The sequence below is a fragment of the Humulus lupulus genome, chromosome 9 (genome assembly GCF_963169125.1).
Source record: "Humulus lupulus chromosome 9, drHumLupu1.1, whole genome shotgun sequence".
Lineage (NCBI taxonomy): Eukaryota > Viridiplantae > Streptophyta > Magnoliopsida > Rosales > Cannabaceae > Humulus > Humulus lupulus.
In genome coordinates, this window is record NC_084801.1 from 7,566,843 (window position 1) to 7,638,931 (window position 72,089).

The 72,089-nt window shown below is 35.6% G+C and overlaps 7 protein-coding genes and 1 pseudogene across 7 annotated transcripts; all 8 read left to right on the forward strand.

Annotated features, from left to right (window-relative positions):
- The first annotated feature begins 1,435 nt into the window (after positions 1-1,435).
- LOC133802514 (protein REDUCED WALL ACETYLATION 3) lies at positions 1,436-7,967 on the forward strand. Its single transcript, XM_062240838.1, has 17 exons — positions 1,436-1,710; positions 1,854-1,914; positions 3,220-3,311; positions 3,823-3,960; positions 4,056-4,112; positions 4,186-4,258; positions 4,690-4,848; positions 5,351-5,500; positions 5,648-5,903; positions 6,072-6,187; positions 6,274-6,360; positions 6,481-6,569; positions 6,683-6,745; positions 6,836-6,892; positions 6,984-7,080; positions 7,182-7,341; positions 7,436-7,967. Exons 2-16 carry the CDS (start codon positions 1,882-1,884, stop codon positions 7,335-7,337), a joined length of 1,623 nt encoding a protein of 540 aa, XP_062096822.1. The 5' UTR covers positions 1,436-1,710; positions 1,854-1,881; the 3' UTR covers positions 7,338-7,341; positions 7,436-7,967.
- A 368-nt stretch (positions 7,968-8,335) lies between these two features.
- LOC133799372 (probable purine permease 10) lies at positions 8,336-10,149 on the forward strand. The gene is made up of 2 exons (XM_062237396.1): positions 8,336-8,372; positions 8,695-10,149. Exons 1-2 carry the CDS (start codon positions 8,336-8,338, stop codon positions 9,903-9,905), a joined length of 1,248 nt encoding a protein of 415 aa, XP_062093380.1. The 3' UTR covers positions 9,906-10,149.
- Positions 10,150-12,670: 2,521 nt separating this feature from the next.
- LOC133799373 (purine permease 21-like) lies at positions 12,671-21,799 on the forward strand (annotated as a pseudogene).
- Positions 21,800-30,234: 8,435 nt separating this feature from the next.
- LOC133799374 (metalloendoproteinase 1-like) lies at positions 30,235-31,336 on the forward strand. The gene has a single exon (XM_062237397.1). It carries the CDS (start codon positions 30,235-30,237, stop codon positions 31,132-31,134), a length of 900 nt encoding a protein of 299 aa, XP_062093381.1. The 3' UTR covers positions 31,135-31,336.
- A 1,120-nt stretch (positions 31,337-32,456) lies between these two features.
- LOC133800978 (probable purine permease 10) lies at positions 32,457-34,134 on the forward strand. Its single transcript, XM_062239099.1, has 2 exons — positions 32,457-32,634; positions 32,869-34,134. The coding sequence occupies exons 1-2, from the start codon at positions 32,604-32,606 to the stop codon at positions 34,029-34,031; spliced, it is 1,194 nt and encodes a 397-aa protein (XP_062095083.1). The 5' UTR covers positions 32,457-32,603; the 3' UTR covers positions 34,032-34,134.
- Positions 34,135-39,988: 5,854 nt separating this feature from the next.
- Positions 39,989-41,400, forward strand: LOC133799375 (purine permease 21-like). Its single transcript, XM_062237398.1, has 2 exons — positions 39,989-40,025; positions 40,232-41,400. Exons 1-2 carry the CDS (start codon positions 39,989-39,991, stop codon positions 41,371-41,373), a joined length of 1,179 nt encoding a protein of 392 aa, XP_062093382.1. The 3' UTR covers positions 41,374-41,400.
- Positions 41,401-55,621: 14,221 nt separating this feature from the next.
- LOC133800577 (probable purine permease 10) lies at positions 55,622-57,359 on the forward strand. The gene is made up of 2 exons (XM_062238579.1): positions 55,622-55,761; positions 56,003-57,359. The coding sequence occupies exons 1-2, from the start codon at positions 55,725-55,727 to the stop codon at positions 57,127-57,129; spliced, it is 1,164 nt and encodes a 387-aa protein (XP_062094563.1). The 5' UTR covers positions 55,622-55,724; the 3' UTR covers positions 57,130-57,359.
- Positions 57,360-61,779: 4,420 nt separating this feature from the next.
- On the forward strand, positions 61,780-63,979 carry LOC133800673 (probable purine permease 10). The gene is made up of 2 exons (XM_062238706.1): positions 61,780-61,870; positions 62,717-63,979. The coding sequence occupies exons 1-2, from the start codon at positions 61,804-61,806 to the stop codon at positions 63,862-63,864; spliced, it is 1,215 nt and encodes a 404-aa protein (XP_062094690.1). The 5' UTR covers positions 61,780-61,803; the 3' UTR covers positions 63,865-63,979.
- The last annotated feature ends 8,110 nt before the right edge of the window (positions 63,980-72,089 follow it).

The following is a 72,089-nucleotide window of genomic DNA, read 5'->3' on the forward strand; positions in this document are numbered from 1 at the left end:
TTTAAGTATTTTCCTTTTAGAACCCATATTTTAATATATTTCCTCTATTTTTTTTTAATAATAATAAAAAAACTCAATTTTATTATTATTATTATTTTTTTTTTGGCTTGTGTTTGGTGGTACTAAAAATATACTTCCTACTTACTCCAACAACTTTGATAAGTCTTAATCTTGGGGGACTTGTTACCAATATACTAATGAGTGATGCAACAAACCTCTCTCAAGGACTATAATATGTTATAATTAATCCAATTATTGTCAAAATTTTAATAACATTTTTATCATGTCTCACAACATATTAATAGCTTTTTATAAATCTCTTTCTTTCTAATACCTATGATTAGGTATTCATGAAACCTTTGTTTAACACTAAACACACTCCAAATAAGATTAAATTTGAACGCACTTTGATTTCGATTATATATAAAAATAAGAGAAATTGGTGAAAATAGTATTTTTTTTAAGTGATTTTGCACTTTGGCCTACTTTTAATATTTTTTTTCAAAATAACCTCTATCTAAAATTCGACCAATTGTTTAAATTTTTCGACCGATTGTCTAAAATTTTCGACCGGCTGTTTGAATTTTTCGACCACTTATCTCAATTTTCGACCAGCTGTCTAAATTACGAGAGACAATTTTGTAAATAATCATTAAAACTAGGCTAGACTGCAAAATGATTTTAAAAAATAGGTCATTTTGCTAAGAGACCCTAAAAATAATGTTAGGAATACACAGAATATGTACCCAAAAGTAATACTCGATGATATTTTGATTTTCTGAATACCGATTATAAATTTTGCGTGTCTTAATCATCGCTTATAATCATCAACTTATTTTAGCTGAAAATGAATACAAATCCCTTATTTTGCTTAGGAGAGAAGATGAACATTTGTTATCCAATAAATCAAAGCAAGTTAGTTAAAAAGGAAGTGTTATAGGGTCATAAGATCCTAACAAAAATAAGCCTAAAAGAAATTTTATTTATTTAATTATTTATCTTTAGGCTTATAAACTCTCTTAGGATAATTTTAATAATTAAAATTCTTCTAAATATTCCCCTAAAAAAATCTTCCGAATATTTTTTAAAAAATCATTTTATTGAAGTACTTCAAACATTGATATGGACAATATCCATACAAATATTTTCAAAATAAAAAAAAAATAATAATGTATAGACCAACCATAATCTTATTTTTAAAACACAAATATAACAATCCAACAATAATTTTCCAACTCAATATTTAAAAAATAATAAAAAAAAACAAAAGTTTGTTCCAACAATAATTATTAATATCCTCAAAATTTGTTACTATTATTTTGTAAGAAAAAATTATTATTATTATTATTATTATTACCTAAATGAAAACAAAAGCCCAACTACAACTAAAAAAAATAAAAAATAAAAAAAAAGAGGGAAAGATACCAGCAACAACCATAATCAACCGCTAAGGAGAGAATTTTAGTGAGAGAAAGCTAGAGAGAGAGAGAGACTTAGAGAGAGATAGAGTGAGAAGGACGTACCTTCCGACATTTTCTTTATTCTTTAAGCAAAAGCTTGAACCACCTCCATCTTCACCTTCTTCTTCTTCTTCTTCTTCTACTGGTTCTGGATCTTCCTCTGTCTTCATTCTCCTGCTAGGGTTTCATTTTCTCTCTGGTATTTATGCTCAATGTTCTATTGATTCGACCTGTACTAATCCTTCTCAAGGTATTTACTATCTTCTTCTGTTTTGTTTTTCGATCTCGATCCGTACGTATTCGAATCTTCGCTTTTGAGATATGGATAATGAGAATGGTGGAGTTGGAGTGAGTTTAATTGTATTGATCTCGAATCGTTGTTTTCTATGGCAGCTTTGAATTAGTTTTGGAAGGATCGACAATGGTGGATTCTGGACCAGTAACGCCTGGGCAGGTGCGTGGTTTTCTATTTTTCTCTTTTTTGGCTTGTTCGAGGTGTGGTTCTTAGTTTATAATTGAATGTAGCGGACTTTAGCTGAGAAGACAGATATAGAAATAGAAATTTTGAATTTTCCGAGTTTGATTTGCAGTTTTTGGTTGAAGATCTCTTTATTTGCTTGAGATATTTCTTAATGCCTTACTTGTGGAGCTTTCGATCTGAAAATGATTGGTCATGTCACCATTGTTTTTTTCTGGCGGTGGGTGGTGTGTAGTACTGCATTTAATTAGCTGAACGAAAGAGATTGGCTTGGTGTGAAATTTGAATTTAGTTTTATAAAAATGGATTCATATGCATCTATGGAATTTAGTGTGTAAAGTTTTCATTTTTTAGTAAAGACTCAAAGTTAGTTTGTTTGGTGGATTTAGTTTATCTAGATGAACTACATGATCCTTGAAGGCCTTTCCACCACCTCCCCATTATTTTTTTTTCTGTTTATTTTTTTTTCTTTCAAGCTAAGTAACATGAATTGTGAAATGAGAACACTCAATTTTCATGTAATTGAGTTTTAATGATGCATATTTTATTGCCATTCAGACCATTTCGATAGCTCACAAGCTAAAATCTTGATTCAAATCATCTTATTTACCATTTTCATGCAACTATGAATCATAATACAAGTATTATGTTCGACATGCAAATATGATTGTTATATGTAAACTTAGATCTGCATGATTTCTTATTTATTGTACAGACTTTTTTTTTTACATTTCATGGTGAATAGGTGGATGTTGGAGTGGGTAATAACTTAAGTAAAGGGTTCATATTTCAAATCAACATCCAATTTGGTTCTGAATCAGGGTGTGAAAGTGGTTTTAACGTTACTGAGACATATAGCTCATATACTTTCCAGAACATTTAACAATAGAAAGAAACAGAAAGTCCAACTTGTATAAAAGTTTCTTTATTGGCTTGAGCTTTTTATTTTCCACTCTTTTTTAATGATTATGCAAAACCAATTTTTGATGTCGGTTTCTTGAATTTGCAGTTCCTTATTCTGACATTACTTTTAAAAGAGCAAGTATTAATTTGAGATCTCATAAATATTTTTATAATCGGAATTGATTAGGATGGCTCAATATTCACCCTAATTTTTCTACAAGGAAATATCAATGTAAACTCACATGCTATTTCAACTATTAAAAAATCAGTCTCAATTAGACAGTTTTAAACATTCTCTACTGCTTATTCCTTTTGGTTCTTTTATCTTCTGCATATACATTTCACCGTTTGTAATGGAGATTCTGTCATTGTTCCTAGGTGTCTTTTTTGCTGGGAATCATCCCAATATTTGTCGGATGGATATATGCAGAGTACTTGGAACATAAGAAATCTTCATCTCCTTACAAAGTGTAAGTCTCTTCTGCTTAATGTGGTGGGCTTTGGACTCTTAGCTTGCTCGGTTATGGTTTCTTCTTTCTTTCTATCTCATCTCTTTTATTCATTTTGGGAACATTGAACCATGGTTTTTTTTGTTTTTTTGGTTCACTTGTTTTGCTTTCCCATGAGATGAGGTTACTAATGGTGATGGAAGTGTAATAATGGGAGAAATGGTAAATGCATCTTTAGCTTCTATCATTTATCTTGGCTGATGGAGGAACAGAGTTTTTTATTATTTTTTGGTAGTTGGTACATATATTGAATTGGTTTTCATAGTGTACTTCTGGCTTCATTTAGAGTTTGTTTTACGAGTTCTAATGGTTCTCTGTTATGCATTTTAGTTATTATGATATTGAGGTTTCAACATAAAACAAGCAAATTATTGGTGTTTATTCTACTAGAAATTAAAAATTTGTCGTTGTTAATCAAAATGTGATGATTCCTGCGTATATCAAAAATGCTGATCACTCTTCTGTATTACAGTCATTCAGATACTAATCTAGTTGAACTGGGAGGGGAGGCCATCAAAGAAGATGATCGTGCCGTTTTGTTGGAAGGAGGTCTTGCGAGATCAGCATCTTCAAAATTTTATAGTTCATCAATCAAAGCAAATTTAATTAGGTTATATTGCATTAAATGTTGTCTCTTTATTGAATTTCGTCAAGATAGCATTATTAAAAGTCGTTCTAAGTTTTTTCCTTTGCATGAATTTCTAGGTTTTTGACTTTGGAGGACTCTTTCTTACTAGAGAATAGAGCAACACTTAGAGCAATGTAAGTTATTTTTTAAATTTTTTTTTTTTTTGGGAAATGTGATTCTTTCTAATCAAGTTTGCTATTTCATCAGGTCTGAGTTTGGAGCAATTCTATTCTATTTCTACATATGTGACCGCACAAGTATATTGGGAGAATCTACAAAAGTAATTTTTCCAAATATTGGTTTTCATGTGTAGGAATTTTTTTGTATGTGTTATTATTTATATGCATGTACAGTGTATTTGATGGATACCTTCTCTATAAAATTCTTCTGCACAAGTATGTATATAAAGTCCATTTTCCGAAGTGGCTTCTTGAATGGATACCTTCTCTATAAAATTCTTTATATGTGACAATATATTTGATTTTATAGTCTACTTAAATTCTTAGTATTGATAGTTCAAATTACCAACACCTAGGCTAGATGTGGCAAGCCTTCTATATTTCTAAAGTAATTTCTTCTTTGAATGCGGATAATGATTATTGGATAAGGGTATTCATGACATGATGAGCTCAGGAGCATTTTGTTGATGTATTGCTATTGATATTGATCACTTTTTTCTTTCTTCTTTTCCTGGCACCTCTTGCTGGACAGAATTACAACCGCGACCTTTTTCTCTTTCTCTACCTTCTTCTCATCATAGTTTCAGCAATGACTTCTTTGAAGAAACACGCTGATAGATCAGCATTCTCTGGTAAATCCATACTGTACCTTAACCGTCATCAGACTGAGGAATGGAAGGGGTGGATGCAGGCAAGTAATCTTATTAAATTCATTAAACTATATGCCTTAATTTGTTAGTGAAAGAATCAGATGCTATACTTTTTTTGTTGTTATAGAAATATAGAGTGGAGAGGCAGGTTTTGCACCTTCTTTCACCGATTTTTGATATACTAGTATTTTACTTTCTGTCTCTCTGTTTTCTCTCTCTCTCTCTCTCTCTATATATATATATATATACATATATAAACTCATATTTGGTTAATCGAATTAATGGCACTAAGTTTCATGTGGCCATAACAAAGATAAATCATTTTTATCTTATTTCTTTTTCTTTGATTATTCTATGAGTCTGGAACCATAAAAGTATTCAGTTCTGAGAACTGAGCCTGCAAACCTTATTTGATCCTACATTACTTGAAATTATTAAATTCCTGTTTTGAAAATTTCTTTATGTGAACAGTTTCTGATTACATTTTCCATTTCTTATGTAGATTTTATTTCATGACCATGACTATTTTTTTCCCATTAACAGGTCCTATTTTTGATGTATCATTACTTTGCTGCAACTGAGATATATAATGCGATCCGTGTCTTTATTGCTGCATATGTTTGGATGACTGGATTTGGCAACTTTTCCTACTATTACATCAGAAAAGATTTTAGTCTTGCACGTTTTACACAGGTGAATTTTTTTGTTTATTTTATTTTATTTCATTTCCATTTAATGTGTCATATGTATTTTCTAACAATAAAGTTTTGACCGCCAAAAATAAAAAAATAGACCAAAACTATTGTAATCTCATATCTTTCCTTATTCTGCACCATGCAGATGATGTGGCGACTAAACTTTTTCGTGGCTTTTTGCTGTATTGTTCTTAACAATGACTATATGCTGTACTATATATGTCCAATGCACACGTTATTCACTCTAATGGTTTATGGAGCCCTTGGAATTTTCCACAAGTATAATGAGATAAGATCAGTGATTATTGCAAAGATTCTTGCGTGCTTCCTTGTAGTTATCTTGGTCTGGGAAATTCCTGGGGTATTCGAGGTTCTCTGGAGTCCACTTGCATTCCTTTTAGGTGAGTAATGTGTGCAGCCTTTTAGTTTCAATAATATAGTCAAGAATACTCTTGCCTTCCATCTTCTTCATCATCTTTGTACTATCCCTATCATATTTTCGAAATGATAACATTGTCATTATGCTTTTGTGCATCTTTGACATCATTGTGCGTTTAATTTTATTGCAGGGTACACTGATCCTGCAAAGCCAGATCTCTCTCGGCTGCACGAGTGGCATTTCAGATCTGGACTTGATCGTTATATATGGATCATTGGAATGATATATGCTTATTGTCATCCAAATGTAAATCATCAAATGTTCATGCTCACCTGTCTAATAATTATTTTGCCTTTTGGTTTCTTTACCTGAACAATATTGTTTTATCTTAGGTTGAGAAGTGGATGGAAAAATTGGAGGAAACAGAAACCAAGAAGAGAGTTTCAATCAAAGGGATTATTGTTGCTGTTTCCGTATTTGTGAGTAGCATTTTTGTGACAACAATTTTAGTATCGTGAGCTTATATAATGCCAGTGATGATTTTTATGGCTCTTTTTTTTTACATATTCTTCTCACTTCATTCATGATTCTTTGTGTAGGTTGGTTATTTATGGTTCGAGTACATTTACAAGCTGGACAAGGTTTCATATAACAAGCTCCATCCCTACACCTCATGGATCCCTATAACGTGCGTGTTATGCATGAGTAATAATATGGATAATATTATGATGACATAAATCATTTGCATAGATTCACAGGACACTTCTCTCTGTCTTTAATTTCTCTTCTTTTTTTTACCAGGGTTTATATAAGTTTGCGGAACTTCACCCAGCAGTTCCGAAATTTCTCCATGACTCTCTTTGCGTATGTGATTCTACCTCCATATGAATTGTTTAACCCTTAAAAAGGTTCAAACATCAGGATCATTTATTCTTCTATTTTTTTTTAACGTAGATGGCTTGGAAAGGTTACTCTTGAAACCTACATTTCTCAGTTCCACATCTGGTTGAGGTTTGTGCTCTTGATCCTTTTGTTTTGTTTATAATTCTAGTACTTCGTTTATTCTCGGTTGCCATTCGAAATTCTCTATGTCTGCCTGCAGATCAAACATGCCCAATGGACAGCCTAAGTGGCTTCTCTGCTTAGTCCCGGAATACCCTATGCTCAATTTCATGCTCGTAACTGCCATTTATATTTTGGTAACAAGAACATTAACCCTTCTTTTACAAGCAGGGAAACTGTCTTTGCTCGATAAAATATTTGCACTAATCTCATCACTTTGCCAATTTTTCGCCTGCAGGTATCACATCGGCTTTTTGAGTTGACCAATACACTTAAAACAGTCTTCATACCGACCAAAGACAATCAAAAGCTGTTGCATAATTGTATAGCCGGATTTGTAGTTTTCCTCGCTATTTACTGTTTCTCAGTCATTCTTCTTCTGATCCCTCATTAACCGGGTAAGTTTGAGCCACAGATCCTCTCATCATGATCCCCCCTCTTTGCCACGTGGCTCCTTTCGCACCTAATGATAATACATTTAACTTCTCACAGGCTTGACAAATCAAGACCCTTAAGGAGAATTAAATAGGTTTTTCTGTTGGATTTGCAAATATATATACAGAATAAGAAAAAAGGATTCTTGGATATTGTTTGCTTGCAAGTCAACCTTTATGAAGCTAGTAAATTTCCAACAGTTTTTGAGGATAAAGCGCCCCATACCAGGGCGAAAAAAAGCCGGGGGAAGGAAGACAAATGTTGAAGAAGCTCAAATGACCAGGGAAGGAATTCGACTTTTTTTTTTTTTTTTTCTGTTGGTGATATTGCGCATTGCAATATCTCCCTTCTTTTATTTTATCTTCTTTAAGCCATTTTGATTCAATCATAAAAGAAAAATGTAGTTTACTGTGACATAGATTTTGTCTACCACGATCAAAGTTCAATATTCGTAACTATTTGTAATTTGTTTTTCCCTCGAATTGTTACCAAAAGCGAAGCATACACAAAACCCTTTGTATATTCATTTGGAAAATTTGATTCGTGTCATTGATAATCTTAAAAATAAGAGTTGGACAGTGTTTTTTTTTATTATTATTTACATGCGATCGAGAAGCATGTAAGTATGAAAGAAAAGCAAGATTTATGGTTCTGAATCTTAGCTATCTTTTTTTCACGACTATGTGATGTGTTAATATCTAATTTGTTTAATCAAAGATGTGAAAGTGGTGTCAAGAGAACTAAGAATTCTCCTACCGTTGGCTAAAAGATTGCATGCTTTATGAGAAGCTCCTCTCTTTGCGTGTTAGGTAATTGACAACATCTACATGCCAATAGCATGCAAATTAAAAATAAATAAAAATAAAAAGATTGCTAATATTATTTGAGACTCCTTACTCTCTTTCTCTCTATCTATCTCATTCTCAATCTACTTTTCTGGTTCCTTCAAATTTGGACATGGAAGAAGACCAAAAGTTAAAGCTTAATGTCATTGGTAAGTAACTTCTTTTCATAACTTACTTGATATGATGAGACAGTTTTCTTCTTTTGTAAGTAACTATTATCAATGCATGTAGCAATAAATATTGATTTGGGTTTGTAAAGACCACTATTGTACTATACCAAACTAGTTTATGCATAGATATTCTTGCAAAATGTACTCTCAACAAGATCTCTAAAAGCATTCCCAATTGGACAATATGTACATGCATATGTTGGATAAAGGACTGAAAAGAAAACAAGAATGTACAAAAGCCAATTATCAGAACCAATATGTGTTGAGCACTGATGCTTGTATGTATCTTTGTTGTTATCAGTTCAGGAAGCTAATGAAGCCAATTCCCCTGGCAGTACAAATTTGTCAAACAAGTCTCAAAACCACACTCAAGCCAGAGATCATAAATGGTGGATAAGGGTAGCTGTCTATTCCATTTTCGTCCTCTGCGGCGAGTCAGTTGCAACACTATTGGGGAGACTCTATTATGACAGAGGTGGGAACAGCAAATGGATGGCTGCACTAGTGCAAATTGCAGGCTTCCCAATCCTCCTTCCTTACTATGCAATCTCATTACCAAAAAACAATAAAAGTTCATCAAAATACAACAACAATGTTGTCCTCACAAAATCACCCTCACCCTTGACCATTTTATCAGTTTACATCTCTCTTGGACTTTTGAATGGAGCAGTCTGTCTTTTCCACTCCATTGGCCTCTTCCACCTTCCTGTCTCCACTTACTCCCTCATTTGCGCAACCCAATTGTCCTTCAGTGCTTTGTTCTCATTCTTTCTCAACTCACAGAAATTCACTCCTTACATTGTCAACTCTCTAGTGCTTCTCACCATCTCCTCAGTCCTCCTACTATTCCAAGCAGATTTTTCAGACCAATCCAAAGTTTCAGGTAGAAAGTATGTGCTCGGATTCATCTTCACCATCTTGGCATCCGCAGGGTATGGCTTGGTGCTATCCTTGACACAATTTTCACTGCAGAAAGTTTTCAAGAGGGAAACATTTGCAGCCATCATGGACATGACAGTGTATCAATCACTTGTGGCAACATTGGCTACTCTGGTGGGGCTATTCATCAGTGGTGATTGGAGGGTTTTGGATAAAGAGATTGAAGGGTTTGGATTAGGGAAGGTTTCCTATGTAATGACCTTAACATGGGCAGCTATTTCATGGCAACTTTTCAATATTGGAGCAGTGGGACTAATTCTTGAGGTGTCTTCACTCTTCTCAAATGTCATAAGTGTGTTAAGTTTGCCTGTGGTACCTGTTTTAGCTGTGATCTTCTTCCATGACAGAATAGATGGAGTGAAAGTGATAGCACTGGTTTTGGCCATATGGGGCCTAATGTCCTATGTTTATCAACACTATCTTGAGAGTAAGAAATCAAAGAATGAGAATATTGAAAGAGATGATGATAATGAAAAAACAACAAGTCCCTCAATGGAAGAGATGAGTAGTGATGGTGGACTAGATGGGGTCTCTTTAGTTCAATTTGAGACTAGTTTCTTTAAACAAGTGTGATTAAAATAACTTACTATTCTTAGATGAAAAGAAGCTAACTATATAGGTCTTACAAGAAACTTCAACTCATGAAAGATGATACCAAAATAACCCTAGTCTTTCTACTGAGATGGATATGCTTAGGCTGTTGATGAAAAGTCATAAAGGCCAATGTGTAATAGCCTTGTTCTTGATATTGCTCTTAGAATTTTTTACCACATAAAGAAAGTTTCATAATTGATGCTTGCTACATAATTAGTACATATTGTGGTATAATTCTCTCTATTCCTCTTCTAAATGTAATAATTTAAAAAAAAAAAAGTAAAATGAAAAGAGAGTTCCAAAATGTCCACTAATAAAACAAAAACAATCAAATCTCTTATGGGGGAGATGGTATAATAAAATTTCAATCATCTTTAGTTCTTATCACAACATAATGAAAGATTCCTAACATGTTAGTCATGTCATATCAACACAAGAAAAATGCTTAAAGATAAGCCAATCTTACATAATTTGTATGTGATCATTGTGAAGCAATACACCAAAATAAGTTAGTAGCTAGTAACTACCTTTGTTCTTTTATGATATTAAAGTTTTATTTGTCTAAATTTCTAGGGACATTCCTATTTTATGTGGGTCACAATGAGCAGCATATTGATGGGCCAAACATATTCTTAGGCTTAGACAAAATTTATTTCTTCACTTATCCATAATGTCTTTTCTTTCCAATTATAATGGTGATATAATCTCTTAAACAACAAGTTATTATTAGTACAAGTGCGAAAATATAGAGACAAGCTTATACACAGTTAACTTAAATTGATCTAATAATTTAAATTAAATGCATTTAAAAAATAAAAAAAATGATTTAAAGTAATAACATTTTTGTGTGTTTTAATATTTTAATTATTAGTTCAATTTGTTCTAAGGATATTGTATTATAAAATAAAATTTTAGATAAAATTGTGTGTGCATTGAACCTATTTCGTATATGTTTTCCATCATATCATGGTCTTTTCTTTTTCATAACTTAATTATTAGCTAGGCAACTTGTCATACAACTCATTTTCAACATTTATAACTTTGATGTGTAGAGCATTTTCTGGCTGGAATTTAATGATGAAAATTGTGTTTTAAAGTAAATAAAAAAAGAAGAATTTATATTTCTTTTTGTGCCATGTGTTTTGTTTAATTACTTATTTGGACTTTGTATTTTGATAAATAATTTTCTGGACCATATGTTTTGTAAAATTGTTCAAATAGAACCCTAAACTCGATTTCAGTCAAAGTTTTTTGAACTAAAATTACAAATAATTTACCAAACTAATAATTCAAAATAAAAATAAAATTATTCTGCATAATAATTGTGTAGTTATATTTAATTTTTTATTCATCAAAATTGAGTTTATGAGTCTATTTGAACTATTTTACCAAACATAAGGTCCAAAAATAAATTTATCAAAACTCATGGTCAAAATAAGTAATAGAACAAAAACACAAAGTGAAGAAATGTATAGCCCTAGAAATATATACATAATAATAAACAAAAGAAATATTTTTAATGCTTGTCTTAATTAGCATGAGATGGCAATAGATGTTTATTTGAATGGGATTCTTTTTTTTTTTTAATTATTATTATATTTTTTTTTTTATGATTTTGGACCAAACAAATGCAAGTTTCATGTATTGGTGAGAATGTTTTTGTTACTTTCCTCTCATGCTTGAGTTCTCACACCTCATAATTAATGATTTTGATTTATTTGAAAGAGTTGTAGTGACTATTTTAAAAAAAAAAAAAAAAAGGAGCTTTAGGGACAAAATATATGATATTTGAGTATATATTTTTTTGAGTTCTGTGTTTTGTTTCATTACCAGTTTGAACCCTGTATTTTGATAAATTACTTTTTGAACTTTATGTTTTGTAAAATGGTTAAAATAGAACCCTAAACCTGATTTTGTCAATATTTTCTCAACTATAATCATAAATAATTACCAAACTAATAATTCAGAACAAAAATAAAATTATTCTGCTTAAAAATTGTGTTATTATATTCATTTTTTTTTATCAAAATTGAGTTTATGGTTCTATTTTAATTATTTTACAAAACATATGATCTAAAAAATATTTTATCAAAACACAGGGCCCAAATAAATTATGAGACAAAACACATAGTCCAAAATAAGTATAATCCCACAATTTTTTATATGATAAAGGGACATGATGGCACGATTACTTACTTACGGGATGAAAAATACGAATAAATTATGTATATCATCATCTTTGTTTACTTAATTTTTTTCTCAAAAAAAGAAAAAGAAAAATGTAAGTAATAAAAATAAAAAGTTAAATCCCACATAAATATTTATGAGATTTAATAATGATATTAATAATTTCCTATTTTCTGTGAGATTGTTATTGGCATTTCTTTTCATTTATAATTTTGCTAATTTTATCATTATTAATTTAAATATACTTATTGAAATTGAATTATCATAAGTTAAATTAAATTAGAAGATGTATAGTTATATATTTTGATTATTTTAACTAAAAATACATATATATATTTTAAAAAATGCATGTATATATTCACATATTTTTATATTGCCAATGCCTTTTTTTGGGGCTTAAAATGAAAGAACAATTAATTGAAACATTTATTATAAATTACCACCTAATACAAAGAATCATTTGTAATTAAATGACTAACCCTAGGTTGGAATTGAATGTTCCAAGACAATTATTTATTATTATTATTATTATTATTATTATTATTATTATTAAAACAATGGCAATTATTGTGGTAAATAGGCGATGTAGATGTCTTATTATTAAACTTAAATCTTTGTCAAAACCTAGACCTTCTTTTTATATAACAATTAAAAATGAGAAATGAGAAAGTCTATATAAATAGGGTTGTCAAAAAGATTGTGTGATAACATCATTATAAGTAAAATCTTTTTATTTTCATCTAAAATCCTTAAAATATTTCCCACATAACATATCATGGTTGAAATATTTATGTGTCTATTAATAGTAAGATTATGTATGCATGTATGCCAAATGTGGAAGATTATTTTTAAATTGGTTGCATTCTTATTTATCAAATATGTCCCTACTAATTTGCTCAAAAAAAAAATGTCCCTATTAATATCACATGGGATTGGGAATCATAAAGTTTCAAACAAAACAAATACTGCCAAATTGGTCACAATTTTGTAGCCCTACACATTGAAGTGATCAGAGAAAATAAAAAAAAAAGTAAAAAACAAATGGTTGGAAAGTAATAGTTGATCAATTATTGTACTTATAGTATAGTAGCAAATACTATAGTAAGTAATTTATGTACTATTGACTTTGTCTTTAGTCATCTAGGACACTCTTGGTTTCTATTTGCGATTGATTATATGTCCCAACATGAAACATAAACATTTAAAAATGATATATATATATATATATTTATATATTGAAAGGATATATATAGGGGTATTGGCAGGAAAAATTCATAATAACACACATGGCAAAAGCTTGTTGGTTCACTTGAAAGATTTTTTGTTCTCATAATTTCTCTACTATATTGGAATGTATTGAATATGATTTAAATAAATTCAATACTATATTGTGTTTAGTGTCGTATTAGACATGTATAAGGGAAAAATAGACATAATGGAGAGCACAAAAATCATGGACGGAATACATGAGAATAAGAGTGAGTTTATAAGGTATTGGACTATTTCACTCAATAAGTAATTTAGAAATATTGGCATATTAATTTAATTTTAAAAAAATATAAATAATATTAGAATCCTTAAACCAATTTTATTTTAAAACCAATGGACCCAAATTGCATGTTTTATCAAGGTACTACCAAAATTTTACCTTAAAATGGTATTTTTCTAGTTGTGAGATTTAGATCAAAGTTAACTAAATATAAAAACTAATATATGTTATATATATATAATTGTTAGTACTTATTTATGAGTAGTAAACATTGAGAAATTTTTCATATATATATATATATTATAATGCTTTCTCCAACTGCCATTTTTTTGGATAATCAATAACTTAAAGAAAAAAAAATGGGGTACTCATTGTTTTTGGGTGGCTCTTGCATGATTCTATAAGATTTTTCTTTCTAATGGTTCAATAATAGTTAAAGAAAAAAAAATGGGGTACTCATTGTTTTTGGGTGGCTCTTGCATGATTCTATAAGATTTTTCTTTCTAATGGTTCAATAACAGTAGTACTTATACAATAAAGGAATATGATCCTGTTTGGCTGAGCTTCAATTTCTGCTTTTAGTTTTTTAGGAAGTTTTTCTTGAAAAAGTTGCTAAAACTGACTTCTATTAAAAGAATTTTTTAAAGGTAAAAGCTAAAACTCAGTAGTTACTCAACCAACAGCAGAAGTATTTTTAGAGCTTCAGAAGCCCAAAAGTAGCTTTTAAAAGCCCAACCAACCAGGGCCTATATAGCGCTCTCTCTCTCTCTCATCTTTTGACATGGAAGAAGTTCAACTCAGCATTAGGGGTAAGTGGTGTTTGGTTAAAATAATTATATAATTACTAAAGAAAAGTGCCTACTGATATATTTATATATATGCTGGTGTATTTGTTATATTCACCAGCTTAGGAAGCTAAGGAAGGATATTCTCATGGCTATGCATATGAATCAAACCAGCCAATTAGTCCTCAAACCAGAAAACTTGCTCTTTGGATTCGAATTGGAATTTATTCATTTCTTGTTCTCTGTGCCCAGGCAGTAGCAACCTTATTAGGGAGATTGTATTATGAAAGAGGTGGAAAGAGCAAATGGATGAGATCACTTGTTCAGCAAGCAGGCTTTCCAATCCTTCTTCCCAACAAAAAAGTGTAAAACCTAAACCAAAACTCACAACACTACTACTTCTGTCACTCATTCTATCAAATAAAAAAAACCATCTATTTTACTTGTTGCCTCAATTTACTTCGTTCTTGGCCTAATCATAGCAGCAAATTGCTATCTCTACTCTGTTGGACTGATGTACCTTCCACTATCAACATAGTCAATCATATTAGCATCCCAATTAGCCTTCAATGCTTTCTTCTCTTTCTTTCTCAACTCACATAAGTTCACTCCTTACATGATACTTTTATAAAACCACATTTTTTTATGTAATTCATTTATGTTTAATCAAATTGCATTTTATTACCTGTTTAATTATTATTAATACAAACATTTATAAAATTCTGAACATATTTATAATTACAATTATAGTGACTTGGTCACAGTGGATTATAATTGTAATTATATATTCAAAAATATTTTGTCTTAAGATTAAATCAGTACACTGGATTTTAATTGATTGAGTAATCTACGATAAGATCTACTTACACATCTGGTGTGAGTTCTATCCAGGACATTGACCAAGTAAATAAGATCGAATGTATTTTGTTATATTGGACTGGTCATATCACAACATTGACCATAAGTCAATTCAATCTTAATTCTGAGTGATTAATATTCTGCTAATTGTATTAATTAAGTCTTTTGATTTGTTCGTTACCAGCTTATTCTACGGACTAGCTCATACTTACATATTGGAGATTTGGTAGTATAATTGAGTGAGAGTATTTATCATAGACATGACATCTATAGCTTCTGTTTAAGAAGTGAAATTGGTTAAAGTGCTAAATGATAGAGTACTCATTTCTGTAATTAAGTTTACGGAAATATCATTTACAAGAAACTTAATGGGAGTTAAGGATAAAATGGCAATGAGGGGTAAAACGGTAATTTGTACTCGTCTCATTAGTAGATCATCTATAGATGATTGAATGACGGTTATGATTATAACAATGACTAACATATTTACATTTGATGTAAAACGTTCTATGAATTGAAGAATGCAATTCCGAATCTATAGTGGAGTCATGAGGGATTAATAAGGTAGTGAATTTGACAAGATAAAAATTCACTCATAATATTCTATAACTAGCCGCCCACTCTCTAATGTTTTTATTTCAAAACGGTTTGAATTTCTTCAAAATGGTGTAGTCATTGTTTCGCTACGCATTTTGTAGGTACTCTAATGATTTTATTATTATATTTACGTGTCTCTTTAATATTCACATACTTATATGATTTTATGATTTCTGCTATATATGTATATTGTTTTGAATATATATTTACAGAGAGCATGATATAGACTTAAATAAATGAGATCCAGATAATCAAATCCGTAGTGCTCCGTGTCACGGGCTGACATTTTGACAGCGGAAATGCCCGTGCGGCACCTTGACTCCTCTGAGCCAAGGTCAGCCTTCCAGCCATTCGAATAACAATGGGCACATTTTTCGCGCGACCGTGTGCCTCTGCACACTTCCGTCTCTTGAACAACTCTCGCTGAGTCATGCTCTCAAGCATCTATGAGTGCAATCATTCATCAAGGCTATCTAGCCAAGACACTCACACTATCCATAGGTTCTCACTATGGCAAGGCAAATCCCAACACCGATGCTCACCCAGACATTCGCAAGTCAAGGTAGCATGTGTGGCCAAGAGCCAACACCAAGCTGACGTGCCAACACCTCTCATCATGCCCCATTCGATAATATCCGATTAGCTCACGTCACAGACCAAGGACTCCCATACGTCCATGGTCCAATCCTCAAGGCACCATACCATCATGCATGTTGGCAGGCCCTCGAGACTGGCTGCCAAACTAGTAGCATACACTGGACCTCTGTCCTACTCAAGCATAGTGCACCCTCCAATGCTTGCATGCTAACAAGTCCCACGAATGACTTCCCGTGCCATCTCGTGTCGAGATTCGTGGCCATGGTGCACCACGACATCTCTCGAAGGTTTGGGCCACGTTCCATGCAAGCGGCATCCCGGCAAGCCAAGGGAACCGTACCCTTAAACCTCTGGCAGCACACTTCGACGCACTACCGGGGCGGCCCGGTAATGTCCATGAGTACTCCTACTCATGGAGACATATGAGTCCCCTCGTGGTCCTCATATGCCCGCCCTACTAGTCCTCCCAACTAGTAGTAGCTCACCTGACGCACCTGCGCCAGGGGGTGGTGGAGAGCTGACACCAGGTGCTCCCCCTACAAAGAGCCTTATGAGCTTTTAGCCTTCTACCAGGAACATATATGATTTTCGCTTGGGAGACATATTTGGCTTCCAGCTTGCCAATTCTCCGAATCTCCCAAATCCGATCATACCATTGCGTTCATTGACCCTTCAATATGGAACCTACCAAGTCCCGTCCATTTCCGGGCAATATTGAAGATATTTACGAAAATGCCACTGCCGTACAAACTAGGCATCAGCATGCTCACCAGCCTGCACCTTCGCGTGCGCATCTGACCGAGTGCCATCCTAGCTTGTAACGTGCCATCAAGGCCGGCACGTTACACTCTCCCACACTTCAATTGTCGATGCCCTCATCGACAGACCGCTGGCCAATCTTCCTGCCTCGACTCCTAAGCTCACTCCATGCTTCTTCTGAATCTTGAGTCTGCACTAGTCCCTCTACCACTGTAGAACCACCAACTTGGTGATGATCTCCCACGTCCACCCTTGGACTCGATCACGACCCCATGCCACCTTCGCTATTCAGAATGCTCCCATGAAGTAGTGCCGCTGCACTCGAATACTCCTTGCATACATGAACTCCTCCGAGTCCATCACGATGTCCCTCCAGTCAACCAAGCAGCCCTTGGAACACTGACCCCAAAGCCAACACATCTTTTTAATTGTTGCTTTCCCGCCAATTTTCCAATGCCTACTCTCTTATTGACAAGGACGAAATTAAGGTGCACCCCTCAAGGTGAGGTTCGCAAACCAACCGTTCCCAACGGCACCTACGAAACATCCTTCCATTGAAGGCATGTCTCTCTTCAACGTGGCACACATGCCAACTATAGCCTTATGCAGTATCTAGTGCATCCTTGCACACAGACTTCGCGAAGTATTCTCCCAGACTTTTGGCCCTCCAGCCTTACTGCATACCCATGGCTTGATGCAAAATGGCCACTTCTGACCATAAGCATCACTGCTCCTCTGAGCTTCTACAACATGGTCAATGATCTGACATCATTCGAAACCACTACACTTCCTTCTGGCTCGTGCTCATGCTGACTCTCAGCATCGTGCCTCAAGTTCTGCCCTCAATTCAACCTTGCCTAACTCTAGACGGCCTGTTGAATCTTGATCAACTTGACTGCACTTTACCTCACTCTTGAGGTCTGAAGTTGTCCCAATCCGCTATCTCCCTTCGGCATATGTTCTCTGAATCATTCGTCTTGTGTTCCCATAAACACGTGTCCCCATAAAACACTAAGCATGTCCCATAACATGCTGCAAAACCTGCCCAATCTTGGTCTCAGCCTACGCCCATGCATATTGTCTATCTGCAGTTTCAATTGGTCACCTGACCTACTCGCATCAGTCATGCATGTCTTCGCACTGTACAACCCATCTGTTGTTGTGTTTCTCTCTAGATTCACACACCAAAACTGAACAAGTACCCTGACCCTTCGAACATATGAATTAGTGGGCTCCCCCACTTCAACTTGGGAATAACTTCTTTTCTCGAGGTGTACCTCTCAAGGTATAGCTCGCAAGCTAACCGCTTTTCTCGTGCGGTCCCTCGTTCCATTTATCACTTTTGAAGATGATGTTGAACTAATGTCTTGACCATTCTGACTCTTCGCCCCTCGACATATCTACGTTACCTTAGTACCTGAGTCTTGTTGACTTTCACCTTAGGCAAACGTTGCACTGATGTTACCTTAGTACCTGAGTCCTGACGACTTTCACTCTAGGTAACTGGCTCTGTCTTTGTCTCTGAGTCTCCTTGATTTTACATTCTGAACAACTAACGATCTCCATGATAACTCATCTCGATGCTTTTGTAATGGAACATCGGTCTGCTATTTGGATGTTTGAACCGTGAAGGTCTCTCCCCCACTTCAACTGTTGGCGTCCTCGACAACTTGCCCACACGCAAGAACGTCTGACCGCCCCAAGTCTTCATGCACACAACAAATCTAGAAGTGCCCCCCGTAGGATGTGACTCTCGAGTCAACTACTTCGTGTAGCACCACTGTTGATTCCCTTATGCACGCACTGTCCACATAGCTATCCATCTGCTCTATACTAGCATCTCGCCCCTCCGGGCAGCTTCTCTCGGCTTCTATGGTCACTAAGTCCCAATAGCAAGGCCCTCCGGCCCACATTTAAACTCAAGCACCATCTCTGCCTCCTTAAGCCTTCTTGTAGTTCTAAGTTTCCTTGACGCGGCTCTCCAGCGCTCTCGAAACCCTAGTACTATTCTGACCACTGCGCGCGGTCTACTCGGCCCTGCTGGCCTTTGATGCATATATTCCACAACATAGAATATCTTACAATGCTCTAGTGTTGCTCACACAAGCTAACATCTCTGTGAGCCAACACGTCCCACTCAATTGTCTCGGCGTCTCCCCTCCGGACTAGAACAAGTAAACATGCAAACACTTCCAAGTACGACTTCCCTCTGACGATCGCGGCCACGACCACCTTGGTCTCCCTGTGATGCCATTTGGCACACAAGTAGCAACTGAAGCATTCCATGCTCAACTTTATCTAGCTCCCCAAAGCTGTCCACTCTCGACTTCTGTCGTGACTGACAAGCGTCTGACGGCCACTATTATGCTCACTCACTCTTGCGTACAAGTTCCCTTTTCAACAACAGCGCTCCACGCGACTTACACTGTCACTCAGGCAAACCTGAACTAGTGAACCAAGCATAAAACCTTGACCTCTCGATCAAACCTTGTCTCATGTCAATGAGTTCCAACTCTTTTGTAGCACCTCTCCACAATTGCACGTGGTTGTTGTCTTTCTAGCATCTCTGAACTTTGATTCGAAGCAGCCATAACTTGTCCCCTCTCTAGGATGTCCAGTATTCCCACGAAGAAGAGCAACCGAGTCTCATCCCGTCTCAGCCTACTGATCCTTTCTAGGTGACTAAAAGGCTCAACGACATCTGTCCAAGCATCCAGACCTTTCTGGTCCTTCTGCACGCCTACATCCTTTCTAGGATGGGCCAACCAGGTTCACCCCAACTTGAGATGAACCTGGCTCTGATACCAACTGTCACGGGCTGACATTTTGACAGCGGAAATGCCCGTGCGGCACCTTGACTCCTCTGAGCCAAGGTCAGCCTTCCAGCCATTCGAATAACAATGGGCACATTTTTCGCGCGACCGTGTGCCTCTGCACACTTCCGTCTCTTGAACAACTCTCGCTGAGTCATGCTCTCAAGCATCTATGAGTGCAATCATGCATCAAGGCTATCTAGCCAAGACACTTACACTATCCATAGGTTCTCACTATGGCAAGGCAAATCCCAACACCGATGCTCACCCAGACATTCGCAAGTCAAGGTAGCATGTGTGGCCAAGAGCCAACACCAAGCTGACATGCCAACACCTCTCATCATGCCCCATTCGATAATATCCGATTAGCTCACGTCACAGACCAAGGACTCCCATACGTCCATGGTCCAATCCTCAAGGCACCATACCATCATGCATGTTGGCAGGCCCTCGAGACTGGCTGCCAAACTAGTAGCATACACTGGACCTCTGTCCTACTCAAGCATAGTGCACCCTCCAATGCTTGCATGCTAACAAGTCCCACGAATGACTTCCCGTGCCATCTCGTGTCGAGATTCGTGGCCATGGTGCACCACGACATCTCTCGAAGGTTTGGGCCACGTTCCATGCAAGCGGCATCCCGGCAAGCCAAGGGAACCGTACCCTTAAACCTCTGGCAGCACACTTCGACGCACTACCGGGGCGGCCCGGTAATGTCCATGAGTACTCCTACTCATGGAGACATATGAGTCCCCTCGTGGTCCTCATATGCCCGCCCTACTAGTCCTCCCAACTAGTAGTAGCTCACTTGACGCACCTGCGCCAGGGGGTGGTGGAGAGCTGACACCAGGTGCTCCCCCTACAAAGAGCCTTATGAGCTTTTAGCCTTCTACCAGGAACATATATGATTTTCGCTTGGGAGACATATTTGGCTTCCAGCTTGCCAATTCTCCGAATCTCCCAAATCCGATCATACCATTGCGTTCATTGACCCTTCAATATGGAACCTACCAAGTCCCGTCCATTTCCGGGCAATATTGAAGATATTTACGAAAATGCCACTGCCGTACAAACTAGGCATCAGCATGCTCACCAGCCTGCACCTTCGCGTGCGCATCTGACCGAGTGCCATCCTAGCTTGTAACGTGCCATCAAGGCCGGCACGTTACACTCCGCACCATCTCTTCTGTTCTGCTAGTTTTCGAAAGCCTCAAAAGGGAAGTATGCAACTGGGTTTGTCTGCACTGTGTGGGTGGCTCTGCAGGGTATGGATTGGTTTTCTCCTTAACTCAGTTTCTCATGAACAAAGTTCTTAAGAATGATAGTTTTTCAGTGATCGTGGATGTCATACATAGTGTTTCAATCACTTGTGGCAACTGTTGTAATTCTTGTGAGACTTTTTGCAAGCAGTGAGTGGGCGACTTTGGAAAAAGAAATGGACGACTTTGAGCTTGGGAAAGTTTCATATGTCATGATATATTATCATGAACAGCCATAGCATGGGAAGTTTACACCATTGGATTACTAATACTAGAGCTCTCTGCCCTCTTCTCCAATGTCACAAGTGTTTTGGGTTTGACTATTGTCCCAGTTATGGCTGCATTTTTCTTCCATGAAAAGATGGATGGGATCAAGGCCATGGCTACGGTTTTGGCTATTTGGTGCTTTGTTTCATATGCTTATCAGTACTATCTTGACAAACACAGTTATGAGAATGACACTTTGATTATTAGGAATGGACAAAGGAGTGCTTCTTCACCTGAGAGAGAGAGAGAAAGAGATCAATGATTGAATTTATGAACTGGCTTGTTTTCTATATGTACTTGTAAAAAAGAAGAGGCTCAAAATCTCTATTTAGTGTAGTCATTGTCATAGTGGGTCTAGTTAGGCTTAAATAATTGTTTTGTAGGGACTAGTGTTTGTTTTTGGGGCAGTGCATTATCCTTTTTTTCTATTCAACATATCAACTTGGTTTCTAAATGTTTTAACCTTGGCCGGTTGGTCCAATCATAAATCAAATTAGTGAATTTTTGATGAAAGTACAACTAAATGGTACTAAGTACAACCGTGTGATCAAGGATTAAATTGATCGGATGAGTGTTAATAATTAGATGCCCAAGTACATAAAATGAAGTACTTCGATTTTTTATAATTTTTTTACATTTTGATGGTCTTTTATTTTTTTTTTATATTTTTACTAACTCAATCATAAATACCCACTTTTTATAAATTTTTTTTTACATTTTTACAATCTTTTATTTTTTTTTTACATTTTTACTAACTTAATCATAAATACCAACTTTTTATAAATTTTTTTACATTTTTACGATCCTTCATTTTTTTTTTATATTTTTAGTAACTCAAGTTTTCAAAAATACGATTTTAATGTTTCAAAATTACAAAGATACGATTTACACTAAACATCAACCCACAAAAATATAACGTTAAAAAAACAAGAAAGTAACACGACAACAACCTCACAATAACACAGTGCAACCCATACCCATTACAGTTACAAAAAAACCCCAAAAAATAACACAAAAACAACATTAAAAAAATCATTCTTACATTTTAAAAAAGCAACACAGTGCAATACAATATCAAAAAAGCAACTTAAATGCAACACAACAACAACCTCACAACAATATAGTGTTGAAAAAGCAATTAGACATCAATTCATTGCATTAACTCAAAATAAACTAAAAAACAACAAACAAAAAAAACAACCTCAAAACAATTTTCTTTGCATTTTTAAATGTGTCAAAAATAAACTCAAAATATTTATCAAAACAACTAAACATATATCTGAAATAAACTAAAAAAAAATAATTGGAAAACAACAAATCATTAACTCACTACATACTAACACATTAAAAAACAACTAATAAACAACAATTGGACAACAACTAGAAGTCAACACATTGCATACTAACATGTTTTTTTTAAAAAAAATCAAAATATCTAAAAACAAGTAAACAATAATTAGACATTAACACAACAACATGACAACTATATATAAACTTAAACAACTAAAAAACAACATGAAAATAACTATATATAAATCTACTAGTTACAATTAACAATTATTTAGTTTATAAATTTTCATAATTGTGTTCTTTAAGATGCAACAATATATTATTCCATTTTGAGCTTACTTTGTGTGCTTTCTTGTGTTGTGTGGACCATTGTCTACTAATATTACATAGATCAAACATATACACGAGTTTAGCTCTCAATCATGGCTTCCCCATATTTTCAAGATGGTGTGATGCCAAGTGTATTAGAAGTGTTCATGCTTAAATTTTATGGAGTTGTCGAAAGACAATAACTCTATGTTCATGCATGACTAATTGAAATGAAGTTTTTATATGTCAAATCTAATCATCTTGATATATATAAATTTGTGTGTGTTGTACATTGCCTCAACGAACATAAATTAAAAAACAACATCAAAACAACATTTTTTAGGGTACATATTTAGATCATTTATGAAACAATATTTGTAATGAAATACATATTAACATAAATTAAAAATACACATAGGATAAATATCATATACTATCTTACTAACATCCATTCTACAATGTTATATACAAATAAATAATAATAATAATAATATATATCTCATCAAAGAAAAAGACAAAAAAATAATTCTACAGCTCATGACTTTCATATTATATATATTTATATATATAATCAACAAAATTTTGAATTCACGCGACTTCAAAGCTATAGCATGCTCATCTATTAAGCAACATACAATATTTCTATTCAAAGAACTCATGGCGTAAGACACCAAACCACTAGCACTTCTAGCTCATGCAGCCACAAGATAACATAGCCGTACATACCCTACCCACTTGTTAGAGAACTCAAAAAAAAAAAAACCCACACACAACCATATACTCTTTCAAGCTCACCAATATGTTGATAATGAAGTATAATTATTTTATACAAATATATATATAGGACAATTTTTCTATAAGGGTTTCACTTTAAGCCCTACTAGTAGGGATCTTAGTGTTTCTTGACTCGTGAACAGTTTTCGGTGTGGCTTTTTTTTATGACTGTGTATATTGTAGCTATTTAGAGCATTCTGCAAATTTTCAGAAAATTCTGAATAGTTTACAGTACCGAAAACTAGGTTCAAACATGTTGTTTCCACGCACATAAAAAAAATTAGTCACACGTGCAACAACATGTTTGAGCCTAGTTTTCGGTACTATAAACTATTCAGAATTTTTTGAAAATTTGCAGGATGCTCTAAATAACTATAATATACACGGTCATAAAAAAAATCGCGACGAAAACTGTTCACGGGTTGTAAATACTGAGAGCCCTACCAGTAAGACTTAAAGTGAAGCCCTTATTGAAGAATTTCCATATATATATTTATATATATAAATGGATAAGATTAATGCTATGGTTGTGAATTGTTTTTCTACAAGTTTCATTACGAGTTTTTAATAGGACACGGAAGAACTATATTCAAAACTCATCTCATTACTCATATGTAAGTTAATTCAAATATATATATATATATTTATATGGGCCACGATTCCGTCCCGCCTTGTACAACAATAAAACATGTTCTGTTTTTACAATCTTAGTCGTCCAATACAAATTTAATTGATCCAATGGTTATGGTGCTTTTATATACTTTTCATCGTGACCATTTATGTAATCTATGGCTGGGGAGTGGCCTGCGCAAAAGACTGTGCAACTGTCACTAATTTGACAGTTATAGACTAGGGAGTAGGGGTATGGCTTCAATTCAACATTGGTATTGCTAGAGAGAGAGCCGGTTACCATTTCCATTATTCCTCAAGCCAAGCTCTGCGCCCACCTTCTCCTGGGTACAACCCAAGTTTAAAATTTGGTTCAATTACTTTTGATCAAGGCTTTAGGAACCTTTGGGGTTCTAAGCATCAAAGTCTTAACCAAGACTCATTGACAACAAAAATAGGAATCGAATTGGGCTTGCTCGTGACAAGCTTGCAAAATGTTATTAAAAACAATTTTTAAAATATAACCCACATACTCACGATGTAGTTTGCAAAAATTAAGGCATAAAATGGGCTTAAATGTATGGATAACATAGTCTACACTAATGCGTGACAAGTTTGTGTTTTAAACATTGTATTTTAAATAACTAGAATTTTAAATTTTAAATTTTAAATAACAAGCTTACAATCAAAATCTCATTATTAAGAAAATAATTTAACCATGTATTTCAAAAATTATAAAAAGCTAAATAAATAGTTGTTAGTCATCTTTCAAGTCAAAAGAATTAATATATAAGTTGAAGGCCATGAGTTCTAGAAAAAAAAAAAATATATATAAATGTGAATCCTAGAGCAACAACTGTGTAACTTTTATTAAATCTTTGTGCTAAATTTTGTAAATAATGTGCATTTGGCTATTACATTGTATGTATACTAACAATTTCAACATACTACTTTTATATGGAAATACATTTATACTACTCTTGAACCCCTGTCTCGGTGAATCGAAACGAGTCCAGATCTTGGGTAATCACCCCAACGAGTCCCTTGGTCACCCGTAATGAGTTGTGTTCCAGCCGGTGCATCCGAAAGAGCACCGAGACGATGTTAGTCACACTAATGCGTGAGGCAATCCGAGCGAGTCCAGCTCGGCACTCCTAACCGAACCCCTGACTTGGTGAATCGAAACGAGTCCAGATGTTGGGTAATCACCCCAATGAGTCCCTCGGTCACCCGTAATGAGCTGCATTCCAGCCGGTGCATCCGAAAGAGCACCGAGACGATCTTAATCACACTAATGTGTGAGACAATTCGAGCGAGTCCAGCTTGGCACTCCTAACCGAACCCCTCACTCGGTGAATCGAAATGAGTCCAGATGTTGGGTAATCACCCCAACAATTCCCTCGGTCACCCGTAATGAGTTGCGTGGATGCCGGTGCACCCGAAAGAGCGCCGACACGATGTTAGTCACACTAATGCGTGAGGCAATCCGATTGAGTCCAGCTCGGCACTCCTAACCGAACCCCTGACTCGATGAATCGAAACGAGTCCAGATGTTGGGTAATCACCCCAACGAGTCCCTCGGTCACCCGTAATGAGTTGCGTTCCAGCCGGTGCATCCGAAAGAGCACCGAGACGATGTTAGTCACACTAATGCGTGAGACAATCCGATCGAGTCCAGCTCGGCACTCCTAACCAAACCCCTGACTCGGTGAATCGAAACGAGTCCAGATCTTGGGTAATCGCCCCAACGATTCCCTCGGTCACCCGTAATGAGTTGCGTGGATGCCGGTGCACCCGAAAGAGCATCGAGACAATGTTAGTCACACTAATGCGTGAGACAATCCGATTGAGTCCAGCTCGGCACTCCAGACTGAACCCCTGTCTCGGTGAATCGAAACGACTCCAGATGTTGGGTAATCACCCCAACGAGTCCCTCGGTCACCCGTAATGAGCTGCGTTCCAGCCGGTGCATCCGAAAGAGCACCGAGACGATGTTAGTCACACTAATGCGTGAGACAATCCGAGCGAGTCCAGCTTGGCACTCCTAACCGAACCACTCACTCGGTGAATCGAAACGAGTCCAGATGTTGGGTAATCACCCCAATGATTCCCTCGGTCACCCGTAATGAGTTGCGTGGATGCCGGTGCACTCGAAAGAGCGCCGACACGATGTTAGTCACACTAATGCGTGAGACAATCCGATTGAGTCCAGCTCGGCACTCCTAACGGAACCCCTGACTCGGTGAGTCGAAACGAGTCCAGATGTTGGGTAATCACCCCAACGAGTCCCTCGGTCACCCGTAATGAGCTGCGTTCCAGCCGGTGCATCCGAAAGAGCACCGAGACGATGTTAGTCACACTAATGCGTGAGACAATCCGATCGATTCTAGCTCGACACTCCTAACCGAACCCCTGACTCGGTGAATCGAAACGAGTCCAGATGTTGGGTAATCACCCCAACGAGTCCCTCGGTCACCCGTAATGAGTTGTGTTGCAGTCGGTGCATCCGAAAGAGCACCGAGATGATGTTAGTCACACTAATGCGTGAGACAATTCGATTGAGTCCAGCTCGGCACTCCTAACGGAACCCCTGACTCGGTGAATCAAAACGAGTCCAGATGTTGGGTAATCACCCCAACGAGTCCCTCGGTCACCCGTAATGAGTTGCGTGGATGCCGGTCCACCCAAAAGAGCGTCGAGACAATGTTAGTCACACTAATGCGTGAGACAATCCGATTGAGTCCAGCTCAACACTCCTAACCAAACCCCTATCTCGGTGAATTGAAACGAGTCCATATCTTGGGTAATCACCCCAACGATTCCCTCGGTCACCCGTAATGAGTTGCGTGGATGTTGGTGCACCCGAAAGAGCGCCGAGGCAATGTTAGTCACACTAATGCGTGAGACAATCCGATTGAGTCCAGCTCAGCACTCCAGACCGAACCCCTATCTCGGTGAATCGAAACGAGTCCAGATCTTGGGTAATCACCCCAACGATTCCCTCGGTCACCTGTAATGAGTTGCGTGGATGCCAATTATTTAACTACAAGCAAAATAAGGTAATTCAATGTAATAACATTTTATATTGAATTGCAATAAATATAACTAAGGAAAATTATATTCACTAACATGTTGAATGTTGTGTTATTTACTCAATTATTTAATATGATACATTGTCAAATTTAATATAAATATATTGCATACAATATAAACTATTTTTTTTTTTTTAAAATAACCCCAATTCCTATATAATTTGGAACATTGAATTTTAAATACCTAGAATTTTAAAACTTAAAATAACAAGTTTACAATCAAAATCTCATTATTAAGAAAATAATTTCACCATGTATTTCCAAAAATTAAAAAAGATAAATGAATAGTAGATAATCATCTTTATGTCAAAAAAATTAATATAAATGTTGAAGGCCATAAGTTCTAGCAATGAAAAAATATTAAAATATAAATGTGCATCCTATAGTAAAAGTTGTGTACTTTTTATTTAATCATTGTGCTAACATTTGTAAATAATGTGCAGATAGCTATTTTTATATGGAAAGATATACATGGTATAGAAAGACATTTATATCCCTATTTAACTAACTTTTTTATTATAAAAAAATCCAACCGGTTGTCATGAGTAAAAATTGTATATTAAAATAAAAAGTAAGTATTCACCCTATTAAGTTGCTGTCAGAATAGTACACATAAGTGTACTTGACCCAGCACTTTTTCAATAAAACAATTGGGATATAATAGATTGAAGGAGCGGAAGTTATTTCGCAAACAATATATGTGGTTTGGAATCGGGGATATATATATTTATATATATATATATATCTCTTCTATATAATAAGTGTGTAGATAACGGAAATTCTTGGTTTTAACGGTTTTTTATTTTTTTAATGTTAATTTTAACAGAATATTCTTATATTTAACAGAATATTCTTATATTTAACGGTAGTTTGTAAACACTTAAACTTAAATAAAATAAAATAAATAATTTAAAAAATTAAAATAGGATATTTTTTAGATATTTTACAATGATAATTATTTAAAAATAGTAAATAATTAAACAAATTAAAATATGATATTTTTCGGATATTTTACAATGATAATTATTTTAAAATAATAAATAATTAAAAAAATATATTTTAAAGATATTTTACAATGATAATTATTTAAAAATAATAAAATCATACATTTTATAACTTAAATAAATTTTATTTAAACTTAAACTCACTTATTAGAATAATATTATATTAAAAATATAATATAATCTACTGTCAATTAACAACAAATTTAAAAAAAAAACTAGCAAGAAACTTAAATTTAAAATCAACGTATAATATTTAATATTATATTAAACATATAATATATAATTTCTTGTTATTACTCTAAAATTAAAGCAAACATAAACTTAAACTTAAACAAAAATAAATAAATTATTTAATTAAAATATGATATTTATTTAAAATTTATATGACATTAATATAAATTTAATAAAAATAATTAATAAATTTAATAAATAAAACTAAGCAAACGTGCATACTACACGTTGCTCGTATATATATACATATATATATAATGTTTGATATAAAATATGGTTATGGTCGATTAATGATATTTATATATATATATATTTATTTTGTTTATTAAATATTTTTTGGGTTATATATAAACTATGTATGAAAGCAATGGCAATTTGATTTAAATTTCAAAGAAAGAAAGAAATAGAAATATCAAAACAAAAAAATAATACTATTATTAAAAAATTAGTTATCAATAAATATCTTATTTAAATTCAAATCAATATAAATTAATTAAATATCAATTTATATAAGATGAATTTTTATTATAATTATTAGAAAATTAGCACACCATATATCAAACACGTAACAACTCCTTGAAGATAAATAACCGCACTACACGATAATAAGTGTGTAGATTAATAGATCTTGATATTCAATTATTAGTCTTATTTATTTATTAAAATATTTCATACAAAAGTATCTTCTATATAAATAATATTTTTATATTATGTATAACTTGAATTCCTAATTATCATTAATCTAAGCGCCTATAAAATATATAATATAAAGTACCGAAACCAAAATTTGAAACCTCAATTGAGATACGTAAGGGTTTTTTAATATTATTTATTAAAATATATAAATAATATTTTTATATTCCGATATCCTTATTAAAAAAAAACCACTAATCCCTAGCAAAATTGAAACTTTATGAGAATCATATAAGAAAGCTATAACTTCTCTGCACTATTTTCTTTACGTGCACTATTTTCTCTAATCAAATCAAATTGTAAATGTAATCCAATCAAATTTTTATAATTTAATTAAATATTCATCATAATTAAATATCTAATCAAATTAGAATTCAAATTTAAATATTTTTTATTTTTTGTCATAAATTTTTAAATGAAAATTAAAGAAATGCGAAAAAATATGAGAAAATACAGATTTTTTTTAATATATAACTAACTATTTCAAAAATAATTCAATGATTTAAATATAATTATTAGATTACGTACTCTCCTTCCAAGTATATAGAAGAAGAAAATATCATAACAATATATACCGTTCTCATTAATTTATCTGCGGAATAATCTCTTCTTTCTTCATAAAAATTATGTCTTTCATCAAGTTATTTCTTCTTTTCTCATTAATTTTCACGTTAATTTTGATAACTTCTTCTTCAATGGCTTCTCCTTTTTCCTTCCTAAAAGACGTGGAAGGAGCTAAAAAAGGCGACAAGGTTCATGGCATTGGCGATGTCAAGCATTATCTACAGCGCTTTGGCTACTTAGAACATCATCAGCACCAACAAAATCACAATCACAATCACCATCGTCATCGTCATCGTGATCATATTCACAGTCACCAAGATCACGATCATCATCACAATAATCATTTTGATGATGCTCTGGAATCGGCCATCAGAACATACCAGATAAATTACAAACTCGAACCCACAGGGATTCTAGACCAAAAAATGATTTTTAAGATGATGCAACCCCGTTGCGCTATGCCAGATATCACAAGTAATAACAACAAAACTCGAATGCTTGAAGGCATGAAATGGGCCCAGGCCCACGAGTACGGCCTGCTTTACACTTTCTTCCCAGGAGCTCCGAGGTGGCTGCCGTCCAAATTCACTCTGTCATTCGGGTTCCCTGACGGTACGACGTCGTTGGCGCAAAACGCAATTCAGCGGGCCTTCTCTATTTGGAGCTACAACACTCACTTCAGGTTCATTCAAGCCCCATTCGAAGTGGCTGATATTAAAGTGAGCTTCCATAGTGGAGACCACGGAGACGGGGTTCCCTTTGATGGGCCTGGCGGAACCCTAGGCCACAGTTTTCAGCCGACGATAGGGGTTTTGCATTTGGATGCAGATGAGAATTGGGTGGTGGGGGAGGCTCCTTATTCTTTTGACCTTGTCTCGTCTGCTTTGCACGAAATCGGTCACACTCTTGGGCTCATGCATAGCTCGGATACTGATGCTATCATGTACCCCATTTTGCCCATGGGAGAAACCAAAGGTCTGAATTGGAATGATGTTCAAGGCATTCGTGTTTTATACAACGATCTTCTTTGACGTTTCAGTTGTGATATACTGCCTCTTTGTTTGTTTGTTTTTTTTTTTTTTCAATTGGTTTCACTCCAAATTATCAGGTTAAAATTTGCTTTTTTTTTATTAGGGTCAAAGATTATTTTTCATTAATTAAATATGTTGTTAGAATCTATTATCTTACTTGACAAGTTTTTCAAGTTAATGTCCTTCATTTGCTAAGGCGGCGCTTGCCAAATATTTTGTCGACTCATTTTAACTAGTATATATATATATATGATAGAGAGAGGGAGAATATACACAGAGAGAATTATTTGTCTCTATTTCAAGACTAAAGGAACATCCAGTACTCTCGGTAACAACAACGTCAATGGAGTGCTCGAAGGGAAGCTCCAAGATCCTCCCCGTGATTGATATATACAAGAGTGGAAAGCTTTGATGGCACCGTACAAATAAACTAAAAAATATTATGAAAAAAATGAAAAAAATTCCGCACGATCGTAAAAAATAAAATTTTGGGATATAAAAAGTGTATTATGTAATTTTTGGTACATAACGTTATCTAAACTCATATAAAGGAAATGACTATAAGGCATTCACATTTTTGACAATATTAGTGATTATTTTTCTATTTTTGGCATCTGGATATATATAATCCTCACAAAATTTATACTCATAAAATTTATATGACGGTGTACATTGTAACTACTAGAACATCTTACAAATTTTCAAGAAATTCCGCACGATCGTAAAATAGAAAATTTTGGGATATAAAAAGTGTATTATGTAATTTTTGGTACATAACGTTATCTAAACTCATATAAAGGAAATGACTATAAGGCATTCACATTTTTGATTTGACAATATTAGTGGATTATTTTTCTATTTTTGGCCTCTGGATATATATAATCCTCACAAAATTTATATGACGGTGTACATTGTAGCTACTAGAACATCCTACAAATTTTCAAGAAATTCTGAATAAATTATGGTACGAAAAACAGGGTTTAAACTGTCTATTGCACGCGTGCCTGTTTTTTGTGTGCGCGTGTAAAATTTGACAGTTTGAATCATGTTTTCGGCTTCGTAAATTATTCATAATTTTTTAAAAATTTGCGAGATATTCTAAATAACTATAATGTATATTGTCATATAAATTTTTTTTGAATTATATCTAACTGCCAAAAATAAAATAATGATGTACTAGTGTTGTCAAAAAAGTAGATGCATTGTAGTCGCTCAGTATATACTAGTGCTTATCTTCAACTACCATTTCCAACTATTGAATTGTCAATCATATTAAATAACAAGATAACAAAATGGGGGTGATCATTGTTTTTGGCCAGCTCTTGCATGATTCTATTTGATTCCTTCTAACAGTTCAATGATAATAATGATATATTGATAATATTTCATGCCGTCTACATCCATAGTAGTACCTATTACCTGATACAATTTATAAGACCATTATTTGTGAGGTTTGTTCATCTTTTGACATGGAAGAAGAAGTTCAACTCAGCATCAGGGGTAAGTATTGTTTGGTTTATATAATTATATAATACTACTAAACCAAGTGATCTCTTTTCATGCAAAATGATTACTAAGTGACCTCTTTTCTAAAGGTTTTGTACTAAAAACTCAAATGAATTCTTTTCATAAATATAATTCAAAGATTCATAAATGAAGGAATTATAGTCCTAGAATTCTTACTAAAGAAGTACTTACTGATGTATATGGTGGTGCATTTGTTATCTTCACCAGCTCAGGAAGCTAAGGAAGGAGATTCTCGAGGCTTTGCAAATGAATCCAACCAGCCAACCAGTCCTCAAACCAGAAAATTTACACTTTGGGTTCGAATTGGGGTCTTTTCATTCTTTGTTCTCTCTGGCCAGGCAGTAGCAACCTTATTAGGGAGATTGTATTATGAAAGAGGTGGACAGAGTAAATGGATGGCAACACTAGTTCAGCTAGCAGGCTTTCCAATTCTTCTTCCTTACTATTTCATCACAACAAAAAGGTACAAAGCCAAAACCAAAACAAATAACATCACTACTAGTACTGCCACTAATTCTATCCAATCAAAAAAGCCACCTACCTTAATTGTCATCTCAGTTTACTTGGTTCTTGGCCTAATTGTAGCAGCAGATTGCTATCTTTACTCTGTTGGTCTTATGTACCTTCCAGTATCAACCTACTCAATCATATGTGCATCCCAATTGGCCTTCAATGCTTTCTTCTCCTTCTTTATCAATTCACAGAAGTTCACTCCTTACATAATCAACTCCCTAGTGCTTCTCACCATCTCTTCTGTCCTGCTCGTTTTCGAACCCGATTCTGAAGAATCCTCTAAAGTCTCAAAAGGGAAGTATGCACTTGGGTTTGTTTGCACTGTGGGTGCCTCTGCAGGGTATGGTTTGGTTCTCTCCTTGACAGAGTTTTTCATGAACAAAGTTCTTAAAAAGGAGAGCTTTTCAGTGGTCATGGATGTCGTAGTGTTTCAATCACTTGTGGCAACCGTTGCAATTCTTGTGGGACTTTTTGCAAGCAGTGAGTGGTCAACATTGAAAGAAGAAATGAATGAGTTTGAACTTGGGAAAGTTTCTTATGTAATGACATTATCATGGATAGCCATAGCATGGCAAGTTTTCTTCATTGGGATAATGGGTTTAATACTAGAGATCTCTTCTCTGTTCTCCAATGTCATCAGTGTTTTTGGTTCGCCTATTGTCCCTGTTATGGCTGTGTTTTTCTTCCATGAAAAGATGGATGGGATCAAGGCTATGGCTTTGGTTTTGGCTATTTGGGGCTTTGTTTCGTATGCTTATCAAAACTATCTTGACGATTACAGTTCCAAAAATGACAATTTGATTAGGAATGGTCAAAGCAATGCTTCACCACATAGAGAGAAAGAGGTGAACGGTTGAATTTATGAACCAGCTTGTTTTCTTAGACTATTTCTATACATATATATATATATATATATACACGGTGCATACTTTGAAAGTATCCATGGATATTTTATGTGTTTCTGAACCGTTTTTTGTGCGAATTTTTTGAATGATCATATTTATTGTATTTATTTAGAGCATCTAACAGATTTTCAGAACATTCCGAATAATTTTTTATGCTGAAAACTAGTTCAAACAGGTTGTTGTACACGTGACTAATTTTTTTCATGTGCGTAGAAAATAACATGTTTAAAACTAGTTTTCGACACTTTAAATTATTCAAAATTTTTTGAAAATTGTTAGGATGTTCTAAATAACTATAATATACATGATTATAAAAAAAAATTGCACCAAAAACACAAAAGGTATATACCAGCACCGTAAAATTATTCTCTCTATATATATAAAATATAAAAATATGGTGCAATCGCTAATATCTCTTTTCAGTATATGTTATATAATTACAGTGTGCCCATTTACGTTTATATAATTATTCTGTGGTGAAGAATATAACAATATTTATATACAAAATTTCAATTAAAGAAGTTTATGAATAAAAATCACATGTTATTTGGAAGGCATGTTTAGACTAGGACAAAGGCAATTTCTGTTCCCATATTGGGTTGGAGGTGCGAGTATGAGTGGCACTCCCTACTAGAGATGTAAATGGGGCAGGGTGAGGACCACTCCTCCACCTAGGGATGCACATTTTCTTTGTAGGGACGGTGCCCTGTGGGGACTCGTCCTTAATGAAGCGAGGAATCCCTGTTTAAATGGGGAACGAGTCAGGGACGGGGACGGGGATAATTTTCAATCTTTGGATGTTAAATAGGGCGGGGGCGGGGATGACACCCCAGCCTCGACGGAGCCCTGTTTAAATTATTATATATTTTTATAATATTTTATATTTTTCTTTATGTGTTATTGTAGTATATTAGTAATTTTTTTAATATTTTAAATTTTATTTGGGATCATGTTTAGTATTTTAAATCATAAATGTTGTGCAATATTTTAATTTACATATAATTTACTATTTTTATTTAATTTTTTTTTTTTATCTAAAACTGATTTTTTTAAATAAATGGGTTCCAGTAGGGATTCCCCACCTCGTCCCCGACGGAGAATAAGTGAGAATGGGGCGGGGACGAGGATTAAAATTATAAATGGGGACGGAGACGGGGAGAGCACTCCCTGCAAATTCCTCGCCCCGTGTGCATCACTACCTCCACCCCTGCCTTGTCGTCCTCGTCCACGTCCCCATTCAAAAAGGGGCTTGTTGAATATCCATTTACTAATTATTTTTCTTTTAAAATTTGTAAAATAATTTAAAAAAATTAATACTTTTTTATATAAAATAAAATTATACAATTAAAAATTATATTTTTATTTATAAATTATTATATTATATTTTTGTAATAAAAATCGTATATTTGAAAAAAAAAATAGCAGCCGTATAAAAGTTATGGAAATTTCTACGGTATGGGTTTCAAAAAGAACCCTACCAATGGGACTCTTTTGTGTTCCCGGCTCGTAAACAGTTTTTGACATAATTTTTGTTTATGATCGTGTATATTGTAGTTATTTAGAGCTTCTTCCAAATTTTTAGAAAATTCAAAATAATTTATAATACCGAAAACTAGTTTAAAAACAGGTTGTTGCACGCGTGACTAATTTTTTTATGCTCGTCAAAAACATATTTGAACATAGTTTTCGGCATTGTAAATTATTTAGAATTTTCTGAAAATTTGCAGGATGCTCTAAATAACTACAATATACACGGTTATAAAAAAATCGTGCAAAAAACTATTCACGGGTCAGAAACACAAAAGAATCCCATTGGTGGGGCTCTTTTTGAAGTCCGTACTATAGAATCCTCCAAAAGTTATAATTAAAATAGGGACTTTCCAACAAAAAAATTCAAATTTATTAGTTTTGTAAATTTGTTTCTATTTCTACTCTTATCTATAATAAAATATTTTATTATTATTGTAAATTATAATAAAATTAAAATATAATTTTAATTCAAAATTATTTGAAAGTTAAATGTTGCATCTAATTATTATGTGTAATATGTGAGAATTTTAAATTCTGAATAATTTCACTGATAACATTTTAAATATATATATAAATAAGTGTGACAAAATTATAAATTCTGAATAATTTCATTACTAACACATTTTTAATATTATTATTTTTCAAGTATTTTCTTTTTTGGAAAAAAAAATAAAATTAAAGTAAACATGTAAAATAAATAGAGCAAATTAGATTTGGTACCATTTTAAGCAAACACCTTTCATTTTTACCCATCTTTTAGAACTCTCATTTCAATATGCAGCAAGCATAGTTCTCAATGTTTGAAAGTGGGTATTAATTTAAAATGTAGGTTTATTATGATTTTCATCCAGAACTATTACTACTATCAAATCGTGTCCCCTAAATTTTTCAGCTTGTTAAAAAATTTTCCTGAACTATTCATGTTACTGAAATGTGAGATTTTCGTCTAATTTTGCTAACAGAATGGTGATGTGGCGACACTGGAGTATTGATGTGGCATTGCCACATGTATAATTTAAAAGAATAAATAGGATTTTACTCTCCGAATTATTACGACTACCAAATCATGCCCCTCGAATTCAAAAATTTAAAATTTAAACAATATTTTGAATATTAAAAAGAAAAGATAAAAAACATTAAACTAAAAATATTAAATTAAATCATACAAAATTAAAAAAAAAAATCAAATAGATAAAAACAAAACTATATTAAAATTTTCTCTTATTTTCTTTCATTTTTTCTTACTTTCTTTCACTTTCCCTCACTTTTGCACCAACCAAACAATCTCAACAACACTCATCAATTTATTACAATAAAAGCTCAACTAAAAAAAATTATCACAACATATACAAATCAAAATTTCAATCTCTCAAATTCATACACATTTCAATATGATATTAACAACATAACAAAAAAACTCAGATTTTCTATTCTTTTTCTCACACTTTTGCACCTTCCAAATACCTTAGGACACTCAACAAATGAGAGAGAGAGAGAGGAGAGATATGAGGTGGGCAGGGCAAGGGAGAGATTCAGAAGGACAACATAGGCAACACCAAAGTAAAACATCGTCGGAGAACCTGCATGAGCTCAGCCTATCAACGATGTCGCTACCGAGCCAACTTCGAGCTCACTCTGACGCATGCCCAACACCTAAGCCAATCATTTTTTTTTTAATTTCAATTGATTTTTTTTAGTTTAATGGTTTTTTTCCTTTTTCTTTAATATTAAAAAAATGTTTAATTTTAAAATTTTAAAATTCGAGGGGACACGAATTGGTAATGGTAATAGTTCAAGAGGCAAAAATCATATTTATTATTTCAAGAGGAAATTACATTTTATATGGGTTTTTTATTAGAGTGTGCAAAAATATGGCTTTTTTTCAAAAAAAGTTAATCTATGGCTTTTTTTAATACTTTTCACTTTTATGGGTTTATTTTCCCATATTTTTGTATAAAAGTTGATTTATGCCATAGTTTTACTCTTAATCAAGTTTTATTAATTTGGAAGGGTATGTTTGAAATTTGATTATTATTTTTTTAGCTTTTTTTTTTTTTTTATATTACTAATTTTATATTAAATTTTTCTTTGGTTGTTTTACAAAATTTTTTTTGTAATATGAATTGTTTTTAAAATTAATTTTTATTTATTATAAACATGTTTTTTTTAGATTGTACGTTTTTTTTTCAAATTCTGGGTAAGGTAACCAGTTACTTTATTGATCTTTGACAGTTATATAAAAAAAAATCTTAGAGCTAGATTAAATAACATGCACCAGGAGAGATAACCAGTTACCTAAGAGGGGTGACAAGTTACTCATATTAAATATGAAAAGAAACATCAAATTTGAAAGAAAAAGTGGAAGAACACTTCATTAAAATAGGAAGAAGAAGTAACTATGATTTTAGTAACATATGTAACCAGTTACCATAAAGAAACCATAAATATACACACATTAGAATGTGAAGGTAACCAGTTACCCCCAGAAATATACACACAAAGAACATGAAGGTAACCAGTTACCCATTCACGTTTTCATATTTTTATTAGTTTTCTTTCCAAATTTTGGTATTCCTATAAGTGTTACAGTAAAAAGAAAATGCTGAAAAAATTGATTTGAATTTTTTTTACATATAGTGGAAAAAACTATAAACAAAATTACAATAATAAAAAAAATAGTAAAATAACTGTGTAATGTTAAAATATGTGTGAAAAAAATGAAAAAAAAAATGGAATGAGAAAAGAATAAGTACAAAAATGAAACAAAAAAATGATGAATGAAAAAAAAATAGATGAATAAATAAGAATGAAAAGAAGAAGAAAATTAATAGAAAAATGTAAAGAAAAAAAATGAATGAAAAAATTGGTAGAAAATTTTGAAAAAAAAAAAAAGAAAAAATAGAAGAAGAAAAAAAGAAAGAAAAAAATCTCATATGTGTGAAAAAAGAAAAAAAATAGAAGGAGAAAATAATAAATACAAAAATGAAGGAAAAATAGAATGAAAAAAAACTGAAAAAATATAAAGAAAAAAAACAAAATAATATAAATGAAAGGAAAAAAATTAATAAATGCATAAAAATAAAAATAAGAAGAAAAAGAATGGAAAAATTGAAAGAAAAAAATGGATGAAGGAAAAAAAGGGTAGAAAAAAAAAAGAAAAAGGAGAAAATGAAAGAAAAAATAAGTAAGGAAAAAAAAATAATAACTGAAAAATAATAAAAAAAATGAAGGAAAAAATAAAAAAATAAAATAAAATTACCTTCATAATAAAAAAACATAATTATAATAGAAAAATGTGGCATTTCCATATTTTAGTTAGCTACTAGTTGTGTTTTTCATACTTTAACTTCTTCTTTAACAAATTTTCCCATACAAATTAAGAAAAGTTTAATTCCCATATTTTTGCACATTGATGCTATAAAAGCCATATTTTTAAAAGATTCCCTTATTTAAATTATAAACGAGACATTGATGTGATAATACCACATCGGCGCCCAAACTGCTACGTCACCATTCCGTTAGCGAAATTGGACGAAATTCTCACATTTCAATAACGTGAATAATTCAGGGAGAACTTTTAAAAGGTTGAAAAATTATGAAGGTACGATTTAGATTAGTAATAATAGCGGGGAAAAAGGTGGCCTAAAAGATAATTTTCAATCAGAGTGGTTACTCTAATCACTTAAAAGATTTTTCGTTTTCATAATTTCTCTAATAGCAGATGTAATATTAAAGATGGGTTTGGTGAATAGCTTAGATATAATTACTGTATATGATAGGAATGTATTAAATATGAATTAGATAAATTTAAATATTGTATCATATTTAGTGTTATATTGAAAATACATAAAAATAAGATCCAGTTTATAAGGTACTGTACTACTACTACTAAACTTGTTTTTGGAAAGTAACCATTGGTTGCCCACAAAATTTATATAAATTAATTGAATAATATTCAATTTATTTTTTATATATATATTAATAATTTAATTTAATTTTAAACAATATAAATGTTAGAATCATTAATAGTGGAATTTGGTTTTGGGGCAATGCTTCATCCTTTTTCGTCTTCAACATATCATTCTCACCATTTTCTGTAATAGAAAATTGGTAACATATTCTAATCTTGGCCGGTTGGTCCAATCAAAATTCAAATTAGTGAGATTTGGATAAGAGTTAATTATTATTAAAAACTAATATATATGTGTGTATACATTAAAAGAACTAGAAAACTTCCTTTGTTTTTGTAGTGGTTCAATGATGATATATCGACAATATTTAATGCCATCCATATCTATATTATTACCTAATACAATTAAGGAATAGCTCTCTCTTTCCCCAACCAAACCATTGTTTGTGAAGTTTGTTCATCTTTTGACATGGAAGAAGTTCAAGAAATTCAACTCAGCATCACTTGTAAGTCTTGTTTAGCTTATATATATATATAATACAACTTAACTAATAGTGAACAATGATAGCTCAAAGTTTTGAACAAAACACTCAACTGAATTCTTTTCATATATGTTACTTCAAAGCTCCATAAATGAAACAATTTAGAATCATGTATTGATAGCAAAACATTCTTAATAAAGAAATACTTACATATATATTATCTTCACCAGGTCAAGAAGCTAATGAAGGAGATTTTCATGGCTATGCAAGTGAATCAAATCAGCCAACTAGTCCTCAAAGTAGAAAACTTACACTTTGGGTTCGAATTGGGATATATTCATTATTTGTTCTCTCTGGCCAAGCAGTAGCAACCTTATTAGGGAGATTGTATTATGAAAGAGGTGGACAGAGTAAATGGCTGGCAACACTTGTTCAGCTAGCAGGCTTTCCAATTCTTCTTCCTTACTATCTCTTCCCAACAAAAAAGAGTAAAACCAAAACCAATCACAACACTACCACTCATTCTACCCAATCAAAAAAACCATCTATCTTACTTGTTGCTTCACTTTACTTGGTTCTTGGCCTAATCATAGCAGCAAATTGTTATCTTTACTCTGTTGGTCTTATGTACCTTCCAGTATCAACCTACTCAATCATATGTGCATCCCAATTGGGCTTTAATGCTTTCTTCTCCTTCTTTCTCAACTCACAGAAATTCACTCCTTACATAATCAACTCCCTAGTACTTCTCACCATCTCTTCTGTTCTGCTCGTTTTCGAACCCAATTCTGAAGAATCTTCTAAAGTCTCAAAAGGGAAGTATGCACTTGGGTTTGTTTGCACTGTGGGTGGCTCTGCAGGGTATGGATTGGTTCTCTCCCTAACTCAGTTTCTCATGAACAAAATTCTGAAGAAGGAGGGCTTTTCAGTGATAGTGGATGTCTTGGTGTTTGAATCACTTGTGGCAACCGTTGCAATTCTTGTGGGACTTTTTGCAAGCAGTGAGTGGGCAACCTTGAGAAAAGAAATGAATGAGTTTGACCTTGGGAAAGTTTCATATGTCATGACTTTATCTTGGACAGCCATAATATGGCAAGTTTTCTCCATTGGTTTAGTGGGTTTAATACTAGAGGTCTCTTCCCTATTCTCCAATGCATTAAGTGTTTTGGGTTTGCCTATTGTCCCAGTTTTGGCAGTGTTTTTCTTCCATGAAAAGATGGATGGGATCAAGGTTATGTCTATGGTTTTGGCTATTTGGGGCTTTGTTTCATATGCTTATCAAAACTATCTTGACAGTCACAGTTCCAAGAATGACAACCCAATAAGCAATAGTCAAAGCAACACCTCACCTGAGAAAGAGATCAATGGTTGAATTTATGAACTAGGTTGTTTTCTAAGAGGGTTATATGTATATATGACAAATATGCTTGCCATGTTAAGGCATGAAATGAAATATATATATATATATATAAAAAAAAATCTACTTGATATTTATTTTAAGTTAACAGATGTCAAAGTATCCTAATGGTAACATGTTATCATGGTGGTACCTCGATGGTAACCTTATCAAGATATCCTTAAGTAACCAGTTATCTTAATGGGTAACTGGTTACCACTTGATAGGTAACAAGTTATCCTTATAGTAACTGGTTACCTATTATATAGGTAACTGGTTACTCTTAACATGGTAACATATTACCTATTGGAACATCCAATAAATATAAAAAAACGTAAAAGGTATCCAATTACTTAACTTAATCTAGACATATATATATATATATATACTATGTGCGAGAAATATGCAATGCTCGTTTACTTAGTTTTACTTTAAAAATTGATATTAAGTTTTTATAATTGTCATATAAATTTTAAATAAATTAAAAGAAAAATTAAGCCTAAACATTGTTTATGTTTTTTTTTTAAAAAAAAACATATAATAACATTTTAGATCATAAACTACATTATTTAATGTATAAAACATCCGTGATATTATTCAAATTACATCTTTATGATTGGAGAAGAAACTTCTTTATTATTGATAGAAGATAAATGTTATTCTAATTATAATATTTGTACGCATATGACACTTATATAAAATGTATTTATAATGCTTGTTGTTTTTTAATATGAAAATATATTTAGTTAAGTTACATTAAGTAATAAAAAAACATGTTTTCTTTATAAATATAAATGATAAAATTTTTAATTAAAATTAAGATTATGTATTATATATTATTATAATATTTGAATTTATATTAATTAAATTATTAAATTTCTAGTTGTGTATTAAATATTATTTGTTTACCCAAAAAACGATTGCTGATGACGTGGCGAGAATTTCTCACACGTGGTTGACACGTGGCGAAAGTACTACTCGACTATCGACGAGAAGCACACCGCATCATCAGGGTTAATTTTTTATACGACCAGGCTGGTCGTATAACCTAATTTATTTCCTTCTTAAGTTGTAATCTTATAATTACTGCATTGAATACTTCTTCATTATTATCTTGATACGCGATTATTAAGGAAAGATAGGGCACGTAGTCATGTGTAACCCTCATCGAGCCTATAAATATGCATGAAATTAGATCAAGGAAGGGACTTTTGAACTTTTGATTCCTGAATCTTGTTGTGAAATATTGAGAGAAAAATGAGCTATAAGTGAGTTGTTCACCGTCTTATTGTAATACATTTTAAGGTTTGTGAAACTCAAGAACCCTAGTTCTTTGATCACAACTTTGAGATTCAATAATAACAATATCACTAAGTGGACGTAGGTCATTACCATTTCTTGGGGCCGAACCATTATAATTCATTGGTGTTTTCTTCCTTTCCGTTAGATCATTTTTCTCATTCTTGCTTTATACTTTGTCGTACATTTGACTCCGTGTCGTTGGCCAAATCGAGGGTCAACATTCTGGTGCTTTCATTGAGAGTTTGGGAAAGAACTGTGAAAGAATCTAATGGCGAAAACATCCAAGAAAACTTGACAGGTTGCTGGCGCTACACCATCCCAACCTCCTCCCCCAAATGTGGCCGAGAATGAACCACATTTGGAGTTTGATGAGGAGGAACTAGACTCTGAAACGCTGAGGGCAACGCTAGGAGTGTTGCAAGATGAGTTGGCCAATCTGAGGGCCAATAAGGAGAATGTTGCGGAGACGATGGCGCTGCAGCAAAGAGAAATAGAATGCCAGCGTCAGGAGCTAAGTAAGCGACAAGCTGAGATGGATCGTCGGCAGAGGGATGCCATGGCCGCCCTTGAAGCAGCCATCTAGCTGGCAAGGAATCAAGCTATGCCAGCCTCCCAGCCAGATCAGCCACCAAACATGCCACCTCAAAGAGGTCCCAATCCTAGCCCTCCACTCCAGCCGGCAAGCCCTCAAAGGTCGGAGCAGCCGCCTATGGCTCAGGATGATGTCCCACCTAGGGATCCTGAGCAGCAGCTTCCATCCCAGGCTGGTCGAGGCAATCCCCAGCGCCCGAGGCAGAATAGGGCAGGGCAACCGCCCCGCAACCCTAGACGCCCAGGGGATGAAGAGCTGAATCTACCGAGCTGGGGACAACGTCCTTCTGCCAACAGAAGGAACACGGAGTCAGGATCTGCGGTCAGGGGGCCCCCACGGCATAACAATGCACGGGGACCCAATGACCAGCGCAGGCCTCCCCCTGACGCTCGAGAGATGCCACCCCGAGGAGGAAATAGTGTGAATAGCCGGTCACGCCATAGTCAGCCACAATTTAGAGATGGCCATGGCTATAATGAAGTTGATTCCGGCAGAGGAAATGCTGGCCGGAGAAATGAAGAAAGAGGTGGAGGCAGAAGCCCCCCACCTAAAGAAAATAGGCCAACTAGCCACAACACTAGGGGGCAGCCCAGGCAGCCGAACGTCTTTAGCCGGATAGGAGCTAGCGAGCAGAGACGAAGAGACGATGATCTTAGGGACGTATTTAACGACCGCTGTGAGAGGCACGATAAGTACGCTCCCCCAGCACCAGTGGCCCCAGCAGTCCCGGAAGCTGTTCAGGCTCAAATTGATGCCCTAAACTAGGCAGTATAGTAACTGGTCGGGGGACGAACGTCCCATATCGAGTACGATAGGAGGAGGGGAACCCCCTTCGTACAGAGGATTGCTGCGGCCGAAACCCCCAATAAGTTTAAGATGCCTACATTACCAAATTTCGACGAGTACGGAGACTCGGTATCTCACGTTAATACGTTTGAGATACAAATGGACATACAAAAAGTGTCAGAAGATGCCCATTGCTGGATCTTCCCTGTGTCACTATCTGATAGCGCTCAGGAGTGGTTCTTCAAGTTCCCTCCTGCTAGTATAATATCTTGGGAAATGTTCGTGAAGGAATTCTATGGACAGTTCTACGCGGGTCGTGTACACCCCACAGAGGCCAACCAACTGGTCGAGATACGACATAAAGAGGGAGAGCCCTTGAAAGAGTATGTCCAACGCTTCATGCGAGCTGTAGCTAGAGCCAAGACAGTGGGCGATGAAGGTAAGATGATGGCTCTAACTGCTGGAGTTAGGCGTCATTCACCCCTCTGGAGTAGCCTCAGAAAGCATGGGGTTAGAAGTACCCAAGAGTTCTTAGATCGGGCTGATCGATATATCAAGCTCGAAGATGCGATTTCCAACGAAGGGAAATCGCCAAATAAAGACAAGGGGCCCAAAGAACCTGCCAAAGCCGCCAACGGGTCGAAAAAACCAAATGGCAATGGCAAAGGCAACATGATTAGCAATGGTAGGAATGGTGGAAAGCGGGCAAACAATGAACCCTCGACTTCCGAGAGTAAGCGCCCCAAAGGCAATCGATATGAGCCGAGATTCACCAACTACACTGCCCTTGTCAAAAGCCGAGCTGAAGTCTATCACGCGACCAGCTCAAGCGTGCCTTACAAACGACCCGCACCGATAAGGAAATATATCTCCAAGAGAGATACAACAAAGTTCTGTCGTTTTCACAATGACTACGGGCATGACACCAATGAATGTAACCAGTTGAAGGACGAGATTGAGTTCCTGATCAGGCAGGGACATTTAAGAAGATATGTGCGAGCTGCATGAGGGTCTCAGCGAGAGGCTCAAGGTGGCAACGAGTAGGCGCCTGCACGCCAACACTCACCACCTCTACAGCCAGCTCTTGTGGCAGGCACTTTACTCACCATCTGTGGAGGCCCACATCTTGCAGGAGACAGTGGGAAGGCAAGGGAACGATACGCTCGAACCCTACGCCACGACCAAGACATCGAGATGATGAGTGTGGAAGATCGAGCACCAAAAAAGGCTCGTACAGAAGAGGAATTGATAACCTTCTCTGATGACGATGCACAGCACGTACGATTCCCACACTCCGATCCGCTGGTCGTGGACGTACAAATTGCAAATATGATGGTGAAAAGGGTGTTGGTCGACACAGGAAGTTCGGTTAACATCATATACAAGTCCTCGCTGGAAAGAATGAAGATGTCCGTCAAAGACCTGGAGCCATGCAACCAAACCATTTATGGTTTTTCTGGTGAAGGGCTCGCCCCAACAGCGTCGATTAGGCTTCCAGTTACGGTAGGTACTGCGCCTGCTAATAGGACATTACTCACTACTTTCATAGTAGTTTGTTGTCCTACAACATACAATGCTGTAATTGGGAGACCAGTTCTGGTCAACCTACGAGCCGTCACCTCGATATGGCACCTCGCCATGAAATTCCCAACAGACGCAGGGATAGGTTGTGTATTGGGAAATTAGCAGGAAGCGAGGGAGTGCTACAACGCCTCGATCACCAAGGCGAAGAAGGGTGTATCGAGAGATGTTCGCGGGAAAGAGTTGCAAATGGAAACGGATGCTCAGGCCCACTCGGGTGATAATGTCACCAAATAGGGTGTTGCCCAAAGTGAGGATAGGGATTTAGATCCTCACTTTGGGGATTTTGAGGAAGAAGTTGGGCCCATTGAGGACCTGGAAGAGGTCCAACTCAATGAAGAAAATTCGACCAGGGTTGTGAAATTCGGTAAAAACTTAGAGACAACAACAAAACAAGCACTAGTGGAGTTTTTAAGGAGGAACCAGGAGGTCTTTGCCTGGTCGCACAAAGACATGGTCGGGATAGATCCTGCAGTCATCAGCCATGTCCTAAACATCGACAAGATTTTTCCACCAGTACAACAAAAAAGAAGGTTGCTCGACAAAGATTGATCAAGAGACTAATGAGCCTTAATGTCAAAACCAAGCTCCCACGTGGAAATTATTTACAAATGGTTCTTCTAACGAGTGCCACGCTGGGTCAAGAGTGATATTGATAACGCCGGAGGGGCATCGATTTCACTGCGCAATTATGTTTGACTTCACTGCTTCTAACAATGAGGCTGCGTATGAAGCACTACTCGTTGGATTGCGGTTAGCCAGGGACATGAATATAAAAGTGCTTGACATCTACAGTGATTCTCAGCTGGTGGTGAATTAAGTCATGGGATAATACCAGGCGCGAGGTTTAAAGATGGTTGCCTATCTGAACAAAACAAAAGATCTATTGGCTCAGTTCGACAAATACAGTCTCCAGCAAGTACCTCGTGACCAAAATTCCAATGCTGATACTTTAGCCAAATTAGCAAGTGTGAAGGATGCTGATACTCTGAATATAGTGTCGGTTAAGCGGCTAACAATGCTAAGCATCCAAGCAGAGGAGACCGCTATGGTGATCCAGATGGCGGATACATGGATGACACCATATATAGAGTATCTAACGCAAGGCATATTACCAACGGACAGAAACAAAGCCAGGACCCTTCAGTGACAGGCTGCTAGGTATATCCTGGTCGATGGAATCTTGTACCGAAGGGGATATTCAATGCCACTCCTCAAGTGTATTTCGAAAGAAAAGGCCAAAGAGTTGATGAAAGAGGTACACGAAGGCTTTTGTGGAGACCACGCTGGGGGCAAAGCTTGTCAAAAAAGATACTGAGGCAAGGATAATTTTGGCCTATGATGAATGAAGATTCGATGGAGTTTGTACGGAGGTGCGATAAATGCCAGAGGTTCTCCAAGATCCCGTGGGCAGCCCCTAATGAACTTAAACAGATGCAGAGTCCGTGGCCGTTTGCAGTTTGGGGCATAGATTTGATCGGATCTTTGCCCACAGGGAAGGGCGGCGTCAAGTATGCCGTGGTTGCCATCGACTATTTCACTAAATGGGCCGAAGCCGAGCCACTCGCAACAATAACGACCAAGAAGGTCCTCGATTTTGTGGTCAAGAACATCATTTGTCGCTATGGATTGCCAAGGAAGATCGTCTCGGATAACGGTACCCAGTTCGATAGTGATTTATTCACGGATTTTTGCGAACGGCATGGCATTATCAAGAGCTTTTCTTCAGTCGCTCATCCCCAAGAAAATGGACAAGTTGAAGCAGTCAACAAAACGCTGAAAGATACACTAAAGAAAAGACTAGAAGAAGCTAAGGGGGCGTGGCCAGAACAATTGCCTGAAGTACTTTGGTCGTACAGAACTTCCCACTGAACAGCAACGGGTCATACTCCATTCTCTTTGGCTTATGGATATGAGGCTATGTTGCTTGTTGAATTAGATCTGCCTTCGCATCGCAGAATAACGTACAACCAAGGCTCAAACAGCCAACTATTGATGGAATCCCTCGACTTAATCGATAAGAAACGTGAGCAAGCCCAACTCCGAGTAGCTGCGTACTAGCAAAAAGTCGCCTGGTATTTTAACTCTAAAGTGCGAGAAATAAAATTCAGCGTTGGAGATCTTGTACTCCGAAGAGTTTTTCTAAACACTCGCGACCAAGCTGCTGGAGTACTCGAACCTAATTGGGAAGGGCCATACCAGATTGAAGAAGTCCTTCACCCAGGCACCTATAAACTTGCTCGCTTAAACGGAGATCTCGTTCCTCGCTATTGGAATGGAGAACACCTACGCAAGTACTATCAATAAACAATTCTTCTTAAAGAATTGGCTTGCATTAATTTTACCTTTTACAAGTTTTGAAAAAAGGTTGGTCATTTTATGTGATTGATCGCTTATAAGTGTAAGATCTTATTGATCACTCGTACAAACATGTTTCGTCCATTTATTACGATAAATATAAGGGACTGTGCACAGGCAGTCATTTCTTGCCAATTATTGTATTTATTACAAGTATTTGCTCATTACGTGTGTTGTTTTGCTGTATTACAATTTCAATTATTTTGCTCAAAGCAGTATTGTTCAAACAGGATTTGGTCAAGGCAAGTGACCAAGGACCTAAAGCTCCTCGATCACTTGGGGGCATATAAGGTACAAGTAAGCAAAGCATATCATCAAAATGTATGTAAACACATGACCAAAATAAGTGAAAGCATGTTAGGGTACTTAGAGTATTTTTCAAAATTTTGTATTTTGTTAAATCAAACCAAAGTGCTATGCTAAGTTCAGTCATGCGAACAGATGTTATAATAAAATGAAAATGTATTATAATATCAAAAACGAATTACTTTCCACCGCGATCAGTATTGCTCGGATGTAATTGTTTGATTAAAAGGAAAATAGCTACCCACGCAGCAATAAAAAATTAATTTCTTTACATCACGACCCGTAGGTCGTGTAATCAAAAGATTAAAAGATAAAAAAGGGAAAAGACTAAGAGGCTGGAGGGTCCTGAGGAGCGTCCTGGTCGACAGCTGCGCCAGCTTCCTTTTCTGCACCATCTATCCCTGTTGCCAGAGAAATCTCTGAGGAAGCAGGAACTTTAGCCCTCTCTTCTTCCTCCAGGCGAATGGCACACTAAGACATTAGAGTCCACCTTAGGCGTTCTGACAAGTAGCTGAAGTTAGCTTTCTGGTTGTGCTTCCAGAACTCGTAGAAGCAAAGATGAGTGGCTTCCTTGCACTTCTCCAAGTTCCTCAAGCTCCTTCATGCGCTTTTCCAGCTCCTTCGTCTCCTGCCTGCTCGTAATTAAATCAAGCTCGAGCTGTACGGATTGTTGGTAGTTGAGTTTGTCGCTTTCCTTGGATTTTTATTTGTCTTCATTGGATTTCTTCATGGCGTCCCGAACCTCCAGCAGCTCCTCGGTCAGAGTGGCTTTTAGCTCGAGAAGTTCCTCTTTCTGCTTAGACAACTCCGCACTCTTCTCAAGCAACTCGCCGCTCTGCTTAGTTAGCTCATTGCTCTTCTCGAGCAAGTCGGCATTTTTCTCTCCAAGCGCTTTCTTAGCTTCAGCAAGCCTGGTGTCAAAAATTTTAGTCTTGGACACCATTGCACCCGCAAGGCGCCAGCCAACGGTCATGATCAGCAATCCCTGCAGACAGATGAAAAGGGTAAGGCGATGGTAGAAAATCAAAAGCAAATTATTTAGCATCAGGAAGTAACTTACGCTAACTATCTCATTCAGCCCTCGGTTGAGTATTTGGTCAGTCTCCATGGAAATGGTTTCGTTAATGGCCTCTTGACTGCATTTGTGCTTGGAGAACTTGTATATCCTCTCCCTGGCTGAGCTGACCACGATGCTGGGTAGGGAGCCTTTGGGCTAAATGCGCTATGTTTGGCTGGTAGGGACCTGAGGGTAGGGTGTTGGTCGACGGGTGTTGGAGGAGTGGAATGCTAGTCGACCGGAGGAGTTGAGTCCGGCTGCTCGAGGGGCGATGGAGGTGGCGTGTTCTCCTTCGAAGGGACAGTGGCGGGAGGGTCCTCAATTCGGGCCTTCTTTGAGGCGGTTTTACTGCTCTCCCCCCGAGCCCTCTTGCTGTCTTTCTTCTTGCCTGAAGATGCAGCGGCAACCTTGTAATGCTCGAACATGTCTTCAGATGACATATCTGCACAAAAAGAAACAACACAAACAATGAGACAAGATACATAGACAGAGCTAAAAATGAAAGTAAAGAGATTATAAGTAAAGTACCCGCGCTACAACTACTGGTCGCTACATTACTTACTGAACTACTTACTGCCTGGAAGAAATCTAAACTTAAGATTGGAGTATACTTAAAGTTGTCGTCCCCGTCAAATAAGTGACAGGGAATTGGTAAACTATCTAAGAGCGAAAGATCAGTACCGTTCTCATCTGAAGATTTGTCGATGGGAGCGGGGGGTTCAATGGCCTTCTTTTTTCCTTTTCCCTTTGGGGCGGGGGGAGCAGCAGCCCGCGAAGTGCTGGAAAGTTCCCTGATTGTTACTCCAGTGGCCCTCCTCGGAGGGGGTTGTTCCACGTCTGGGTCATGCTCGGGAACCTCTCCGCCAGTAGCACTCCCCGCTGTTGACTCCCTCACATCTTGATGAGGGGCCAAAAGGCCGACCAGCCTAAGGTTAGCCTCTATGACCAAATGCTTGACGCTTTTCTCCACGTCAGACATACTGGCCAAGAGGGCTGATCTTAACTCCATGTCTGGAGTTGGGTCTGGTCGCAACCATGGGCCTGTAAGGCACTAAAAGTCTAAGAAAGTGTAGAGAAAAAATTAAAGAAAGATTAACGACCAATGGTACAAACACGTTACCTTCTTGAGTGAAGGCCAGGTTGTTCGCGACCATGTCAGTCATAAGGAAATACTCCTGGTAGTACTTCCCCACGTTCGATATGTGAGTGGTGTCGGACAGGAAAGCGCGCCCCGTTTCTTGATGGCAAAAATGAAAAAACCCTGTGCTTTCTTAGTTGGGGTTAGACTTGAGGTCGAACAGATAATTAACCTCATGTGGTGATGGCACAGGGCATTTTTTGTGGCTATAAAAATATAGAGTGCTGCAAGCATTCTATATCCATTGAGAGTTATTTGGAAAGGGGCGAACCCGAAGTAGTTGGCCACCCCTTGGAAAAAAGGATGAAGAGGCAAGGTAGCCCCTACCTCAATGTGTACCTCGACCAGGCGCTGAAAGTGCCTCCAGGCAAGTTCGCTCGTTGGTCTTGAGTGGGTCGGACTAGTGTCACCCCCGGGAGTCCATATTTTCTGATATAGTTAGCAATCATCCTGATCGTTACCCGGCTTTCAGGTACAATATACCATTCAACATCTGGTTGAATAGCATTTCGGGGTTGAGCATGAGTTTGGATGTTTGGGTCAGGAATATTTTCTTGTCGACCACTGGTCGAGGGAATTTCAGCCCGAGGAGCAGGCTGATTTGAAGGATTGGGAGTTTTCTTTTTCTGGGCTGTAGTTTTTGCTCGACCCATATTTTGGACAAGGGTCGATGGAGTGTTTGAAGTGGCACGAGAAAAGGGAATTTCAGGAATTAGCAACGACGGTCGCTCCTCGTCCTCAAGCAGTTGAGCTAGTAAGTCGTCGTTGATGGGTCTTTCACCTCCCCACGGATCTTGCATGAAAAGCTGCGAGCAGAGAAAGGGGGAGGTAAGACATAAAGCTTAAAAACTTGTGTTGAGAATTGGAATAACGTTGCTCGCGCATAAAAGTTAAGTTTTTATACAGCCAGCAGCATTCTAACAAAAACACTAAGCTCTATACGAGCAGTTTGAAAAGCAGAAGTAAAAAGTTTTTTAGAAAAAAGTTTTTTCAACTCCGAAGGGGCGGGAAAAATCCAGTTTTTCAACTAGCTTAAAAATCGAATTTTTGCTTCGATTTTCCGCCCTAAATCTACAATCTCGACTACCAAACTGGCTCCTAACTCCTACGAAACGTAATTTCACTGTCCTATCAAGCATCGATCAATATGCCCACTACCTCAAAACACTTTCGGCGAAGAACAGTCAGGAACACAGATTTGAATACACAAAAAACAGTTTTGCATGGCATCTCAAACATCCAAGGGGTTCGTAAAACTTACTTTGATGAAAAGAGGGGTCTAAAACGAAACAACTTTGAGCGTCCGAGCGGAGGATCCTTAGAACAGCGATGGAAGCTCTTCAAGTTTTCTAGGCTCTGAAAGTCGAGGTTCTTAGAAGTTCTTGACGAGAAAATGGCGAATGAAAAGTAAAAAGTAAAAAAAAATAGATTTGGGGTATTATATATAGCGACTGTGACACGTTAAAAAATGTAATAATGAGTTATTTTTTCTAAGCATGGGGAAGTGAAATGACCGTCGGACACATTCTTGGGAAATCGAAAAGACTTGATTAGACATGATTGGTCACCTTTTTCAAGAAAGCATGGGCGATTCTGACAGATTTCGTGGGGTATTCGAAGAGTCGGTTTCCGAAGTTTACTTATTGCTGGTCGCAATAAATAAACTTGGGGGGCAAATGTTTACCCAAAAAACGGTTGTTGATGACGTGGCGAGAATTTCTCACACGTGGCGAAAGTATTGCTCGACTATCGACCAGAAGCATATCGCATCGTCAGGGTTAATTTTTGATACGACTAGGCTGGTCGTATAACCTAATTTATTTCCTTCTTAAGTTGTAACCCTATAATTACTGCATTGAATATTTCTTCATTATTATCTTGATACGCGATTATTAAGGAAAGATAGGGCAAGTAGCCATGTGTAACCCTCCTTGAGCCTATAAATATGCATGAAATAGCTCAAGGAATGGACTTTTGAACTTTTGATTCCTGAATCTTGTTGCGAAATATTGAGAGAAAAATGAGCTATAAGTGAGTTGTTCACCGTCTTATTGTAATACATTTTAAGGTTTGTAAAACTCAATAACCCTAGTTCTTTGATCACAACTTTGAGATTCAATAATAACAATATCACTAAGTGGACGTAGGTCATTACCATTTCTTGGGGTTGAACCACTATAATTCCTTGGTGTTTTCTTCCTTTTCGTTAGATCATTTTTCTCATTCTTGCTTTATACTTTGTCGTATATTTGACTCCGTGTCGTTGGCCAAATCGAGGGTCAACATTATTATAATAATATTTTATAATTAATAAATATCTATTTTTAATAATTTAATAGTATATTTCATTAATTTAATAGTATATGTTTCCTACATTTTTATATAGAAGAGATATATATTTATATAAAAACAATCCATAAAAGCAAATTAATATATATTTAAATTTTTTTTATATAGTAAAAAAGGCACATTAATAATAAAAAATAAATGACAGAAAAATTCTTTGCAACCACGACAAATTCGGGAAAGAATAATGGAGAAATGTATTAATGAAAATAGGAATAGTAAATTATATATTGAAATAATATAATAAGTATAATTTAAAAAATTCATAAAAAATGATTAAACAATAAAAACGATCCAAATAACCTTTTAAAATAATAAAAAAGGTTAAATAATATCAATTTGATATAAAAACAAACAGAAACAAATAAGTAGAAAAAAACAAGGAATTTATAAAATTGACCTCCCAAATTAAAAAAAGCTTAATTAAGAACTAAAGTATGGCTTAAACACTTTGATAGAAAAAAAAGTAAGGCTGAAACACAAATTTATACAAAAATATGGGAAAACAAAACTCAAAAATAATTTTTAGACAAAAAAACTATAAAATAAAGATTTTTAAAAACTCCCATAAAATTGGAAACATTTAAAAAAAATCATAAATTATGTAATTTTCACAACAAAAAAAAAAAGATGGGGATGAAAGTATAAACCTTTTGAAAACAATGAGTATAATTACCACAAAAAATAGGTATAAATGTACAGTATTTTAAGAATGTTGGGTCTTTTACTTGCCATCTACTCATATAATTATTACTATTCAACTATTTTCTTGAAAACAAAAGAATCATAAAGTAAACATGTAAATATAATAGAGCAAATTAGATTTGGTAGGGACATTATATTATTTGCACCTCAAAATTTGATTAAGACACCTAATTTTTATTAAAAATTAATATATAATATTTCTTTTTATCAATTTATACTCACATTTTCTAATTTTTTTTTCTTTTTCATATTCTAAAAAATATATGTAAATTATATATTTTTTAAATATTTAAATAAAATAAAAATTAAAACAAAAAAATATACAAACTTGTTAAAGAAATAATTTTTTTATAAAATAAAATTATTGAAATTAACAAAAAAAGAATTTAAAAATGTCAAAAAAATATATTGAGAAAAAATGTTGAAATTAATTTTAAAAATGATTATTTTTAATCAATGGGGTACTTATAAGTTATATATATTTTTCCCATTATGCCCTCTCCGTTACACGATTTCTTTTTCTTCTCCTCAAATATATGCAGCTAGCATAGTCCTCACAACAAGTGAATTTAAGAAGCAGAATGCTCACGCGAGTGACATTATTATTGTTCAAACCATTTCATTAGCAACTTTTTAAGAAAAGTGACTAATAAAAAAAAGTAGAAATTAGATGAACCTCTTTAATTTTCACCAATTATTTTAGATTTTGACCTTAATACCCAATATTTCATTAACATATTTATTATATCCCTCTCATTTCATATTGAACTAGTGGAGCTGCTCGAAGATTATTTAAAAATGGAAGTAAATAGCACGACAAAGGCAAAGATTGAGATTTTTACATTGGACTTCTAGTAGTGTTTTAAGGGTAATATGGAGAATGTGATTAAAAAAGTGGGTAATATTCAACTAAATGTTATTAGTAGCTATTTTTTGTTAACTAATCCTAAATCTGGGTACTTTTCAAGTTCTCCCTAAAAAAAAAGCATTGCCTTGAAAATTTAGACAAAAAAAACGTATCAATATAGACAAACAGTTCCAATAAGATTTCATTTTTGAACAAAAATCCATTTTTTGATTTAGTTCATCTATTCCATGACTGGAACAAGAGGATACACGTTACATCACGATTTTGAATCAGAAGAAAGATTTCAAGAAGTGACAGATCTATTCACTCTATCAATAACCGAGTCAAATCTGGTGTTTCATAAAAGATCACAAAATAGAAAAAAAATCACTCTAATAAAGCAATGGTTTCCACTTGATATATTGATACTTTAATTTAGTTTTAAACAATATATATGTTAGAATAACTTATATTGGAATTTGTGTTAAGGGGCAGTATAATACTAGTGTTGATTTTTGGACCAATGCTTCATCATTTTCCCTCTTCAACATGTCCATGTATGTAGCTGAAGCTTTGGCGGTGCAGCCAGTCATATTAGAAATGGATTATCTTAGAGTTTGTGAGGCTATATGTATTTGGCCATAGTTCATTTGTGTAGCTACTTAGGCCTTGTTTGGCTGAGTTTCTGCTTCTATTTTTAGCTTTTCAGGAATCTCTTCTTGACAAAGCTACTAAAGCTGACTTTTTTTAAAAGAGTCTTTTAAAAGTAAAAGCTGAAACTCACTCGTTACTCAACCAGCAGCATAAGTGTTTTTGAAGCTTCAAAAGTCCAAAAGCAGCTTTTAAAAGCTCAGCCAACCAGGGCTTGATAAGATGCTTTGGCTTTTTTAGCCTTTCAATGAATTCACTTTCCTTTCAAGAAAAATAAAATAAAAAACATGTATAACTTGGTTTCTAGTGCTGAAAGAACTCTCATTCTCAACATATTCTAATCTTGGCCGGTTGGTCCAACCAAAATTCAATTTGTGAAATTTATATAAGAGTTAACTAAGTCTAAAAGATAAAAAGGCTTTCTCCAACTACCATTTTAAAATAAACAGTCAATCATATTAAAATAATCAGATAACAAAATGGGGTGATCATTGTTTTTGCTGTCTAACATGATTCTATATAAAAAGAAAAAATCTTTCTAGTGTTTCAATGATTGATATTGATGATATTTAATGCCATCATATCTATAGTATTACCTAATACAATTAAGGAATAGTTCTCTCTCTCTCTCTCTCACACAGTTTGTTCATCTTTTGACATGGAAGAGGTTCAAGAAACTCAACTCAGCATCAAGGGTAAGTCTTGTTCTTGTTTGGCTTTTATATATATATATATATATATATATATATATATAGTGATCTCTTCATGCAAAATGATAATAAACAATGATTACTAAACAGTCAACTGAATTCTTTTCATATATATAACTTCAAAAGTCATAGTCCTACTATATATCTAAGTCATGTATTGATAGCAAAACACTCTTACTAAAGTACTTACTGATATATACGCTGGTGTATTTGTTATCTTCACCAGTTCAAGAAGCCAAGGAAGGAGAATCTCATGGCTATGAAAATGAATCAAACCAGCCAATTAGTCCTCAAACCAGAAAACTTACACTTTGGATTCGAATTGGGATTTATTCATTCCTTGTTCTCTCTGGCCAGGCAGTAGCAACCTTATTACTGAGATTGTACTATGAAAGAGGTGGAAAGAGCAAATGGATGGCTGCAATTGTTCAGCTAGCAGGCTTTCCAATCCTTCTCCCTTACTATTTCTTCCCAAATAACATGTGTAAAACCAAAACCAATCACAGCAGCACTACTACTACTACTACTAGTACTCATTCTACTCAATCAAACAAACCATCTATCTTAGTTGTTGCCTCACTTTACTTGGTTCTTGGCCTATTCATAGCAGCAAATTGTTATCTCTTCTCTGTTGGTCTCATGTACCTTCCAGTATCAACTTACTCAATCATAAGTGCATCCCAACTGGCCTTCAATGCCTTCTTCTCTTTCTTTCTCAACTCACAGAAGTTCACTCTTTACATAATCAACTCCCTAGTGCTTCTCACCATCTCTTCTGTTCTGCTCGTTTTCGAACCCGGTTCTCAAAAATCTTCTTCCAAAGTCTCAAGATGGAAGTATGCAGTTGGGTTTGTTTGCACTGTGGGTGGCTCTGCAGGGTATGGATTGCTTCTCTCCTTGAATCAGTTGCTCATGAACAAAGTTCTTAAGAAGGAGAGCTTTTCAGTGATAGTGGATGTCTTGGTATTTGAATTACTTGTGGCAAGCGTTGCACTTCTTGTGGGACTTTTTGCAAGCAGTGAGTGGGCAACTCTGAGGGAAGAAATGAATGAGTTTGAACTTGGGAAAGTTTCATATGTGATGACATTGTCATGGATAGCCATAACATGGCAAGCTTTCTACATTGGGACAGTGGGTTTAATACTAGAGGTCTCTTCTCTCTTCTCCAATGCATTAAGTGTTTTGGGTTTGCTCATTATCCCAGTTTTGGCAGTGTTTTTGTTCCAGGAAAAGATGGATGGGATCAAGGTTATGTCTATGGTTTTGGCTATTTGGGGCTTTTTTTCATATGCTTATCAGAACTATCTTGACAGTCACAGTTCCAAGAATGACACCCCAATAAGCAATGACTAGTTTGTTTTCTAAGAGGGTTTTATGTACATGTAAAAGAAAGAGAAAAATCAAATAAAAGATTAGATGGGTTGTTACTCACATGATAAAATTTCTCATTAGTAAATTATAGTCATTGTAAAATATGTATTTATTTATTTATGCTCATATAATTGTTTTGTAGAGACTATTGATGTTTTTGGAAGCAAAGCATCATTATGTACAAAAGTTATATTTTTTGTAGGGAAAATTTGAGTCATTTTCCACAACTACATTTGTTTTTACTGATGACACATAAATTGTAGTTTTGACATATAATTATTGGTTTACTATGCGTGCGGATGTACGGAATACCAACATTGCTACGGTTTTAATTCTATTTTTTTTTAAATAAAGTTATCTGACAATGAACACGGATGACTTTCAAATTAATTATTAATATTAAAGAAAATTTCTACGATAGAGGCTTAAAAAAAACCCTATTGGTGGAGCTCTTTCGTGTTTCGAGAAGCAAAAATCCTAAATAGTATTTTAATAAGTAGAAATTGTCAAATTAGCGAGAAAAAATATCTTATTTTTGTCATTTTATAATTGCACGTTGAGGTTAAAAATGTTGTAAAGAAGAAAATGTGTATTTCAAGGTAATTAAACTACATTATGGTAGAAATATTCACTACTGCAAAAATAAACATTAGGGTGATTTCAATATTAATTATGAGTTTAAATGTTACATATAACCAATTATATTAAACATTACATGAATATGGTTACTATTGAAGCATTGATTTTAGTTTACAATGCTTAATATTTGTTGAAGGTGAATGAAATAATTATTCTCCTAAACTGATCAGGCAGCTTTATTTATTTTTTATTTTAAAAAAAACAGTAGCTATGTACTTCTTATTTCTATTAGTTCAATGATGATAATATCATAATGATATATATGGACAATATTTAATGCAATCTACTTCTATAGTAATAGTAATAGTAGTACATATTAACTAGTGCACTTCAGGCCTATCTCTCCAATCATTGTTTGTAAAGTTTGTTCATCTAACTTAATTGTCCCCTCAATTCATATATTGGTAAAATTTATGTGAGTAAAAGTTAAATGAAAATAAATTTAAATTATTTTTCTAATTATATTAATTATTAATATGTGTAATAGATATAACGACTTTACCTAGTTCAGTTTAGTAAAATAACAAGCTCAAGGCTCTAGATAAAAATAAAAAATTTGAATTTATATTTTGAATTTAAATGGGTTTATTCCTTTTTGGACCATGTATTTTGTCTCATTATCTGTTTGGACCTTGTATTTTGACAAATTACTTTTTGGACCTTATGTTTTGTAAAATAGTTAAAATAGAACTTTAAACTCAATTTTGATGAAGAAAAAATTGAATATAACAATACAGTTTTTAAGCAGAATAATTTTATTTTTGTTCTGAATTGTTAGTTTGGTAAATTATTTGTGATTTTAGTTGAGAAAATATTGACCAAAATCGGATTTAGGGTTTTATTTTAATTACCACAACTATTTAAATAAATTATAAATATAAGTAAATATATATTTTTCATTTTTTATTTTACTTTTTTAATTTATGGCTATTAATTAATTAATAAAAAAAATTATCTATTTTTTCTTTTTTCTCATTTTTATTTTAATAAAAATTATAATAGATAAAAATATATACATATAATAATAATAAAATTTATCTATTTATATTTTAACTTTTTGACAAAATATGGGATCCAAATGTTAGTTTTTAACAATAAAATATCAAAACGGGTAATCAACCATGAAATTCCGTTTTTAGTAATTACCAAATTAATTAAACCATGTGAATTAATTAAAGTGCGGAATGGTAATTAACTGTTTACACAAATAACAGTTCTGTCGGGACAGAATCCAAACTTGTCACGACAGAAACTGAACACAATAAAAAGACAGTGCAAAAAAATAAAGAACACAACAAATTTTTACAAGGTTCAGAAACCCTTTCGGATAACCTACTCCTTGGGGCCACGCCCAGAGAATAAAACCAATTAATAAATAATCACAAGTACAAAAATATTGACTTAAACAAAACAAGACTCCCTCTTGAGATTTGCCGCAACTTTGTTGTACTTATCTTCACTAATTTGATTTTGATTGAAACGCTCAACCACTTGAACTCCCTTCAATGGCCAGCGAGTGCTTGCATCCTCCCGACGCAAGGCTTGTAAAAATCTTCTCCCGAAAACTATAAACGTTGTGTTCAAATTACATTGTGTATTCACTCATGAACATGGTATAAACTCACCACTAAAACTAAACACACATATTACTACAAGATCACGTGAATACTTATAATCTTGAATACAAAGGGGAACTCTCACAAATATTACAATAATGCTCACAACTAATGCACAAAAGAGTTCATTTTTCTCACTGCCTTTAGAGCCCTATTTATAGAGTCATTTTTCGTGCTCATGAAGGCTGAGAAAGAATTCTTCTAATAAAGGCAAAAATCAAAGAAGTTATTCTTGATTGAAGAAGAGTTGCTTTTTTAAGAAGATGTTGATCCGACAGATACGATATTGGTGGGGACAGCTCAGACCTGTGTCGGATCAAAAACTTGCTCAAAAAGGATACAGCAATTAATGACATTAAGGAACCAGTTTCCTGTTTTTAATTCTTGAGCTGCACGAAAATATATAAACAAATAAACCAGAAACAACTTTGGGTAAGTACCGAATATTTGCAATATAAATCTTTCCCTTATAAACAAAATGAGACAATTTAAGCTAAATAAGGAAGCTCACAATCATCCAAATTTCACATAATGGGAAAGTGAATTTCCGAAAATTATAATAAAGGGAAACAAACAATTCTGAAAATTATAATAAAGGGAAACAACTAATTCAACCAATTTATCTTTTAAGAAAAAGATATTTCCATAAAAATGTCAATTATAGGATTTACAAACCAAAATATACTTGGTTCAAATAATCTTTTTTTTTTTTTTTTTAACATTTTGACAAAATAAAAGGTCCAAATGGGTAAACTACTAAAGTAAACGGTTCAAAATGGTGTAGACCCTTATAGAAAACATAAATTATATTTATTTATATAATTTATATAATATACTTTTTATAAAGAATTTTTAACATTTTGAATAAATATATGATCCAAAGGTTAATTTTTAAAAATAAAGAATCAAAACAAGTAATCGGAAAAAATACAGTGTTCAAATAATCTATCTATCAATTCCAATTTTTAACACTTTAACAAAACACGAGATCTAAAAGTTAATTTTAAAAAAATAAAAGCTTCAAACAAGTAATCGGCCAAAATAAGTCTTACACAAAACATAAATTTTCTTATACATAATTTGTTAGAGTTTTTCGAACTTTATTTTCGGTACTTTAATAATAATAAATAAATAAAAGCACGTGTACAACAAGTTTTCTTAACTTTGTTTTCATTACTTTAATTTATCAAAAAAAAAAATCTAAAACTTACAGGAGGTTCACTATACAATGAATAGTGAACACTATCATGAAAAAAAATTATGGTCAAAATACATTCACGTGTCCATATAAAGAATATGTTGTACGAGTAGGGTGAAAATAAATCACTACCCCACAATCTCCCAAAAATTATTTTAAAATATATATTTTTTTAATAATTACAGAAGACTGCGCAGAGTACAGTTATGTTTTCTAGTTCTATAAATAAAACTAAGCAAACAACGTGTATTACACGTTGCTTGTATCTAGTGGTAATGATATGTTTATGTGCATATATATTTATATATATATATATATCATTTTTCATATTTTGTTATAATTATTATATTGAGAATTATATTTATATTTTGAATTAATATATATTTTAGTTTATTTTGGATTAGTTTAAAATAAAGTATAATTATATTTCGATATTATATATAGATAAATATTAAAAGGTATAGATATATTATTACAAATTGGAGAATTTGTTTAAAATGAATAAATATATTAAAATATATATATTTAAATGATAAAAAAAATAGAGAAGCTAATGTTTTAGTGATGTATTTTAAAAAATAGAGTTAAACATTTATTGGGAGTGGTAGTGAGTTTATAAAGTACTGTATTACTCGACTCAATAATATTACTTTCTTTGGAAAATAACCAATGGCTACTCACAAAATTTATATAAATTAATTTAATAATTTTAAATTATTTAAATATTTTTACTTTATTTTAATTTTAAACAATATACATGTTAGAATCATTAATATTGGAATTTGTGATTTAGGTGCAATATAGCACTAGTGTTGGTTTTAGGGCCAATGTTCAATCCTCTTCTACATATCATTCTCACCATTCCTCTAATAGTAAGTTCATACATATTCTAATCTTAGCCGTTTGGTCCAACCAAAATTCAAATTAATAAGATTTGGATAAAATATAAAACCAATAAATATATATATATATATATTTAATGCTTTTTCCAACTACCATTTTAAAATGGATAGTCAATCATATTAAAATAATTAGATATCAAAATGGGGTGATCATTGTGTTTTTGGCTAGCTGTCGCATGATTCTATAAGATTTTTCTCACTAGTAGTTTAATGATTGATATTGACTATATATAATATTGCCATCCATATTTATAGTATTACCTAATTAAATTAAGGACTAGCTCTCTCTATCTCTCCAACCATGGTTTGTGAAGGAAGTTCATCTTTTGACATGGAAGAAGTTCAAGAAATTCAATTCAACATCAAAGGTAAGTCTTGTTTGGCTCATGTGTATAAATATCTATCTACATATATATATATATATATATATAAAGTTGAGGACAAGAGGGAAAAAACCCTATTTTGTATCTATTGGTAGAAACTTTTTATGTTTATGACACGTATATAAGTTGTAACCTAAATTGTATATAGAAAATTTTAAATATTTTCATTTTTGCTCCCACAAAATTTATATTTTTTTTTCATTCATGCCCATATTTTTTCATATTTGCTCCCACAAAAATTATGTTTTTTAATTATTACCTTTTCTAAAAAAAAATAAAAAATTGCCCCTTTAAAAAGAGTGATTAGTTCCACTACTGATGACGGTGTAAATTGTAATTATAGATAATCTTTTGGGAAATTCTTGATAAACACATTGCATGCGTGCTTGTTTCGCTTTTTATACACGTGTGAAACATGCTTTTTGGATCTAAATTTCAACACCTTAATTTATCCAAAAAATTTCGAAATTTGATAGATCTCCAATAATTACAATGTATAACATTATATAAGAAAAATTAGGATTACAACTTATTAGAAAAAGATCGTACCATTATAAATCCAAAAAAAGTTACTAACTCATATTTATAAATAAATATATATAGATGTGTATATATACAATAGAAGTTAACTAAGTGATCTCTTCATGCAAAATAATAGTAAACAATGATTAATAGATGTTTTGCACTAAACACTAATTTGAATTTTTTTTCAATATATATAACGTCAAAGGTCCATAAATGAATCAATTATAGTCAACATTCTTACTAAAGAAATATTTACTGATACATATATATATAAATATATGTTGGTGTACCTATTATCTTAACCAGCTCAGGAAGCTAACAAAGGAGATTCTCATAGCTATGAAAATGAATCAAACCAGCCAAATAGTCCTCAAACCAGAAGATTTGCACTTTGGATTCGAATTGGGATCTATTCATTCCTTGCTCTCTTTGGCCAGGCAGCAGCAACCTTGCTAGGCAGATTGTATTATGAAAGAGGTGGAAAGAGCCAATGGTTGGCAACACTTGTTCAGCTGGCAGGCTTTCCAATCCTTCTCCCTTACTATTTCTTCCCAAATAAAAAGTGTAAAACCAAAACCAATCACAACACTGCTACTACTACTCATACTATTCAGTCAAATAAACCATCTACCTTACTTGTTGCCTCACTTTACCTGGTTCTTGGCCTAATCGTAGCAGCAAATAGTTTTCTCGCCTCTGTTGGTCTCATGTACCTTCCAGTATCAACTTACTCAATCATAAGTGTATCCCAACTGGCCTTCAATGCTTTCTTCTCCTTCTTTCTCAACTCACAGAAGTTCACTCCTTACATAATCAACTCCTTAGTGCTTCTCACCATCTCTTCTGTTCTGCTCGTTTTCGAACCCAATTCTGAAGAATCTTCTAAAGTCTCAAAAGGGAAGTATGCAACTGGGCTTGTTTGCACTGTATGTGACTCTGTAGGGTCTGGTTTAGTTTTCTCCTTAACTCAGTTTCTCATGAAGAAAGTTCTTAAAAAGAAGAGCTTTTCAGTGATCGTGGATGTCATAGTGTTTCAATCACTTGTGGCAAGCGTTGCGATTCTTGTGGGACTTTTTGCAAGCAGTGATTGGGCAACTTTGAGGGAAGAAATGAATGAGTTTGAACTTGGGAAAGTTTCATATGTCATGACATTATCATGGACAATCATAACATGGCAACTTTTCTTCATTGGGACAATGGGTTTAATATTAGAGGTCTCTTCCCTATTCTCCAATGCATTAAGTGTTTTGGGTTTGCCTATTGTCCCAGTTTTGGCAGTGTTTTTCTTCCATGAAAAGATGGATGGGATCAAGGTTATGTCTATGGTTTTGGCTATTTGGGGCTTTGTTTCATATGCTTATCAAAACTATCTTGACAATCACAGTTCCAAGAATGACAACCCAATAAGCAATAGTCAAAACAATGCTTCACCTGAGAAAGAGATCAATGATTGAATTTATGAATTAGCTTGTTTTCTATAAGATTTATACGTAAATATAAAAGAAAAAGAGAGACAAATAAAATAAAATAAAATAAAAGATTAGATTAGATGGGTTTGTTACTTACATTCTAAAATCTCCTTACAAGTTAGGTTCATATAATTGTTTGAGCTAAGCTATTCAGCCCGCTTGAAGTTTTAACATGAGCCAGCCAAGGGAACACCCAATATAGGCCTAGTGGGGTCAGCCACCTCTGCTGTATTTTCTAATTAAATTAATTATATGTAAAAAAAAAGGTATTGTATTATAACACATGTTTATTATATTAGTGTCTGCACTCACTAAAATGCATTATATTATATGGAGCGTTTGTGGTAGGGTAGTTGTTTACCCAGAAATAGCTCCTGATGACGAGGCAAGGATCTCATACACGTGGTTGGCACATGGTAGTTCTGAGTAAAGGGATCATGTTCGGTCATCGACCAGATAATTGTTGGTTTGTCAAGTCTCGTGATTAAGTGCGACCAGTCTGGTCGCATGCTTCCATTTACTTCCTTTGAAATACACAATCTTGTAATAATTATATTCATTGTATTTCCTTTTATTACCTTGATACGCTGATCTTAAGTGGAATTAAGGCCCATTGGCCCATGTAACCTCCTTAAGCCTATAAATAAGCATGAGAGGGCTCAAGGAATTGACTTTTTTTTTTAACTTTTAATCTTTGTATTCAGATAGAAAAGCAGAGTGTGATTATCCACTGAAAGTTGTATTACTCCTAAGGCTTGTAAAACTCAAGAACCATAGTTTTTTGATCACAGTGTTGGGATTCAATATCAATAAGAACACTAAGTGGACGTAAATCATTACCACCTTGTTGGGGCCGAACCACTATAAATCGCTTGTGTCACTTTCTTCCCATTTGATTCTTTTCTTGATTTCTTTTTTGTTCTTTGTCGTTTATTTGACTCTGTGTCGTTGGTCAAATCAATGGTCAATATTTTGGTGCTTTCATTGAGATATCAATCAAAAACTTCAAAAAGATAAAATGGCAAAGACATCCAAGAGAGTTGGACAGGCTGTTGGTGCTTCGACATCTCAATCTCCTCCTCCAAATGTGGCTGAAAATGAACCACACTTGGATTTTGAAGAGGAGGAAATGGATTCTGAGACGCTGAGGGCAACATTGGGGGTGTTACAGGATGAGTTGGCCAATCTGAGGGCCAATCAGGAAAATGCAGCAGAGACCTTGGCCCTGCAGCAGAGGGAGATTGAACACCAGCGTCAGGAACTGAACGAGCGGCAGGCGGACATGGACCATCGGCAGAGAGAAGCCACGGCCGCTCTTGAAGCAGCCATTCAGTTGGCCCGAGGACAACCTGCGCTGGCCTCTCAATCGGATCAGCCACCAAGTGCACCACCGCAACGGGACCAAAACCCGAGTCCTCCAATTCAGCCAACGAGCCCTCAAAGGCCGAAGCAACTGCCTGTTGCTCAGGAAGATGTCCCCATTCAAGATCCTGAGCAACAGCCACCCTCTCAAGCTGGTCGCGGTAATCCCCATCGCCAGAGGTAGAATAGGGTCGGGCAACCTCCCCGAAGCCCTAGACGCTCAGGGGACGATGAACCAAATCCACCGAGCAGGGGGCAGCGTCCTTCTGCTAATAGAAGACACAACGAGTCAGGCTCTACGGTCAGGGGCCCCCCACAGCATAATAATGCACGGGGACCCACCGACCAACGCAGGCCTCCCCTTGACGCTCGGGAGATGCCAGCCAGAAGAGGAAATAGCGTGACCAGCCGGTCGCGCCAAAGTCGGCCACAGTTTAGGGATGGCCATGAATACAATGAGGTCGATTCCGGCAGGAGGAATGTTGGTCGAGGGCGTGAGGAAAGAAGTGGATATAGAAACCCCCCACCGAGAGAAAATAGGCCTGCGAGCCATGACGCTGGGGGGCAGCCCCGACAGCATAACGTATTCGATTGGCTAGGCGCTAGCGAACAAAGGTGCAGAGACGATGACCTGAGGGACGTGCTCAACAATAGGCGCGAGAGGCACGATGAGTACGCTTGTAACGCCCTGGTTACCCCAAGACTGTTACGGTGAACGTTGAACTGTGAATTTAACTCACTAATCGAGTTCTGTTGACCCTCGTTTTGGCCAACTAACACGGAGTCAAATGCTTGATGTGATAGAAAGTATTGAATAAGATCTAATGGAAAGAATATAAAACAACACAACAATTTTTAGTGGTTCGGCCCCAAGAATTGGTAATGACCTACGTCCACTTAAGATATTATTGATCTTGATTCTCAAAGGGGTGATCAAAGAACTAGGGTTCAATGAGTTTCACAAACCTTCGAGGGATGAGTAATGTAATGCCCTAAATTTCCTAATAAGGGTTAGGACATTGATTAGGAGGCCGGGAGGGCCATAACTGAATTATGATGCTATTTAATGATCATATGCATGTTTATGTGAATTATATTATTATATGATGATAAATACATGCATATGGGTGTATTTATAATTATAAGGGCATTTTGGTAATTTGGCCTGTTGTGGGCATACTTGTATATTTGGGTGCATATTGTAATTTGTGAATGGGATTCCATTATTATGGAGATATATTCGAGCTATTCGGCATGAGACGATCATATATTATGAGTTAGCGGTTTTGTCATAACGGGGTCGATTATTGGGTAATAAGAATGTTTATTTGATGATAAATTTGGAATATTTGAGGTCAGGAGGAAATTCTGGAAGTTTTGACTATAATGTCCCCGGGGGTGTTTTTGGGACCCCGAGCACTAGGTTTTATTTGAGGTTATTTAAGCTTGAAGTAGCTTGTCCGATAGAACGTACGTTAAAAAACATTTCCTCTCTCCTTCGTTCGCTTATTTTACCGTTCGGAGCCTTTTTGAAGAAATCTCGAGTTATAGGAGTCGGAATCAAGCGAGGATCGAGGCATAGCGATCCTATGAAAGATTAGAAACTTCTTAACCGAAGGATTTGACAGAAAACAACCCAATCGAAGGTAATTTAAGTTTAAGTTTTGAGTTTTTAGAGTTTCTAAGCTTTGAATTGGATTTTGTGAATCGTTGAGTTTGTGGTTTGATTGAGCTTTGGGTTTTGATGGTTTTGGACCATTGGGAAGCTTGGGAACTTTGATTTGATGATTTGGTAATGTTTAGGCATGAATTTGGAGGCTTTGGGATGTTGGAAATCGTGTTTGGGGATGGCTCTGGGTTGGGGGCCGCGGCCCTAGCTCAAAGAAGCAGATGGAGCAGTTTTGTGCTTGCTGGGCGCCACGGCCCTTGCTTCTGGAGTGGCTGGGGGCCGCGGCCCAAGGTGCTAGGGCCGCAGCCCTTGAGCAGGGTTGAGCCCGTTTGTGCGTTTTGGCCCCGGGAACATGGTTTTAGGCCTCGGGATCGTTCCTACTACCCGGATTAGTGGGGATTGATGTCCCGGAGGCTAGATATTGGTTTGGGAACCCTTGATTATCATTTTATTGATGGTGTCCTGTATTTGGTTATGACTAGGTGACCGCTAAAGGACTAAAAGTTGATCATTCTCAAGGGTCGTTCTTTTATTCATTCTAGCTCGTATCTAAGGTAAGAAAACTGCACCCTGTGTATATATACATGCATGGTTATTATTGATGCATGTTGGACTATTAAATGTGGCATGCATGACTATTGTTGAGGCATGTCAAGTGGTTAAATACGATGCATGTGATGCACGAGAAATATGTGATTAGGGCATGCTATGGTTACTGAGTATGATATTGTTCAGAGCTTGAGCCTCTGTGTTTATGCATGATCCTAATTGTGCTAGTATTTGTTAAGTGAGCATGTTGAATGTCTTGTGTTCGGATATTGGATATGTGATATATGTTTGGTGGCATTGCTTACTTGTTTATGGCACTGACTAGTCAGGGATACTGACCTAAGAGTCAGAAACGGCAATAGCGTCCTGAACGCATGGCCGAATGAAGATTAGATCTAATTGATATCAGCGTTGAATGGCTCTAAGGCATTAACGTTGGACCGACCCTAAGGCCGATGAACTTATAAGCGCTTGCCTAGTCTAAGACTAGTTACTAGAGCCAGGGCCTAAGGTCCAGGTGATGGGTTGTCACATGGCTAGGGAACAATGTTCCAAGGTTATGACCCTATGGTCATGAGGAAGGTTATGTTGGTGACTAGTCACCATGCACCTATCCTGTTTGAACTAATAAAAGTTCACTTGTCTGTTAAGCCCCGGTGACCCTATCATCACAAGGCTAAAGGGAGCTAGACCCAACTCAGTGACTTTTGCGACTGTCACCTATTTGTTTGGACTGAAAGCCCTGAATGATTATTATGATCATTGGTTGATGTGTTATACTCAACATTACGTGAACTCATTTGCCTGCTGAATAGGGCTATATCTGCTAGGCGTGTGCCTTATGATCTGATGATGTAACGCCCTACCTCCTTAGAGCCATTACTAAGTGTGTTTAAAATCGTGCTTTCAACTCACTAATCGAGATTTTAACTCAAAACGTGTCACCAAGCCCTAATTACAAGGAAAACATTAGAGGAAGTAGTTTTTCACATTTAATTGGAAGAATTTACATTTGGGATCCCAAAACATAGTTTAGAAAATGTTTACAACACAAAACCGGTCAGAGTCGACTAGGCGACAAAATCTAAGTTCATTTACAAACATCTCCCAAAATCCCCTAGCTGTGACAGCCAGGCTGGCCGGACATGTACACGCCGCCTCACGCCAGCTGTGCTCAAGGTTGGTTGATCTTCTCCTTACCCTTACCTGCACCACAGAGCATCTGTGAGCCAAAGCCCAGCAAGAAAACCCATAACAGATAACATATGCAATACATGAATCAAACATAAAAACAGGCCACCAAAGACTAAACACATACGGCCTAGCCGTCCCAGGCGTTTACCAAGCCCTGGGTTCGCGGACCATGCCGTAAGGATATCCCAAGTATCCTATTAGGGACTCGCCCTGGCAACTTGCACCCCACGTGCTCAACGCCACTCCCGGCCTCTTGCCATTCTCGGCCTTGCCCTCATCGTGGTTGACGCCGTTCTCGGCCCCACGCCGTTCCCGGTCTACACCGTTCCCGACTCTAGCCGATCACACATATAATATCAAACACGATATAACAACAAACACAGAATTCCAGCATAAACAGATAAAGAGCCATGCTCTGCAATTCTAGCATATAGGGCTCGGCCCTGTATATCATTTCCATTCAACACATTGGGCTCAGCCCTGCACACAAGCTCTATGGAAACAGGGGTTTTCTTACCTGAGTTCCGAGCTTCCTGAGCACCGATGCCCCGAGCACAGTCTGCTAACGTGAGCCTCGCCGAAATCCTAATCACAACACATAATAATATCCGACCATCAAATTCCATCCCAACAGATAACCTCAAACCATAACCCTAACCTCCGGGATCTTGAATTCTATCAATCCAAAATGATAAAATCCATCCCGAGCCTTACCCTTTAAGTTCCCAAGTCAAAAATATCATTAAAATCCTCACTGACACTAAGGGTCGCGGCCCCACCTTCTAGAGCCGCGGCTAGCCTCAAAACAGAGGCTATCTCTCCACTGACCACCACGCGGGCCGCGGCGCGCCCTGCAAGGGCCGCGGCGCGCTCGAATTCCCTCAGCCTCCCTCGGCTGCGCGCGCATGCGGGCCGCAGCACTTACAGCGAACCCAGAATTTCCATTAGCTTTTCATCCCTTCTTCAAGCCAATTCCCACCAAAACCAAGCTAAGACTCCTAGATATCAAACATAGTTACTCCAGCACAGAAACAACATCAAAACCTTATCAAAGTATGCTCCAAAACTTAGCTAAAACACCCAAAGATTAAGCAAACTTAGCTACATGCAAACCTTTAGAACCAGCAGAAAATTTAAGACTAGACTTTAGTATTTAGAGCTTACCTTGCTGAGCTTAATCTCAGAATTTTGATCCTCAATCCCAAAGCTTCAAACTCCTAAAGCATCCCAGTTGAAATCCCCCCTTAGTTCTAGCCAATTCCTTTGAGTTCCTTCCTGAGTTTTTGTCTTAGAAAGTGTAAGAGAAAGGAAAGAAAAACTAACTTCAGTTCTAGGGAAGCATAGGTCGGTTTCTCAAGATTTCTAAACTGTTCCTTTCCTTTATTTGTTTTATATGACTTAAGTCTAAAGGTTACCTCAAGGCTCGGGGTACCCAAAACGTCCCCGAGGGCGAAAATGGTGAATTCCCCATATATTCCCGCCCAGACATTCTATCCTCAAATATCTCCAAATATTTATTTCTAAGTCCCGATAATCCCATAACTCAACTAATACTCGAATTACCCCTCAACTCACCCCGAGTCCGAATCTCAACCCCGTTGTGACTCTCTGGCCAACTGCTCCTCAGGACTGTCTCGGATCGTGCTGTACAGACATATCACACATATACAACATATATACACATAAATTCACATACAAGCAAATTAAATCACTTATTGCCCTCCAGGCACACTAATCAAGGCCCTAAGCCCAATTAGCAAATTCGGGTCGTTACAATTATCCCCTCCTTACAGAAATTTCATCCTCGAAATTACCTGAACAACTCGGGGTACCGCTCCCTCATCTCTGACTCAAGTTCCCACGTCACCTCCTCAACCTTGCTGTTCCTCCACAGCACTTTCACCAAGGCGATGGTCTTGCTCCTCAAGACCTTATCTTTTCGGTCAAGAATTTGAACCGGCTTCTCTTCATAGGACAAATCCTGATCAAGCTCCAAATTCTCAAAACTCAAGACATGCGTTGAGTCTGACATATACTTTCGGAGCATAGATATATGAAATACATCATGAACCCCCGATAAAGCTGGAGGCATCGCTAATCTGTAAGCTACCTCACCAACTCGTTCCAGTATCTCGAAGGGGCCAACAAACCTGGGGCTCAACTTACCCCGAACACCAAATATTTTCACGCCCCTCATGGGTGAAACCCTAATGAACACATGATCTCCCACCTGAAACTCCACGTTCCTACGTCTTAGGTCTGAATAACTTTTCTGTCGACTCTGGGAGGCGAGCATACGTGCTCTGATCTTCTCAACTGCCTCATTGGTCCTTTGAACCATCTCTGGACCCAAATACCTTCTCTCACCTGTCTCATCCCAATGAATAGGTGATCGACACTTTCTTCCATAAAGCATCTCGTACGGAGCCACACCAATGGTCGCTTGATAACTATTGTTGTACGAGAATTCAATCAAAGGAAGATACCTACTCCACGATCCCCCAAAGTCAAGCACACAGGCCCGCAGCAGATCCTCCAATATCTGAATCATTTTCTTAGACTGCCCATCCGTCTGAGGATGATAAGCGATACTAAACCGTAACTGCGTGCCCATAGCCTTCTGCAAACTCTCCCAAAACTTGGAAGTGAAGGTGGGGTCTCTATCTGACACTATCGACCTCGGAGCCCCATGAAGTCGAACAATCTCCTTTACATACAACTCAGCGTACTGCTCCACAGTATAAGTTGTCCTAACAGGCAAGAAGTGGGCGGACTTGGTATACCTATCCACAATTACCCACACAGAGTCATGCTGTCCCACAGTCCTCGGTAAACCAACCACAAAATCCATAGTAATATCTTCCCACTTCCATTCCGGGATCCCCAAAGGCTGCAATAACCCCGCTGGCCTCTGGTGCTCAGCCTTGACCTGCTGACAAGTTAAGCACTTAGCCACATAATCTACCACATCCCTCTTCATGCCCGACCACCAATATAAAACTTTCAAGTCTTGGTACATCTTCGTCGTACCCGGGTGCAGAGAATAGGGAGTGGTATGTGATTCATCCAAGATCTCTCGCCGGAGATCCGAATCCATCGGAACACAAATCCGACCCTTGTACTTCAGTAATCCCATCTCTGAAATGGAGAAGTCCTTTGTCGCTCCGACTAAAGCACTCTCTCTATGACCTCGCAACAGAGAATATTTCTCCTGCGCTTCCTTGATTCTCTCAAGGAGTGTAGACTGAAGAGTGATGTTGGCTAACTGTCCAACCACCAACTCTATACCCGCTCTGGTCATCTCCTCAGCTAACTTATCAGATATCCGCCTCGAGCTAAACAACTGTCCTGGGCCCTTCCGACTCAATGCATCCACTACAACATTAGCCTTCCCAGGATGGTAAAGGATATCACAATCATAATCCTTAACCAACTC

Coding starts and splice junctions, on each gene's coding strand:
- LOC133802514 (XM_062240838.1), top strand. CDS start 1,882: ATGGTGGATTCTGGACCAGTAACGCCTGGGCAG. Junction 4,259..4,689: donor TATTGGGAGAATCTACAAAA/GTAATTTTTCCA, acceptor CTTGCTGGACAG/AATTACAACCGCGACCTTTT. Junction 6,361..6,480: donor TTGTTGCTGTTTCCGTATTT/GTGAGTAGCATT, acceptor TTCTTTGTGTAG/GTTGGTTATTTATGGTTCGA.
- LOC133799372 (XM_062237396.1), top strand. CDS start 8,336: ATGGAAGAAGACCAAAAGTTAAAGCTTAATGTCATTG. Junction 8,373..8,694: donor GTTAAAGCTTAATGTCATTG/GTAAGTAACTTC, acceptor TGTTGTTATCAG/TTCAGGAAGCTAATGAAGCC.
- LOC133799374 (XM_062237397.1), top strand. CDS start 30,235: ATGGCTTCTCCTTTTTCCTTCCTAAAAGACGTGGAAGGAGCTAAAAAA.
- LOC133800978 (XM_062239099.1), top strand. CDS start 32,604: ATGGAAGAAGAAGTTCAACTCAGCATCAGGG. Junction 32,635..32,868: donor AGTTCAACTCAGCATCAGGG/GTAAGTATTGTT, acceptor TATCTTCACCAG/CTCAGGAAGCTAAGGAAGGA.
- LOC133799375 (XM_062237398.1), top strand. CDS start 39,989: ATGGAAGAAGTTCAAGAAATTCAACTCAGCATCACTT. Junction 40,026..40,231: donor AATTCAACTCAGCATCACTT/GTAAGTCTTGTT, acceptor TATCTTCACCAG/GTCAAGAAGCTAATGAAGGA.
- LOC133800577 (XM_062238579.1), top strand. CDS start 55,725: ATGGAAGAGGTTCAAGAAACTCAACTCAGCATCAAGG. Junction 55,762..56,002: donor AACTCAACTCAGCATCAAGG/GTAAGTCTTGTT, acceptor TATCTTCACCAG/TTCAAGAAGCCAAGGAAGGA.
- LOC133800673 (XM_062238706.1), top strand. CDS start 61,804: ATGGTTTGTGAAGGAAGTTCATCTTTTGACATGGAAGAAGTTCAAGAA. Junction 61,871..62,716: donor AATTCAATTCAACATCAAAG/GTAAGTCTTGTT, acceptor TATCTTAACCAG/CTCAGGAAGCTAACAAAGGA.